The following is a 72089-nucleotide window of genomic DNA, read 5'->3' as shown; positions in this document are numbered from 1 at the left end:
TGTATATTTTAAAATTTTAACATTCTCTCTTAACTTTGTTCTATCTCTGTTTGCAGTGCCCTTCTGTTTCTGCATGCTGTCTATCTTTTCCATTAAAACCCTTAACACATTAATCATAGTGATTTTAAATCCCCTATTGGATAATTCCATTGTCTGAGTCATATTTCATCCTGGTCCTGGTGATTGCTTATTCACTTCAGATGCGTTCTGTTCTCGCCTTTGGGCATGATGACTCGTAATTTTTTGTTGAAGGCGAAATTTAACATATTGGATATTAGGAACTGAAGTGCAACCTCTTTTCCCAAGAGGTTCTATATTATTCTGGTTAGAAGTTGGACTGGATTTTGTTGTACAGTGTCAGAAGCATCAAATTCTTCTCGTGTTCTCATTTTTGTCTTCTCTGTTGACGCTGAATTTCCCTACATACTCCTCAGAGAGGGTCTGTGTCTGGCATCTCTTCCAGCTGTAACCCCGTAAATATCCTGAGGTCCTGCTGATTCAATAGTAAGATCCAGGAAAGCGGGAGTGCCTTATCATGTTTGGACTAAATCTTTGGTTTTATTTTGTCCCTGGGCTGTGACCTTTGCTTGTGTTTCCCAGTCTTTTTTTTTTTTCCTTTTCATCCTTCCCTTGCCTGAGACAGGTAACCCAGAAGGGAGTGGGATAAGAGGAATGCTCTTTGTCCATGCAGAATAAGGTCCTGGGAAGGTCTTATACCCCGGAGAACTGGCATTTGCTATGGAGAACACACTGGGAGTATTTTACAAAGATGAGTCTTCCCCTGCCTCTGCCAGCTTTCCTTCCAAGGAGCAAGTCTCTCAACTTCATAGCTGCTGTCAGTGTCTATAGTGATTTTGGACCATAAAGAAGGCTGAGTGCTGAAGAACTGATGACTGAAGATTGAAGAACTGGTGCTGGAGAAGCCTCTTGAGTCCTTTGGACTGAAAAGAGATCAAACCAGTCAATTCTAAAGGAAATCAACCATGAATGTTCTTTGGAAGGACTGATGCTGAAGCTCCAACACTTTGGCCACCTGATGCAAAGAGCTGATTCATGGAAAAAGACCCTGATGCTGGGAAAAAATGAAGGCAAAAGTAGGGAATGGCAGAGGATAAGATGGTTAGATAGCATCGCTGATTCAATGGACATGAATTTGAGCAAACTCCAGGAGATAGTGGAAGATAGAGGAGCCTGGTGTGCTGCAGTCCATGAGATCGCAAAAAGTCAAACATAAGTTAGCAACTGAACAACAGCCACTTCCGACTACAGTAACAAGGGAATCTTTATGGCATCTTCACTGTGACAGCCTGACACGGTTCCTGTTGCTGAAACTCATGAAAGTTTGGTGTTCCCCTCACGAGAAGCAGCCAAGAGCTCTTCATCCTCACACTAGTCAAAACTCAGCCTCCAACAATTTTTAGAAGTTTCCATTTTGTGTTTCTAATAGCTTATGACTCCAGCAGCTTCTGCCTCAGGTCAGCAGATCTCACCCATGACTCTGGATTTTCCCATCTATGCAGGCTGTAGAGTGGCTGTTTGTTATGCAGCCTCCATTCTCTGCTACATCCCAGGAAGGTTGTCCCATATCAGGTTTTCAGGTGGTTGTCTTTTGTTTGTTTGTTTGTTTATAAGAATAAGCTCTTTCTTGTTGTTTAGTTGCTGAGTTATGTCAGACTCTTTTGCAACCCCATGGACTGTAGCCTACCAGGCTCCTCTGTCTGTGAGATTCTCTAAGCAAGCATACTGGAGTGGGTAGCCATTCCTTTCTGCAGGGGATCTTCCTGACCCAGGGATTGAACCCATGTCTCCTGCATTGGCAGATGGGTCTTTACCACTGAGCTACCAGGGAAGCCCTTCTAAGATCTTTATGTACTGGAATTGTGTGTATATGAATTATATCTCAATAAAGCAATCAGTTAAAAAAATAAGAACTAGGAAACAGTCTGAAACATAAGTGATATTATTTTAACCATAAAAAAGAGTCTTTAAAGAAAATGTTGTTTTCATTACATTTCTTTATTATATTACAATTCAGAGCTTTATGGCAGGTCATGCTGATTTTCCAATTACAGTGGTAATATCAAGTTTCCTCTTTTAATAAGAACATTTAACCAAGATGCATATAAATAAGAAACAGTGTAATTAAGGTTGTGTCATCAGGACTGAGTATGGATTGAGTTTGGGAGCACCTCATCCATACCACACTAACCTGTCCCATTAGTGCAAAGTGGCCTGTCTGGAATATGTCCCAGAATCCTGTCCACTAAAGCAGCCACTCAGAAACAGGATGGGCTTAACCTAGTGTGGATATCTGGGAAGGCAGTTCCATAATTTATGCCTTGTTAAAGACGCCAAGGGCCTCCCATGGGACCCAGGCCTGGAGGCAGGTTCTGGGAGCATGGAAACATAAGGTTAGATGGAGGCTTCCTTCACTTCCCCTGGCTAAAGACCCCTGGTCTCTTGGCTGAAGGTTGAAGACATGAGCAGCGACACAATTCTCAGAGCTTATCTTTAGAGTCCCAGTGCCAGACAGAAATGTCTTCCTAATGCACTGAGATCTCACCTGTGAGGTCTCAGAAGAGCACCTCCCTACCGGCATTCAGAATATCACATGATCTAGCAGATGGAGTGAGAAAGTATAGGGCAGAGTAAAAGGCACTGGAGTCCACCAAGCTGAGGAGATGCCATGGAGAACTTTGTTCTTGGTTTCTTAACCGAGAAAGACATGTTAAATACCAACAGTCTCTACTTTGGATTAATAAAATAATGAGGCCCTTGTGAAACAAATTATGTTAGGAACACACACACTGAAGCTATCAATTTCAGAAGGGTGCAGTCCCAAGATAAAGTAATTACATTCAAGGGACCTTAGAGTTAGGAAATGAACAAGGTCGTGGTTAGGATGAGGTAAAGGATCCTTCCTAGAGTGCAGCAGCCCAAGGACAGATTAAATTGCGCACTGAGCCAAGATATGAGGAAATTTCATTTTTAATAAATGTGCCAAATCTGAAGGCATGGGACAAATGGGATAAATTGTCACTGAAAGGAGGTCAGATTGGACACAATGATACATCGAGAGGCTCTGTGCGGAGGAAGAGCTTTAGAAAGTAACAAGGCAGCGATGATGTCACATGGTAATTTCTAAAGCAATGTGTTGTCAGCGCTGGAAATACCAGCCTTGAAATCAGGCAGGAAAGTACAGGTTTGCAACTGGATGCTGGCTTCTTGGCGTGCTCTGAAGTTGAACATGTCAGAAGAAGAAGACGCCACCTCAGGTTTATTGGGACCATCAAGAAGTCTGGGTTTCACTTCTGGCTCTTTCTCCTCCAGATCTCTGTTCGAAGGCATCAGTTCAGTTCAGTCGCTCAGTCGTGTCTGACTCTTTGCAACCCCATGAATTGCAGCACCCAGGCCTCCCTGTCCATCGCCAACTCCCAGAGTTCACTCAAACTCACGTCCATCGAGTCGGTGATGCCATCCAGCCATCTCATCCTCTGTCATCCCCTTCTCCTTCTGCCCCCAATCCCTCCCAGCATCAGGGTCTTTTCCAATGAGTCAACTCTTTGCATGAGGTGGCCAAAGTACTGGAGTTTCAGCTTTAGCATCATTCTTTCCAAAGAACACCCAGGACTGACATAGCTGTTAGTATATTAGTGTTGTTCAGTTTATACTTAAGAGGTTCCAGCCTGCTCATTGTATTTCCTCCCTGCCTGTGTGCTTGTGGACTTCAAGCTGCAAGGGGAAACAAAATGCCTGGAGAGACTTTTAACAACCTCTGAGGTTGCATAAATCCAAATCCCTGTAACAAATAAGTGTGTGTGTGTGTGTGTGTGTGTGTGGTGTATTGGTTCTGCTTCTCTGGATGATCCCTTACTGATAGGGGTGATTAGCTTAAGTATCAGTAAAAGGAATCTGCAGCAATGCCCAGCATTCGTAGGAGAGGGAGATAATTCTAGAAGGAGATTTATCAGGAGCCGTAGAGAAATGAATGGACTCCCTTCGGCACACTGGATATTGTGTTCAGCTCTGGAGATAAAGCAGTGGCTGCAACAGGATCCTGTCCTGGCATCAGTGCATGTGATGAACAGGAAGGACTGAGTAATCACAGGACATGCCAGGTAGCTACTGATGGAGCAAAGACTAGGTTAGCATGTCCAGAAATACGGCCACAGAAGGAAAAGTTGAAAGATGATGATACGTTATAGAAAAACTGTATAGAACTTTATTTTTCTTACAGTAAATTAAGGAGGAACCTGTGGAAATGTATGTAGGAAATGTGTGCCTCTAATGTGTGTAAGACATCAAGACACAAGAATCTTTTGTCCTGTCCAGCTACCTAACCCCACCTTCATAGAGGGTGGGGCCCTGGGTTATTAAAAAACCTTTCGAGAACAATCAGAATAGCAGGGTTAGGTGAGAAGAGGGCCATGAACATTAACTGTCACCACACTGTGCCTTGGCAAAGATGCTTGTAGTTACGGGAATCTCTATAAACACCTACATTCAGTGGTTTAGGAACTAGACTTATTGGACTATGCTGCAGCAGAATTATATAACCTGTCACCCCCTTGATGACAGCACCTGAATCTACACTAACAGGGCTTCTCTGTATCACAACTCTGTTCATGTCTTACTATTTCAACTCTTTTAAGAACATTTGTACTTTTGTGTCCCCAAATATTTGTCTTTATGGACACTGGAAACAAAGGTATCGTCTTTAACCCACCACCTCATGCTGATTCATCTTCCTACTTCTAAATCGGCTAATGGAAAATTTAGGATTTAAGAAGTGCTCATTATATATTAGGGCTTCCCAGGTGGCTCAGCAGTAAAAAATCTGCCTGCAGTGCAGGAAACTCAAGGTCAATCCTTGGCTCAGGAAGATCCCCTGGAGGAGGAAATGGCAACCCACTCTAGTATTCTTGCCTGGGAAATCCTACGGACAGAGGAACCTGGCAGGCTACAGTCCATGGGGTCACGAAAGAGTCAGGTACAACTTAGCAACTAAACAACAACAATAACATTATGTATCAAGCACTATATTAAAGTGAAGAAATTCAAGTTGGGTTTGCATGCATCTCCATCACTTACAGAGCTTGAGCCCTGGAGTGTATCAGAAACTCTGAGTTTCCGTATACTGAACTACAATTTAACACCCTAACCATAATGCAGTAGTTACATTTATTTCGGAGAAGGCAATGGCACCCCACTCCAATACTCTTGCCTGGAAAATCCCACGGGAGGAGGAACCTGGTGGGCTGCAGTCCATGGGGTCGCTAAGAGTAGGACACTGAGCAACTTCACTTTCACTTTTCACTTTCCTGCATTGGAGAAGGAAATGGCAACCCACTCCAGTGTTCTTGCCTGGAGAATCCCAGGGATGGGGGAGCCTGGTGGACTGCCGTCTATGGGGTCGCACAGGATCGGACACGACTGAAGTGACTTAGCAGTAGCAGTACATTTATTTATATATGACAGAAAACTGTGTACCTCCCTAAGTGGTACAAGGGATGTCTAAAGACAATCCATGCCCTAGACATTTGTTCGTTATGGAAGACACATGAATCATTAGATCCCTAGGGACAATGATAACTATAACAAAACCACATTGATAATAACCCAGGCAATGCTGTCTTTTGATTTTAAATTATTTCTCATCCACAGCTAGAACATGGACTTTAGAGTGTAAAAACACTGGATATGATTTCTGCTTCTACCAGTTCATGTCTAGGTGGATTTGGAAAACTTAGCATAACCTTTTGAGAATGATCTTCATTACCCATAAATCTAAAAAGAAATATGACCTATTTCACAAGGTTGTTCTAAGGACTAAATGTGTTAATATATGCCAAGTACTTAGCACAGAGCACGCATACAGTAAGCCCTCAAGGAATGAGAACAATCATTAGTTTTATTTTACAAGTTGTTGCTGTTACTATAAATTCCCACCCCACAGCTCTGAGCCAGAGGTGATATTATGACTCCTATTTAGGGAAAAGGACAAGAAATGAAGTAAGTGTCCCAGTCACAGCTTGAGAGAAAGTGGCGGAGTTGTGTTTTGAGCCTGTGCCCTCCGTCCGTCTGCATGTCCAGTGGCGAGTCCACGTGGCACTATCTGGGACTCGAGCTGTAGTGAGATCCGCAAATGGTAGTTCAGATTATCTTGAGTGTTAAAGGGTTGGGTGATAGAGGTGGAGGGTTTTAACTTTCAGCTATTGGTAAAGTTCTTAATTTCTCAGGATTCTCTACCATCCAGCCCAAGGGTTTATTTTATTTTTATGCCACAATTCTTTAAAAGATAACCTGACTTCACAAGCCTGAATCTGTAGCACCTTCTTACATTAATTGTTTTTCTGAACCCTGCAATTGCCCTCCTATTGATGCTTTCTGAAGAATACCTTTTATACAGGTTTTTTTTTTTTTCTTTTAACTTGACTTGACCAGGTAAAAAAAATTCCCTCACACACACACACACACAGCAAGAAATGAATAAGCAGCAAATTACTTGATCCAGATGCTTGCCTTAAAGGTGTAAAAAAAAAAAAAAAAAAAACAGAAATAAAAACAAAAAACACAAAGCCGTGGGTAGGAGGTTATTCTTAGGGTCTCGCATGTCTGACCATGCTAGGAACATTTCTGTGTATGCCTCTTATCCTGGGATAATTTTTAAACGTGCCCCTTTACATTTTCAAAATGGTTCTGGTATGGTATTCAACTGAAGGATACAGAATATACATGCAGAAGAGAGACAAAGACTATTTTACGGACCATTGTAAATTCTTCAAAGAAAATGGAACAGAGAATTAACCAATCAATGTACAACTGGAAATGAAAGAACTATAGGCAAGGTAATGACAAAGTAATTACTCTGGTTTGAACCCAAGTTCTAAACTTTTCTAATTTATTTTAACGAAACACTGTGTTCTGCCTACATAAATCATATATTTCTACTAAATGATTTGTTATAAAATGTCTATTTAAATAGTTGAAAAGAATGTCTGGCAGGAAGTAGGTGCTGGTGGGGATAATTCTGGGTCCAGACTTACTATTTGCATTAACAGAGGAAGAGAATCTGCAGCATTTTAATGAAAATTTGAAATGAAACTAAATTAGGTATTGAAATTAAGTGTAATTTCTCAAGCTAAGAATAGAAAAAATATATCGAGTGGAGCTCTTTATAGCTCAGAGACATGAGAATAAAAGTTTAACCCAATTTAGCTATTCTTGATGTTTCTCTCTAGCTGGAGATATCATCTCCTTCTTATCCTAATTGAGTTTCCCTATCTCACTCCATTAATAACTGTTAGTGTGAGATATTGCTCAAGTGGGAAAATGACCATAATGTTTTCTTGTTCTATAGAGAATTAGGCACTTCCAATATGTATGGATGATGGGAATTAGGATCCAGTTGAACTATTCCTAAAGAAGGGAATGAATAGATTGTTTAAAAATGAAATATATTCTCATTTTTTAAAATTTCTGGTAAACATTCAGCTCACTCAACAATGATTAAGCATTATTATTTTGAGAGATTCTGCAAGTGCAGAACTTTAAAAATTGGAGAAATAAATAAGGATAGGACAAAAAATTATCTCTGCTTACTCACCCCAAAACAGCTAAACTGATAAGAAGGACATGTACGACAAGATAGAAATAATACAAACACCATAGGTTACATGGTCTAACAGATTGTGTCAAAAATTAGAATGAACAATTTTTCCAAGAGGGTGAGGGAAGGTTTCAGGGTGGGTAGTGCTGGAGCAGGGGTCTTACAGGATGACTAAGCATTTCAAGAAGCAGATTAACCCACCAAAAGTATCTTGTGGGAGTTCTCAGGGAACATGCCAAGTGGATAAAAAGCACAGTAAGCCCTGGGCATGTTCAAAGAAACCAGGAGGCACCATAAGTCTAGAAAAATGTTGGAACGATGTGGCAAGGACGATGCCGTATGTTCATCACACACTGCATCAGTCTTCTGTGCTTGAGTGTAAGGGCAACCACTTCCAGCTTCCCGTCAATGTGATGAGGCCACATGACTGATCCTATCCAGTAAAATAAGGGTTGTGTCTGAGCTGAGGATGAAAACAGCCTTTGCAATACATGATTCTCCAGCGTATTTCTTCCCCTGAGGACGTAAGTGTGGGAGCCTTTGATTGGAAGGTACCAAGGGGCTAAAGCAGGTTGATCTACTGAATCACCACCCAGAAGACAGCTGCACAGTCATCCAGCCAACAGATTTCATGTGAGGGCTGCTGGATGGACCTTTGCCTTAAACCATCGAGACTGAGGGATTGTTTGTTACAGCAGCACAAGCTTATCCTCTCCTTACTAAGTCTAGAGACAGTGGTAAGACCTGGACCAAGAGATGAGGCAAACAGACTCAGAGGAGCTATGCTCTGATTCCTTAATGATAATGAGAATTAATCATTCTTCCCCTGCTCCCCAGGAATCTAACAAGTTGTCTCTTCAGCACGATTTCACTCTGAAGCTCCTAGTTCATTCTTTACCTCTTTTCCCCATTATATTGCACAAGACCATGGTTCAAGTTATACATGCTACAGTAAAAATTCTTTGGAAAGCAAATGCAGCTAAATTTGAATATCTGTTCAGTAAGAATATCTACATCTAGAACATGACCCAATCCTTTCAGGATTACCCATGAGGACTGGAGGGCTTCCCTGATGGCTTAACAGTAAAGAATCTGCCTGCAATGCAGGAGCCGCAGGACATGCAGGTTCAATCCTTGGATCAGGAAGATCCCCTGGAGGAGGGCACGGCAACCCACTCTAGTCTTCTTGCCTGAAGAATTCCATGGACAGAGGAGCCTGACAGGCTATAGTCCATAGGATGGCAAAGAGTCAGACATGACCAAAGCGACTTAGCACACATACACACATATGAGGAATTCAGCCGTAGCTTTTTGCTATTCAGTGAAAAGTCAGCTTCTTAAACCAAGCTTTCTTCCATGTGTTACTTTTCTTCTAGCAGGCTTTAGAGACTTTGCACTGAGCCCTTCACTGGGACCAGAGGATAAAGAAGAGCTACAGCTGCAAGAGTCCTGCCCTACAGAACTCAAAGCTCTAGCCCAGAACAGGGTTTCTTAAGCATGAACGCAAGCTCTGCTCCCCCCACAAGTAGTATTACAGCCTAGATTCTAACATGGTCCTGCAGTGTTTTAGATGATCTCATCAGAGTTCTGGGGCAGAGTGGGGTGTCTAGGAGCCCCATAATGGCCAGCCATGCAGGCATTTGCTAAATTGGATGTTTATGCATGTTAACATGTATATTGAATGTGTGCTGTGTGCTCAACTTTGAGACCCCCATGGGCTGTAGCCTGCCAGGCTCCTCTGTCCATGGAATTTTCCATGCAAGAATACTGCAGTGAGTTGCCATTTCCTACTCCAGGGGATCTTCCCGACCCAGGGATGGAACCTGTGTCTCTTGCGTCTCATGCATTGGCAGGTGGATTGTTTATCACTGGCGTCTCCTAGATTCAAGATGGACACCGAATACTCCACACCATGGTCTGCTTCTCCAAATGCTTAAGAAGCACTTTTGCTGTGTGAGGCAGATGCATAAACTGCTATTTTCACTATAAATTAGTAAGAACAGAGAAGTTTCTCTAGTTTTATAGAAGAGGGCTTATGAGTTAAATTATTGTGTAAACAAAGGTCCCTTTCTAGAGTCTACATTTTTATATATGATAATATCCTTAGATGTATTAATGTGGAAAACATTTTAATAATTTATTTTGTTCTTTGACATTTGGGCAGAAAACAACACTCTGACAGATAAATGACTTCAAATTTGTGTAGGATGCCTAGGGAATGATCAACTTCTGATCAGCTGACAAACCGAAGAAGTTGCTCTAGAAGTTCTGCTCTGTGAATAGTGAACTCTTACTGCTCGAAACATTCATGAAACACGTCCAAGCTTCAGCACAGATGTGACTGTTTTGGCTTTTAGACAGAGGTCAGTCTCCGTACCAAATCAGTCTCATTCTCTACTCTGACTGTATTTGGTGCTGCCCGGGTTTCCAAGTGCAAATAGAATGCAATGAAATTGGCAAATAATTATCAATAGTTTCACCTGAAAAGAAGAGGAGAGAAGCCACACTGCACTTGAGGGCATCTCTATTCCAGTCATTTCCCTCTGCTCTGTGTCAGATGCGCCCCCTCCCACCTCCATTCACCTCTTTACCTGGGGTTCTCAAGTGGTGCAGTGGTAAAGAATCTGCCTGCCAATGCAGGAGACATAAGAGACTTGGGTTTGATCCCTGGGTCAGGAAGATCCCCTGGAGTAGAAAATGGCAACCCACTCCAGTATTCTTGCCTGGGAAGTTCCAGAGGAATTCCAGGACAGAGGAGCTTGGCGGGCTACAGAACATGGGGTCGAAAAGAGTCGGACGTGATTGAGCATGCATGCATAATGACATGTATCCGTCCTTGTAATATATAGGCTTCCTTGTTAGCTCAGACAGAGGAAAACCTGTCTGCATTGCTGGCAACCTGAATTTGATCTGTAGGCTGGGAAGATTGTCTGGAGAAGGGAGTGGCTACCCTCTCCATTACTCTTCACTGAGAATCCCGTGGGCAAAGGAGCCTGGCAAGCCGCAGTCCATGGGGTTGCAAAGCGTCTGATACCACTGAGCGACTAACATGCACTTTGTTTCTGCCTTCAAAATAAATCCAGAATCTAATTAATATTCAATAACCACCCCAAAAATCCTGTAAGTCTGTCTTAATCCTCTACTCTCCCTTACCTCCACCCCTTCAAAAGCCAGGTTCTGAATCTTCTCTCTTTAAGGATGTGACAAAGTGACCATATCCCCCACTTCTGCGCTTTACCACGGCTACAGCCCAGATCTGGGCCTTCATTTCCTCCCACCTGAACTGCCACAATCATCTCTTTGTTATTCTCCTCACACCCATATAGTCCAAAATAGTCATTCTCTTCATACATGAGAAAAAAAAAGAAAGATATATCATTAAATGTCGATCCACTGCAATGGCATTTCAAAGGACCTAGAGTACAATTTATTATTTTTTTTTTCCTGTACCTTGAATTTTATTTTTCTAATGATATGTTTACTTTATTTTTTTTAATTTTATTTTTAACTTTACAATATTGTATTGGTTTTGCCATATATCAACATGAATCCGCCACAGGTACATACATGCTCCCCATCCTGAACCCTCCTCCCTCCTCCCTCCCCGTACCATCCCTCTGGGTCGTACCAGTGCACCAGCCCCAAGCATCCAGTATCGTGCATCGAACCTGGACTGGTGACTCATTTCATATATGATATTATACATGTTTCAATGCCATTCTCCCAAATCATCCCACCCTCTCCCTAAAGTCATGCTGTGTGACCCGCAAGGCTTGACCTAATCTCTACCCTCTTTGTCTTCTCCCCAGATGCATGTCATGGCAGACCTCATTCTCTTCAAAATGCTTCCGTCATCGTGGTGTTTTCTGCACCTTTCAAAGGGCGTAAGCAAGTTCCAACCTTACAGCCCTTGTATTTAGGATTCATTCTCCTTGGAAGACTCTTGCTGCAGAACGTCCCGTACCTCACGGGCTTTTTGTTGGTGGTGTTGTTCTCAGTTGACCACACCATCTAAAGCACTTCTTGGGTCCCTTTATGTGAGGTGTTTCTGATTCCTCTTATACCTGGAGGAATATTATTCTGTGCTTTTACAAACCTCACTGCTCTCTGAAAAGATGGTTTACCACTTTCTCCCTTTATTCATTGTCAACTAGAATTTAGGTTCCATGCAAAGTGTAAAGACCTTGTCTGACTTCACTGCTGAATCACAAGAGAGCAAATGTCCATACATGTTATAGGAGCACAATACATTTTGAATAACCAAATGAATTTGGTTGGCAGGTAAAGGATGGCTGAGGGGAGAATTAAATGATTCCAGGAGCCCTTCTGATTTCAGCTTCTACAGGGAAAGAGCTTGATGTTCTTACAACAAGGGGGAAAAAAATGCCAAGCAAAGTGAAAATCAGTGATTTTTCTTCTATCCATCAGAGAACTGTGGATACAGGACAGACCATCACCTAGAATCTGGAGAGACAGATGGTTACAGAGGATAATAGCCAAGATCAGAAGCCACTGTAGCTACTGCTGCTGCTGCTGCTGCTGCTAAGTCACTTCAGTTGTGTCCGACTCTGTGCAACCCCAGAGACGGCAGCCCACCAGGCTCCTCCATCCCTGGGACTCTCCAGGCAAGAATACTGGAGTGGGTTGCCATTTCCTTCTCCAATCCATAAAAGTGAAAAGTGAAAATGAAGTCGCTCAGTCGTGTCCAACTCTTAGCGACCCCATGGACTGAAGCCTACCAGGCTCCTCCATCCATGGGATTTTCCAGGCAAGAGTACTGGAGTGGGGTGCCATTACTGACTGGTAGGAATATGCACGTGGCAATTTTGATGAATTTCTGGGTCCTGAATATGAACTTAGTTTGATAATTAAAAACCCCTAGGAGGCCAGTCTCAAGGCCACACACTTTCACAGATTTTTGGCTGCAGAAGCCCTGCCAGGTTTTCATGGTAAAGATCAGAGAAAAGTTCTCTTTGGCCTTGGGAAAAGGGACTGAAAAAAAAAAAAAAAAAGGAAAGAAAAACAAACAAAAACACAAAGAAATGAGAGGAAACTGAAGTTTCTGGCATCTGTAACTATAGCAGACATTAAACACAGCCCAACTGCTAGCCAGACTAATCTGCTGTAGCCATCGATGCCAGAAAGAGTCAGAGAAGAAGGAAGAATTGATACATTTTTCATAGTCCCCATTTCTGATCTGGTTGCTTCAAGAATCAGAGCTCAAGTCATTGTAGATGTAACAGCTATACTGACAAGATGACAAAGTGGTCTGATGATTCCCTCTAGGATATTAATCCTGAGATGTCACATATTTTCATGCTTATAAACTCACTCACTCTCCATTTGGTTCAGATGTTGAAAACTTACTCTGAAAACCCAGACCAATTTTGAGCAGAAGGGTTTTCCAATGGAACATGCTTAGTGAAGGCTAAGAGGTTTTGTGTCTTGAGCTGGACGTGGTCCAGGCAGCTGTAATGAGAAAAGTTGGACATAATTGTTGCTGAGTCCTGCAAGAAGACTAAACCTTCTTGGTCAAGTGATACAACAGTGTGGGGTGGGGGCCACTGGGGCTGGGGGCTGGAGCAGAGTCTGTGCCCAAACAGGAAGAGGTGAAGCTTTAGTCACTATCATACGAAAACTGGTGCAATTATTTCAGGCCACAAATGCCCCCCCCACCCCTTCTCAGAATTTCAGGAGACTAGGGGCTGGGATGGGATGATCAGTTGAAATCAAGCCCTCTTTGTTCAGCTTTCCAACTCTAGAGCAGACTCTGGCTATGAACAGCTACAGTGCAAGTGCTAGAGGAGGTTGCAGTAAATGATTTCCTGGGAGTTGTGCATAATTTGCTCTGCCTCAGAAGGCATAAGCTAATTTTGAACAAATCCCTTTGCTGTCATCTAGTATAACCCAGCCGATTTAGATAAATCCTTGAACTGGGATTCCACATACATAATATTGTCTCCTAAACAAAGAAAGACATACTTGGGACATTCATAGTATCCAAATGATTGCTTGGGTTTAATGCCAAGCTCCTTATTAAAAAAAAGCCCAATTTTTAATCTCATCTGTGCAAACAAAGACTCAGGCAAAAGATTAAGCGTGTTCAAGAGATGTTAACAACACAAAGAGGAACTGTATTTTAAACAAGTTGGTGCCCATCCTTCTTGCCTGCTTTGACCAGATGATCTGGCTGGTAATTAGACACTTATTAGGAGCCAAGAGTCATTTTAGTGTATTTTCCTTCAAAACACAGTGAGAAAATGCATCTTTGGTAACTTTATTATCAAGGCCCTGTAGTCATGTATCAGGAGCCAATGGCTGCATCTTGAATCCAGTTATGACCTTGTGTTTAGATTTAAATGAGACCAGGCTTCAGTCTTCCAAGTTTATCCCTAGGAATATCTCACACTATTAGTTCTTCCTTTCAATCTGCTTATTAACTGCAGTTAAGATCAGGGAGTTATAATGATTACACTTCACAATTCTGGTCCAGATTGTCACTCTGTGCAGGTTATTTAATCTTTGAGAGCTACATTGTCCCACCTGAAATGTGGAAATAATAGTTCAATTTACTTTCTAATGCTGGTGGGAGAACGGAATCAAATATGTGTAGAAAAGATCTAGCGCTGAACCTGCACACATATGCATAGGAGCTCCTCAGTAAGGGCTCGACCTGCCTGGAGTGGACAGCCTTTTCCTTCTCCAGGGGATCTTCCCGACCCAGGGACTGAACTCCGGCCTCCTGCTTTGCAGGCAGATTCTTTTCCAGCTGAGCCACAAGGGAAGCCCAAGGATGTTGATAATATGCTAATAATAGAAACAACCTGTTTAGAAGTCACAGTGTGCTAGAAGCTAGAAAGGCCCAGGAATGGCTCCTTTCCTGTTATCTGTCTCGACCTGAGATTCCCTGTACTTCCTTTCCTGGCTCTTCTGATCATTGGTTCCTTCCTCAAGCTTGTGACATATTTAGAAATAGAAGTATAATTGTTAAACATTTTCTGAGTTCTAACTATGTGCCGGACCAGGCCCTGGTCATTGGGGATATAGGGATATATGGGTATTTGTATTCCCTTGTGGGGCTTACAGTTTTTTCACAGGAACAGCAATCCTGTCTTGATGTCAGAACAGGCTGTGCTTTATGCCAAGAACCTTACAGGTATTATCATATTTTACTCATTATCAAGTAGATATTTTTATAATCATCTGTACTTGAAGAGACCAAGATGTAAGTAAGTTGCTCAGAGATACAGACAGTAGGCAAAAGAGACTTAGCCCTTCCTTACTTTGATGTCTTATGAGTAAGTGTTTAGATTTTGACATGTTGAGCTTTAGATGCCTCTTGGATGAACCACTGAAAGCTTCAAGTCCTTGAATGTATTTAACTAGAGCTCAGAAAAATGTGACAGAAATACAGATATGAGAGCTATCAACTCAAAAGCAGGAATTTGGAGAAGTGGAAATGAAAGAAATCACCTAGGGGCTGTGCCTTTGCGAACCCTCAGGGGACTAACACAAGAGATCAAATGTCAGGCTCTCCCTCCAGAGATTTTTATTTACTTGGTTTTCAGAGGGTCCTGAGCACAAGTCCTTTTAATTTTATGAACTGACTTGAATACACAACCGGATTCAAAACCTAGACTTAAAAGTCAGTGAAAAGATGAAAGACAAAACAGAGTCCAGAGCCTCAGCTCCAGTATGAAAACTCATGCTGAGAGAAAAAAATGTAATTAAGGAGACAGATGTACACCGGGAAGTGGACAAACATTCCAACCAGGGAGGTCAGGGATGAAACTGGTGTGAGAATTTGAACAATAACACTTGGAAAAACAGAAATTGGACTGAGTGTGAATTCGGGGAGAGAGGAAAAGATGCCCCCATTGAAATGCCCTCCACTGACCTTTCTATAGGACTCAGAAATCCCAGGGAGGACCTTCCAGATCAATCAGCTCTTGGACGTGTGGTCACCAGCTGTCTGAAATAGACGCTGGCCCGTCTCCTCTTGGCCACATCTCCAGGTGACACTGAGCCCTCATCCATAATGCAGAATCAGGTGACAGTTAATTTAGGTCATCAGATACTGTCTGGAAACTTGAGATCCATCTCCTTTTTCCCATCATCAATTTAAACAAGCTGACATCACTGTAAATTTCTCACAAGGAACTGCCACTGATCGAGCAGACAGACACAAAAGAATTCTCCAGATTGATGATCGAAATAACTCAAGAACAAGATCTCACCCTGAATGCCTTTGGTGGATGTGCTAGGAAAATTTTTCATTTAGGACAAAGGTGATTCTTTAACCCTTCTGTTTCCCTATTGCTCTATGTGGATTTTTTCTTTTTTTAATTTCATTATTAAAGTCATAGAAGGTAGGCCTTCCTTAAAATGATAAAGTTGGTTCATATATTCCTGGTATATGAATCTTGTCATTTACCAGTTACTAGTTTTTTTACCCGGGACATATAGCACACTCAGGTGCTCAGTTTCCAAATATGGAAAATAGTTGTAACAGTAGAACACATCTTACAGGATTTTCAGATATTTCTGGCACAAGTTTGGGATTCCATAAATGTTGTTGTTTTGTTGCTAAGTCGTGTCTGATTCTTTGTGATCCCATGGATTGTAGCCTGCCAGGTTCCTCTGTCTGTGGGATTCTCTAGGCAAGAATACTGGAATGCGTTGCCATTCCCTTCTCCAGGGGGTCTTTCTGACTCAGGGATTGAACCCTCATCTCCTATAATTGGCAGGTGATTCTTCACCACTAGTGCCACAAGGTAAACCTGGATAAGTCATCAAGAACGTACTTTTAAAAGTGCACTGGGCTTCATGCGAGGTCTGTAGGATTCCACACCAGACTCCAAATTTAAATAGTCACATAAATGTTTTGGGTCACAGTTTCCTTATCTGTAAAATGGGATAAAAAGGGATAAAATTGGTTCCTGTATATCTCACAGGGAGATGCTAAGAATAAGATCAGTTGTAGGTCTGAAAACATTCTATACAGTGGAAAATGACATTCCAGATTACTGCTGCTGCTGCTGGACAGTCACACAGTTTGTGAGCCTGGGTGTGGATTATCAGCGGTTTCTGTGTGTGTTTGGGTTGAAAGTGTTGTGGAGACTTGGGCTCAGCTCAGTTCTGCAGTAAATAGGCAAAGAGTTGTGGATGCTTCTCCAGCTCCAGACAAGAGGGGTCTTTTTCTGGAATAGTACACTGGTGGATTGGGTCCTCTCCTCCTACAGAGGGGACGCCAACCATCCAGGTCATCAGCCTCTGTCTAATGCCTGAGCCTTAGAGGGAGGCAGGCAGTGTCCAAGCTCCATATTGTGTCTAAAACACAATTATCCAGTCTGGCCTGTGGACCATCAAGGGAAGCCTTCTGCTCTCAAAGCTTTTACAATCTGGAAGCCAAGGCTACGGCTTACCTGGTAGTTCAGTTGGTAAAGAATCCACCTGCAATACAGGAGACTGCCAGTAATGCAGGAGAATCAGATCCGATCCCTGGATGAGAAAGATCCCTGGAGAAGGAAATGGCAACCCACTCCAGTATTCTTTCCTGGAGAATCCCATGGACAGAGGAGACTGGAGGGTACATTCAATGGGGTCACAAGATTAGGACACAACTTAGCGATTAAACTGGGCTTCTCTCATAGCTCAGTTGGTAAAGAATCTGCCTGCAATGCACGAGACCCTGGTTCAATACCTGGGTCAGGAAGATCTGCTGGAGAAGGGCTGCTGCTGCTGCTGCTGCTGCTGTCGCTTCAGTCGTGTCTGACTCTGTGCGACCCCAGAGACAGCAGCCCACAAGGCTCCCCTGTCCCTGGGATTCTCCAGGCAAGAACACTGGAGTGAGTTTCCATTTCCTTCTCCAATGCATGAAAGTGAAAAGTGAAATTGCTCAGTTGTGGCCGACTCCTAGCGACCCCATGGACTGCAGCCTACCCACTCCAGTATTCTTGGGCTTCCCCTGTGGCTCAGCTGGTAAAGAATCTGCCTGGAATGTGGGAGACCTTGGTTCAATCCCTGGGTTGGGAAGATCCCCTGGAGCAGGGAAAGGCTACCCACTCCAGTATTCTGGCCTGGAGAATTCCATGGACTATATAGTCTATGGGGTCGCAATGAGTCCACGACTGGGCAACTTGCACTTTCACTTTGGCGACTATACCAAACCAGGCCAGGGTGGAGCCAGAGGCCTGCAGTTATCACGTTAAAAAAATTAAGAACATTTCAAAGCTGACCCATGTTAGATTTATTTACCAGGCTCACATATTTACTCATAGTTCACTCAATGTGCAAAAAAATATATTTTTTCTTTAACCTGATTTTTTTCAAAAGTTCACCCTTGTGAATAGTCAAGAAAAACTCAGATTTTGTCCATCAATGTAGCGATCTCTTGGCATTCCACCCCAACCTCCCTTTCTTCCCCATCATGGTGCTGGGTTCTAGTCTAGCAGATCCAGGGAAGAAAAGGCTTCTCACTCATGGTAGCCACCTTGGATCCAGCTGTCATCTGATGTAAACAGCCTGCTGGTCTTCTTCCTGGGATGGAGGTAGAAGAGGTGTTCTCTTGGCTCTTTGCTGCAATGCCCTAACATCCAGGACTGGAATCCATGACACCAGCCATTTGCTCGTCTTAAAGTCCTTGTACACTGACCCCTCTGCACTTTGACCTTGGGCTTCTGCCAACCTTCAGCCTTCTGGCACCTTCTAGTTCCTCCTGGGAATGTGTAGGAACCTGACTTACATGCACACATTGGAGTCATCTGGGATGCCCAGTGCACGGCATCCTCTGGATTTCTATAGTCATCCCTCCATGCCCTGCCTCATACCACTCAGGACATGGTACCAGGTCACCAGGTAGAGGTGGGGATTCTCCCAGAGGACCATACAGAAAGCAGGTGGGGAGGAGAGAGTGGGCAGAGAGCCTGGTTGCTGACCTTCTTGCTCTTTTCTGCCTGCCTTCTCAATCACTCCACCACCTGAGTTGAGAAATAGAAATTTTTCTTCTTTTTTTGTTATCTTCTCTTTCTTCTTATGAATTCTGGGGAAAATGAATTTAACTAAACAGAGTTTGAAGAATTATGTAATTGTTATAATATTTGGGGGGAAAACGAAGTCTCAGAAGAAGTCAATGGTTTATCCTAACTGGGGATAGTGTTTTGGTGGACTCAAGGCTTGTTACTTTGATGAAAAAGCTAAGGTGTAGATTGGTGGTGATTGGAAGGCTCTACAAGGCCCCAGAGGTGAGTACAAGGGGAACAAAAGGAGAAAAGGAATGGGGATCAAGGCAAGGACTGGTGTGGAGGACAGTGCCATCAGTCTACTTCAGGAAGTGGTGTAGTGGAGTATTAGATGGATCTTGGAACCCAGACCTCTGACCCCTCCTAGCTGTGTGACTTTGAGTGAGTTCTTAACCTCTGCTGTATGGTATGCTGTCATCCCTTAGGAATGTTGTGAAAATTGCATAAAGTCCTTAGAATAAGTCCTGTACAACAGATGGTTTGTTCTTCTTTTTGCCTTTCTTAAAAGTGAGTGGACAAAGACACAGAGATGGATAAAGGAGTGATCATGAGAAACTGCTAACAAGAGCTATCCACTTGCCCCCTCTTGTAACATTTACAAAATTAACACTGCCTTTTTCGAGTACCTGGTCTGGCATAGAAATCAGAGGCTTAAGGAAGCCAGCAATTTCCATGCAAGGTTATCATCAGCTTCCCTGTGCACAGCAAGGGCCCTTCTGAATATTATTCCCAGTGGGCAACTTTTTCGTGTTCAAGTTTCTAATTGTGAGCTCATCCTAAAAAATAAGTGAAGGGCATTTGTTCATGATATTTCAGCCACACCAGCACACTGATGGCATGTGCCAAATCAATTAGAAAATCCTGCTGGAAATGCTTGCCAGGGGAAGGTACCATGGCTTTGAGGAAAGAGGATGTGATTTGAATTGACTGCACTCTGACCCTATTGTGGGCACTGACTTCTGGACCTTTACTCCCTGGTCTGTACACTACAGACATGCTTTCCATCTGTCTCTATTTCCTGATGCTTTTGCAAAAATTAAATGAGAAAATTTTATGAACCTAATCTGTGAAGTTTACAAATTTCTATATAAATATTGGAGGTACTTAACACACGCCTTATGCATTATCCATAAAAGGTCCTTCTTATACTAAAGATGTTACCTAGGGACTTCCCTGATGATACAGTGGCTAAGACTCCATGCTCCCAATCCAGGGGACCTAGGTTTTATCCCTGGTCAGGTAACTAAGTCCCACGTGTTCAAACTAAGTTTTCATGCTGCGGCTAAAAGAACCTGCATGCCACAACTAAGATCCAACTAGCTGAATAAATAAATGTTCAGAAAATAAATAAAGATATTACTTAAATTTTATTAGATATTTCTTGTCAACCATAATAATATTTGTTTACTTAAATACAGTATATAGTGTTTTAAATATTTAAAAACAATGACTGATTTCTTTGTAAAAAAAAAAAAAGAAAGGTGATAAGTAATAGTACTAGGAATAGAACTGGACAGAAAACAAAATTTACTGGTATCTTTAAAAGAGGGTGAGATATCAGAGGTATGATGTGGGGGGCCACCGAAAGCGTTGGAAGAGGGCAGAGTAATTACAGGAGGGTTCGGTGCATCTATTTTCATGAGCAAAAGCAAAGAGCAAACTACATAAGGTAAGCTCTGGCTTTAATGAGGCCTGCATTCCTTAAGAAGTCACTTTCCAGGGAAAATGGAGAATTCCCAGACTGAGACTTGGCATAGAGAAGCAAAATAATCCTAACTAGAGGCCTTTAGGGACGACAGGGCAATGAGAAGACATTGGTGGTTGTTCAGTGAGGTAGCAGCAATATTAAACGGAGCCCTGGGATGATAGAGCAGAGGGAATATTGGAATTAGATTGCCTGTGTGTGATGCTCAGCTCTGCCCTATCTCATGGTCAGATTGACAGAAGGCAGAACCTTCCAGCAACTGCACCCAGCCTGCTGATGACCATGACGAGAGAAGCCCTGAATACGTGGAGAAGAGTCTTCCAGGCCCAACTCGGGGTCAGCTTGTGTGTCTAGAAGTGGTGATGAAAGCAGGATTTCAGAACACAGATAGGAATTGTTTGGGTAGATAAAGGTAGGCATTCAATTCTGGGGGCTCATATTTGGGGCAAGAACGTTTCAGGGTCAAGGAAGAAGGGAGAGGTTGAGACAAGGAGGGAAATACATGGGGAAGGCGTCATGTGAACTGAAATTAGGCCTGAAGATTTGTCCTGAATGGTATGTCCACATGGACCCCTGCATCATACCGAGTCTCTCTGACTTTGTTCTAAGTTTGCAAGGCAGGAAATCCATCAGCGACTATTTCAAGCCTGCCGCAATTCTACTTTCTGTCCCTCCTGCCTGAACTGTCACAGACCCAGTAGGAAACCTGATTTGTTATATTCACAGCATTTTTTTCTTAGGGCAAATACTGACTGCTCAAGAAAAGTAATGACTAAAAAGCACCTCTATCCAAACTCTCTTGTCAATAGAAGAGGGGGGAAAAAAAAATAGAAAAAATACCTGCCTGGCATAGGTATTGTAAATGGAGCCATCAAAACCCCCTCTGGGTTTTCATGATAAATGCACACACAAGGCAGGTATTTTGGTGAGAAACTATTTCTGTTTTGATGCAAGAAAGACAGACCAATACATCAGCCTCCTGCCTCTTAATTCTCATAATGTGTAGCCTCATTTTGCCTACCCTGCTCTTTGCTGTAGAAAAAGCTCCTTAGATGTGTTAGTGACATGAACTTGGTCCACAGCTTCCAAGCTGTCTTCACGAGTCTCTTGTTTAGGAATCCCAAGGAGCAAAGCCTTAACATAATTATTTTTAGTGGAAAGTCTAGAATTTCCTGAGTTTGAATTCATAACTGACTAATGGTTTGTTTCCTGAAAAAGAAAAAATTACACAGAGTTTTTGGGAGATCTGTGATAGACAAAGCAGGAGGCAGTGTGACTTCAGAAGGTAAGGTACTTTCATGGGGACACTAGTTTAAAAACAAAACTGAAAGGAAAGAAGGGAAAGGGGAATTGCATATAATCTCTTTTTGTCCTGTTACACCCTTTGCTTTACGGCAGGATGGACATCTCTAGCTGGCAGGGCAGACCTGAGCAGCATTTTGTCTCCTGAGATGAACAGTCGGGTATCCTTCAGAAATTTCAAAGGGCCCAGGGTTCTAGCTGGGTACTTCATCTTGGAGTAACTTACTCAGTTTTTTATGCACTCAGTGGGGTATTTCTTTCACTTGTGATGGAATTGCTAGACACTAGACCATTTTTTTCCAGTTATTGGAACTTTTGCTCAGACCAGGAGACTGAGTTCTTCCCACCCAGCTTCTTAATTCTCCCCTGCCTTGATGGATGGTCCTTAAATTCTTTGTTATTAATAACTTCCCACAGGGATGGTCACAGTCACAAATTAGACTTAATGTTTTTAGCTAGTCTCCATTAACATCTTAGTTTATTCACATATTATCTTAGTCCTTTGGGGCTGCTATCACAAAATACCAGAGACTGAGTGGCTTATGAACAGCAGAGATAGAAATGCATTTCTCACAATTCTGGATGCCAGAGGTCCAAGGTCAAGTCCAGCAGGTTCAGTGTTTGCTGAGGGCCAACTTTCTGGTTTACAGTTGAAACTTTCTAACCATGACATCACTGTATCCTTATCTTGGTGAAGGCAAGATGGAGCCTTCTTGGGTCTGTTTTGCAGGAGCGCTAATCCCTTTCATGGGGACTCAACTCTCATGTCCTAAGAACTTCCTGAAGTCCCCACCTTCTCATACCATCACTTTTGGGCATTTGGTTTTTACATGTGAATGGGGGGTACTCATTCATGCCAAAATACATATTGCTTATTGACATATACACATAAGGTCAACAGAGAACAGACATACACATATATTCATGTGCACATATGTGGTTGGATAGATAGGTGATATGTCTGAGTATCTGTCTATCTAGGTACATCTGGAAAGAAGAAGGGGAAAAGGAGGTGCTTGGGAGTGAAGAGAAAAGATGATGATATTCTTATGGGGTCGACAGTCACAAAAAGAGAAAGAAGGATGTGGATTTAAGACATATATAGGCATGATATTAGAATGTGTTGAGTGATTAAATGTGGGGAATGAAAGGGAGACATTTTTAACCACCAATTAAAACAGAGTATGAGAGGAGGTACATATCTGGTTATATGTAGAAAGTAAATTTATATTTTGATATTTGAACTTTAAAGGGCTTATTCGGAAAAAAATGTCCAGGTGGAGCTGTCTAGAAAGCTTGTTAAATGCATGCCTCTGAATTTTAGGAAGGCAGTCTCACCTAGAAATAGTGATTTTAGAGCTAACATAGTATAAATAAGTAGTTGAAAATAGTGTAAAAAGTGGTTGACTTTTTTTAGTGAACATAATGGCCCATGTGTGCAACTCTGAGAAGGGGAAGAAGAAGACCATTAAAGGAGATAAAAACCAGAGGGTGATTAGGCAAGAGAAATGCATAACAGGGAAGGAAGAGATGCTAGTAAATTGGGAAAGATCTACAATGAACAGGTATTAGCTACTGATCTTATCTTTATTTAAAATCTTGTATTTTGTTCCTTATGCATTTTCCCATTATTATTTTTTTAATATTGCATTAAAACGTATTTGTCTTGATTACTGAGTGGTTGGGAATCCTCTTAAATTCTGACGCTGAGGCAGGAGGCTCACTCAGTCCCCCCTCCTTCCAGCCTTGGCAGTAAACTCCAGGTCATTTTTTTTTTTTTTTTAATTCTAGCAAGAGTATTTTCAGTAGAGAAGAGGGGACAAATGTCAGACTTTAGAGACTTAAGTGTAAATGGAAGGAAGTGAGAAAATGAAACCATAACAAACAGGTTATAATTTTGAGAGGTCCAGAAGAGCAGAGGAAAAGACGAGGCAATTGACATTAAAGGATCTGAAAGATCGACTGAAAATCACACTGAGGAGTCCCTTTCACAGCCTGGCATACCTCCTTCTGGGACTATCCTTGCACCCTAAGTTCTCCAACCCCAAGAAAAGTGGTAAAGCTTCTTTTTCACATGTCTACTCCCACTAATGGGCTGAACCAAGCATTTGCCTTTCCTATTTGAGACAATCTCCCAGAAAAAGCATACTCACAGCCCCACAAATGTAGATGGTGGTGTCCTTACTGAGATGCGAGTGCTCTTCTGAACAGTGAGGAGTCTCCCATCCTCAGAACCATGAAGATGCAGCAGAGGCCATGTGCTGGCCAAAGCCCCAGCAGCCGTTCCTCAAATGGCTTTTGAGGCAGTCAACTCATACACCCCCATGTCTTCATGATTAGCCATGAGTCACTGATGTCTGTATCTGTAGGTCCAACCAGAACTCCCTCACAAGATTGAATTCTGCACCACTGAACACTTACCTCATGGACATGTCCACTTACATATCCCACAGACCGTCATCTCAGCTTGGCCATTACGAGGGCATCATTTGTCTTTGCATAAAAGTATTAAAAGGAGATCAAACCAGTCAATCCTAAAGGAAATCAACCCTGAATATTCACTGGAAGGACTGAGGCTGAAGCTGCAGCTACAATACTTTGGCCACCCGATGCGGAGAGCTGACTTACTGGAAAAGACACTGATGCTGAGTCTTCTGAGATTGAGGGCAGGAAGAAAAGGGGGCAACAGAGGATGAGATGGTTGGATGGCATCACCGACTCAATGGACATGAGTTTGAGCAAACTCAGGGAGATGGTGAAGGACAGGGAAGCCTAGCATGCTGCAGTCCATGGGGTCACAAAGAGTCGGACACGACTGAATGACTGAACAACAAGGATATCATGATGATCACAGATTGTATATGGACAGATGATAGGCTCATTGTTTACCAATTCCATTTTCCCTTCCCCCTGAGCACACAGCTGGACTATCATTGCCAAGCTCTCTTGGGGTTTTTTTGTGGACATGGAATGTTTCTGGCTAGTGAAACATGCATTAAAAAGCGAAAGTGAAAGCCGCTCAGTTGTGTCCAACTCTTTGCCACCCCATAGACTGAATTCTCCAGGCCAGAATACTGGAGTGGGTAGCCTTCTCCAGGGGAGTTTTCCAACCCAGGGATTGAACAGGGGTCTCCTGCATTGCAGGCGGATTCTTTACCAACTGAGCTTTCAGGGAAGCCTGAAACATGCATAGAACAGATTCTCCTTCCATGCCTGGCTCATTGAAAACAACAACAATGATCCTGGGCCCGAACTGGGTCATAGGCTCATAAACCAGCTGCAGGGGAGGCTGCTGACGCAGACACATGGTATTTCAATCCTGCAGTGGGAGGTAAGGTCCGTGACTGTGGCAGAACAGGGAAGACTGATAAGCAGTCAGTCAACAAGGCCAACTAGCGTATTGCTTTGTCTCGTCTCTCAGGGCGCTAAGCGGCTTCCCTAGTGACTCAGATAGTAGAGATTCTGCCTGCAGTGCAGGAGACCTAGATTTGATCCCTGGGTCAGGAAGATCCCCTGGAGAAGGAAATGGCAACCCACTCCAGTATTCTTGCCTGGAGAATTCCATGGAGAGAGGAACCTGGCAGGCTACAATCTGTAGGGTCGTGAAAGAGTCAGACAGGACTGGGCAACTTTCACTCATGCACTCTCTTAGAGCTCTAACAGACATTCCCCCCCCCCCTGCCCCCCAACCCCTTGTGAAATCCTGTTTCCCGAGTGGGATGAGTATCACTCACCTTTGTTTCATCATTCCCTGTCCCTGTCCCCACTGCACCACCAGTGACACGGTGCTGAAACTGCCTGCTTGGGTGTCTCTCCTGATTAAAAGTGATCTCCTAGAAGGCAATGGACTTGTCTGGCTCATTATTATATAATCACCACCCAGTGCATTGCTTGGAATATAGTAGACATTAAAAAAATAGATAGTATTTAATTGAATATTTTTATGATACATTTCACTTCTAATTTGACAGTATTTGGATTGCATACTGAGGAATAATTTATCTATGGGTTTTGATTTTTCCAACCTGGCTTTTAAACAAAAATAATATGAAACTCAAGGGACAATTTGTTCCAGGTCCCTGCATTTAATCATTTCATTAGTCTCACTAAAGAGATAAATTAGCTGAGGTCTCAGAGAGAGACTGGCTCCAGCAGTTTGGGCTTACTGCAGGAAACAAACCACTCTAAGTATTTTAAACAAAATGTGAATTAATACAAAGAATTAAGTGCTTATGGAATCTTGGAAGGACGGGAGGATCGAAAATGCAAGACTCGCAATAGCTGAGGCTAGAGTTCACTCCAACTCAGGGATTGGGGAATCATACAGAGCTGACTCACTGGAAAAGACCCTGACGCTGGGAAAGATTGAGGGCAGGAGGAGAAGGGGACAACAGAGGATGAGATGGTTGGATGGCATCACCGACTCAATGAACATGAGTCTGAGCAAACTCTGGGAGATAGTGAAGGACATGGAAGCCTGCTGTGCCACAGTCCATGGGATTGAAAAGAGTTGGACACGACTGAGTGACTGAATAAGTAACAATAGCACAGTATTCTTGCCTAGAGAATCCATGGACAGAGGAGCCTGGTGGGCTACAGACCACAGGATCACAAAGAGTCAGACACGACTGAGCGACTTTCACTTTCAAAGCCTGTCAGTTTGTCCACATAGAGACATTCTCAGTTGGCCCAGAGACATTTGCTTTTCTTTCTCCACTTACTGGTTTCACTTCTCAGTTGGGATACTCACAGCACATATGTATAGTCAGAAACTAGTACTTGCGTGCTGCAGCCTATTTATGACTACTAGACAAGTTGGAGAAGGCAATGGCACCCTACTCCAGTACTCTTGCCTGGAGAGTCCCATGGACGGAGGAGCCTGATGGGCTGCAGTCCATGCGGTCGCTAAGAGTCAGACACGACTGAGCGACTTCACTTTCACTTTTTACTTTCATGCATTGGAGAAGGAAATGGCAACCCACTCCAGTGTTCTTTCCTGGAGAATCCCAGGGACGGGGGAGCCTGGTGGGCCGCCGTCTATGGGGTCGCACAGAGTCAGACAGGACTGAAGCGACTTAGCAGCAGCAGCAGACAAGGTGGGGACTGTGCATCACCAGGCTTGTATCATCAGCCTAAGTTTCCAACCCAATGAGAGGAAGCCTCTGCGGGAAGTTTTACCTCAACTCTGAAGGCTCATCACCACGAGCCCTGGGTCACTAGGAGGGAGGATCATATCCTCGCCCCAGATCGGTCAAGATTCAGAACTGATGTCAGACTTGTGATCACAGAGGGGATGCCTCAGGGTGTTCTGTCCACTTCCTTGAGTCACAAATCTGTCAGCAAGTCAGTAAGTCTGACTCTGCCCTTGAAACCCTGTTCGTGCTTACACACATACTTAGATACCTTCTGACATGTCCAAGCTTGTATCTAGTTTGTCCAGCCATTCATTCTTTCTGTTATTAATGAAAAATCTGACATTCTGGTACAGAATAAAGAGATATCTCTACTAAACAATTCTTCCTCTATACATCTTAAAGCATAGATCTAACATTTCAACTTTTTATCTATGCATGATGACCCCCAAACTATGTCACTGCACGAGTTTAAAAAACAAATAAAACTTCTACTATAAAGAAATCCATGGTCCAATCAGTACATGGCATATGGTAGTTAAACAGATGAGTTATTGCCAAAGAATAAAGGTTCACAGCCCATCCTCCATTCAGTTTAGTTCAGTTCAGTCACTCAATTGTGTCCGACTCTTTGTGACCCCATGAATCGCAGCACGCCAGGCCTCCGTGTCCATCACCAACTCCCGGAATTCACTTAGACTCATGTCCATCGAGTCAGTGATGCCATCCAGCCATCTCATCCTCTGTCGTCCCCTTCTCCTCCTGCCCCCAATCCCTCCCAGCATCAGAGTCTTTTCCAATGAGTCAACGCTTCGCATGAGGTGGCCAAAGTACTGGAGTTTCAGCTTTAGCATCATTCCTTCCAAAGAAATCCCAGGGCTGATCTCCTTCAGAATGGACTGGTTGGATCTCCTTGCAGTCCAAGGGACTCTCAAGAGTCTTCTCCAACACCACAGTTCAAAAGCATCAATTCTTCAGCGCTCAGCTTTCTTCATAGTCCAACTCTCACATCCATACATGACCACTGGAAAAACCATAGCCTTGACTAGATGGACTTTGTTGGCAAAGTAATGTCTCTGCTTTTCAATATGCTATCTAGGTTGGTCATAGCTTTTCTTCTAAGGAGCCAGTGTCTTTTAATTTCATGGCTGCAGTCACCAACTGCAGTGATTGTCGAGCCCCAAAAAATATAGTCTGACACTGTTTCCCCATCTATTTCCCATAAAGTGATGGGACCAGATGCCACAATCTTCGTTTTCTGAATGTTGAGCTTTAAGCCAACTTTTTCACTCTCCTCTTTCACCTTCATCAAGAGGCTTTTTAGTTCCTCTTCACTTTCTGCCATAAGGGTGGTGTTATCTGGGTATCTGAGGTTATTGATATTTCTTCTGGCAATCTTGATTACAGCTTGTGCTTCTTCCAGCCCAGCGTTTCTCATGATGTGCTCTGCATAGAAGTTAAATAAGTAGAGTGACAATATACAGCCTTGACATATTCCTTTTCCTATTTGGAACCAGTCTATTGTTCCATGTCCAGTTCTAACTGTTGCTTCCTGACCTGCATATAGGTTTCTCAAGAGGCAGGTCAGGTGATCTGGTATTCCCATCTCTTTCAGAATTTTCCACAGTTTATTGTGATCCACACAGTCAAAGGCTTTGGCATAGTCAATAAAGCAGCTGCTAATTACAGCTACAAAGTTACTTCATCATTGTCTACCTCTGTTTTCTTATCTGTAAAATGAGGGTAATAATAACTACTGTTTGAAGTTTGTAGAATTTAATGTGTGTAAAATTGCTTGGGACCATGGCAGTCACAGGGAAATTGGCCAAAATAAGTTGGCTATCAGTAACCAGAAAGCTATAACTCAGCATGATGATCGCAATGAGTAGAGAATATAAAAAACATACTGGAAGCATGATATCTCCTCAGCTGAAGTCCTCTAATATTTTCCCCTTAAACTGGAAAGTAAATGGTTTATTTTAATTAACGTGACTCATTTCAGTTCAGTAAAATTTGTTGAGTGCACATGCCACGCATTACCTATTCAATATTGTCCATCCAAGACACATTATATTTATTATATAAACAAAATTATCCCTCACCCTATAGTTAGAAGACTAAATCTTAAGTTGTAAAACTGGACAAAAAGCAATATGACTTTGTAATTAATATATCCTCTGCAAATAAAAGGCAAACATTAAAACCTTAGCTCCAAAACTTCTCTCTTACTGTAGACAAGATCTTAACATCCAGGGCTCCAGTTATCTCACCCATCAAATCTCAATAAAAATGGGACATGACTCACAGAAGTGCTACAAGCATAAAATGAGTAGGTTTGTGCCATTTCTTGGAAGAGTCTTGGTGCTTAGTAAGTGCGCTGTTGCTGTTACAGAACTTGCCAAAGGCGTCAGAGTTAAAATGTGTCAGAGTTAGGATTTGAACCCAGGTCAGTCTCATTCTCAAGCTCATATTCTTTTTACAGCATTACACATACACTTCTCCATCGATGTTTTGTTATTTGACAGGGAGGGTGATTAGAAGACACTCAGACCAAATGTGTAGTCAGATGTGTGGCTCGAATGAACTTAAAATGAAATTTTAATCTCAAATTTGAGATTAAAACCTGGAGGGTCTTGAGGAAGCAGGACCCTCCTACTGGATGCTGTCATTTGCTAGACTGTCTGTTAAATAGCTACAGGCACAGTGAATATCAATTAAGATTAATTTAAATGAGTGACTATAGGACCGTACTTAATAAATGTCTATCAAGAGAGTAAGTACATCACGATGGAGGATACGATCTGAATTATGTTAGTTTGTCATGTCTAAAAATTCACCTTTTTGAATGAGTCATTTGTTAATTCAGGATTTCAATTTTTTTCTTGAGTCAAATTTCTGATTTTTCAAAAAAATTTTATTCCATTTGCATTATCAAATATATTTTCATGATGTTTTCATGGACCTTTTTATTAGCTTAAATTTCAACTCTAAATAATAGTCTCCTTTTTAAATTTAAGATAGGTTTTATTAAAATAGACACAGAGAAAACATAAAATATAGGGCCCAAATCATAATTACAAAGTGAACACACCAGGCCACTAGCATCCAGTTTAGAAAGAGAGCAATACCAACACTCCAGAAATTGTCTTGTGCTTTCTCCCAGTCACTAATCTTTCTCTCCCCGACAAGATAACCACTGTCTTAAATCTTAATGCCAAAATTAGCATTGCTATTTTAAAATATATTTACATAAATAGAATTGCACACCATTTAGTGTTGTCGTTTTTTTTTTAATTAGCAATTCACTGATTTTGTTTTGTAGCGACTATTTGTGCTACTTTGTCACTGTTTCGTAGCAACTATTTGTGCTTTTAATTTACATTTCCTTGAAGATGTGCTATCAATGTCTCTGTGGAAATCCTCTTTGATGAAATTTCTGTCTTCCTCCACTTTCCATTCTTAATTGGGTTATGGGTCTCTTTCTTACTTACTTGCTGGCATTCTAGATGCGTGTTCTGGTTATGAGACTTGTTTGTTGTGTGTGTGTGAGTGCTTAGTTGCCTAGTCATGTCTGGCTCTTTGCAACCACATGGACTGTAGCCCACCAGACTCCTCTATCCACGGGATTCTCCAGGCAAGAATACTGGAGTGTGTTGCCATCCCTTCTCCAGGGGATCTTCCCAACCCAGGGATCGAACCCTAGTCTTCTGCATTGCAGGCAGACTCTTTACCATCTGAGCCATCAGCAAAGCCCAAAAGGGAAGGAAATTGTAGGTGTTTGTATACCTCTTCCTCCACTTTGTAGCTTCACTTTTCACTTCCTTAATAAAATATTTTGATGAAGACACATTCTTAATTTTAGCAGAGCCTGCTTCATTAATGTTTTCTTTGTATTAATAATTTCCTTGTAATAATAATTTTCCCTCCTGTTTAAGGAATATTTCCTGATGGTATTATCAAAAAGATATGCTAGTTTTGATTTCACATTTGTATCTAGAATCAGGCTAAACTTTCTGATATTTTATCATGAGGTGACGTCTGTTGTAAAATTCTTAGCATCTACATCCAGTTGTCTCTATAACATATATTGAAAAATCTTTCCTTTCCCAATCTTCTGTAATACTGTCTTTGTCATAAATCACGTGCTGTAAGAGTGAGATGAATTTTCAGTTCTCCCTTCGGAGAATCTATGCTTATGCTGATACCACAAAGTTCTACTTGGTAGAGCTTTCTCATAAGTCTTCCCATGGAAAGAGTAAGACATCATATTGTGTCATTGTTAAATTTAAAATCTAAAGAAAGAATTCAGGTGGAGGCTGGGTGTGGCTGGTAAAAGAGTGCAGAAGTTCTGGGCCCAGAAATAGATAGGGAGTTTGAGCTCGTTTTCCGGTTTTTCTCCAAAGATTCCCATGGGCATCCACTGCAAACATTGCCACACACTCTGAGAAGCACCACTTCATACAGGTGGGAAAAGGAGAGCAGCTACAGAGGGAGGGACCCAGAGGCCTCATGAGATCGCTCTTCTCTGCCTCCACCAGGGAACAGAGTCTTAAACCGAAGCCCCCACCCAACAATCAAGGAATTGCTGGATAAATGCAAAGATGATGATGCATTGAGTTTACCCACATCACAAACAATCCCCAAACCCAATGCAACCCCTGATGAGACTAACTTGAACCCTTATCTTAAGGGCTTAATGCAGGGTTTCTCTACTAAGGACAATTTTGCCCCCCTACCACCATCAGGTTGGTTGTCTGCATTGGGTGGGGGGATAGTATTAGTGTATAGACAGTAAAGGGATGCTAAAGACTCTACAATGAGTACGGCGCTTCCTCATAGGCAACTGGGGCTTCCCAGGTGGCAGTAGTGGCAAAGAATCTTCCTGCCAATGCAGGAGATGCAGGTTCGATCACTGGATTAGAAACATTCACTGGAGAAAGGCATGGCAATCCACTCCAGTATTCTTGCCTGGAGAATTCCATGGATGGAGGAGCCTGGTGGGCTATAGTCCATGAGGTTGCAAAGAGTCAAACACAGCTGAGCACCTTCAGTACCACAGTGAATTTGCCTGAGTCAAGATGCCAATTGTGCTCAGTTTAAGATACCTTGAAATAGGGGAATGAAAACCTATGGGCAACATCATATTTAATGATGAAAATAATCATTTTCCTTAGAACCAGGGACAAGACAGAGATTTCTACAAAGATTTAATATTGTATTGGATATTCTAGGTATTTCAATAGGCAAGAAAATTAAATAAAAGTTAGGGATATTTGAAAGAAGAAGGAGGTAAAATTGATTCTATGTTTGCAACATGTTATAGTGTACGAAGGAAGTCCTAAGGAAATTACAGAAAAGCTCGTAGAACTAATGGGTGAATTTCACAAGGTTGTGACATGCAAGTTCAATATACAAAGCAATTGTGTATGTGTATACATATATGCCTGTGTAACAGGCAAATTAAAAATGAAATTTAATGTGTTACCAGTTCTAGTTGCATCTGAAAAAAAATGGAATACTTAGGGATAAATTTTAAAACATATATGTGTGGAATCTGTACTCTGAAAATGACTGAGAGAAATGCTACCAAGAGAAAATAAAAGTGAAATATTAAGAGGAAAATATATATTAATACAGTGTTTATGGATTGGAGACCCAAAAGTGTAAGATGCCAGTTTTCTTTCATTTAGTTGGCTATTCAATGCAATCCCAGTCAAAACACTAGAATTCTTCTTTGTGAAAAGACAAGCTTATCTAATATGTATACTGCTTGCTTGCTTGCTTGCTTGCTTGAGTGCTCAGTTATGTCCAGATCTTTGAGACGCCATGGACTGTAGCCCGCCAGGCTCCTCTGTCCATGGGATTCTCCAGGCAACAATACTGGAGTGGGTTGCCATCGCCTCCTCCAAGGGGATCTTTCCAACCCAGGGATTCAACCTGCACCCCTTGTGTGTCCTACATTGGCAGGTAGATTCTTCACCACTGAGCCACCTGGGAATCCCCAAATATGTATATGATAATTCCAAATATCTAGAGTAGCCAAAACCATTTTAATAAGGATAATAATATTGTATAACTTACAGTATTCAATTTTGAGACATATGGACAACATTTATGTGTTTATATATTTATATTTTTGTTTTAAATGTATTTATTGAATTTCCTAAATTAAATGCATATTTATTTCATTGTAGAAAAGAAGTTGCAATAACTTAAAACAAACAAACTAAAAATACTAGTCATTGGCCCACTGTATAAGGACATCAAGCATAGGGAGGACTGATTCCCAGATACCTCTCACAATTCAGCCCTAGTCAAGTGTTTGAGTTATCCCTGAGTGTTCCCATTGTCATAGAAGATGTCCACATTCTCAGGGCTGACAAGCTCCCAGGACTCTAGACTTTGTGTCATCCACAGTTTGGATCATTGGCACTGAGGGTGGTTTACACTTGAAAAGAGCTTGGTGGAGTGACTATCCCCAGGATCCAATGGCTAAAACTCCATCATACTCCCCATGCAGGAGGCCTGGGTTCGATCCTTTGTCAGGGAACTGAATCCCACATGCTGCAAATAAATAAATAAATATTTTTAAAAAGAACAAAAGAAAAGAGCCTGGTGGAGTCCCTACCCTTCTCCTTCTCCCATATTCTTTTGCCCCTAGAGGTCTCTTCTCTCTTCATGCTTTCCTCTTTTCTCTTAGCCCTCCTTTTTCTCTTCCTCTCTCTCCTCTCAAGATTTTCTAATCATTGGATCAATATAATTGGATTAGGAATCAAGAAACAGCGTCTCTCTAACTGCTTCTGTTCAGAGGGTGTTCCCAAGGTGCCTGTGAAAGGACAGCAGTAGCAGAGAGAAACCGAAAGACGAAACAAACACCACCATAATTTCAGAGATAAATCTGCCTCCAAACCGCAGCACAAACCTGGGAAGAAAATGATTGCGTAGGTAGTAAACCTTGGAGACACTCTCTACTTCTGTAATTCTGTCGTTGTGTGAATCACAGAGGTGGCAGTTGAGCTACATCTTGAAAGATATTATTCACTGTATACAATAAAAGGAGGAAAAAGGTCATAAAATGTCACATAGCTAAATAACCTCAAAATTTCAAAAGAGGAATAAGAAAAGCTGACATAATACCCAACACTTTTATAGATGAAATATTGACACTGTTCATTTGTTTCTGTCTTTGTTGCTTATATTTCAACTCAGGCAAAGAGAAAAATCCACCCTGCTTCCAAAATGTAAATTAAAAAAAAAATGTTTCTTGTTCAGGGTGAAAGTGGCCATACTGCTTTTGAAAAAGAAATCCAGTAATATCATATTTCTCATATTTATATTGATTGCCTTTCCCTTGTCCCACAGAGGTGACATTTTACATCTCATCTTCTTTGCGGATATTGTGAGCTTTTTTTAAAGTTGTGTGTTTACTTTGAGTTCTTTTTAATTCAGTTTCCAGTGATGGAGGTGACAGAAGATTGAAGATATTTTAAATCTAATATTTTAATGTATAGGAACCTGGGGTTTTCGTTTGAGCCCAGACTTTGATTTAGCTTCACCAGGATCTGTTTTGAATCCTACTTAAGGTAAACAAACAGAGGAAACTAAAATTTGTGTTGGCTTTTTTTTTTTTTTTTTCTTACTTCATCTCATCTAACCCTCTGAAGAATTCTGGCCTCTATAGTCCTAGTTTACAAATCAAAATATTTGGAACCATTTCTCTAGGACATAGGCAAAAGTTATAGGTAAGAGTAAACATGACCTGCCTTAAGAATAATCCATGTAAAATTTCATTTAAAACATATTCATTGTAAAATTAATAGAAATATGATAAGTGTAATTTTTATGTGGCAATATTTGGAAGTTACTGGGAAAGCCCACCCTTCCCTCAGATTCCTCCGATCTATTACTCAAGTCTTGTGACGTTTTTCCAGGGACAGTGTTTTCTAGTGAGGAAAGGGTGGGAGTCAAGGGATACAATTTTACTGGCTTAAAGTAGTTTATCAGATTAATTCAAAAAGTATTAACTGATCTTCTCAATCATATTCAAGGCATTTTTCTGAAGGATCGTGTGTTTTAACAGACATATAGTTTACATCTGTTCTCAATGGAAAAGTCAGAAATATCCTCTAACATAGTAAGCAAGTGAATTAGTAGGGATAAGCAGAGAAGCAGAACTAACGTACAGAGAGGAATTGGCTCAGAGGATTCTAGAGGGTGAGAAGTCCCATAACGTGGAATCTGTAGGCTGGAGACCCCGGAAAGCTGGTCTCATGTGAGTCCAGAAGCCTGAGAAGCAGGGCCACTGACAGGGCAAGAGTTCAAGAGAAGACAGGTGTCTCAGCTCGAGGAGGCAGGGAGCAACTCCTCCTTTCCTCTATTTTCTATTCAGGCCCTCCTACACAGATTGGGAGATGCCCGAGAACATTGGGTGGGCGGTCTGCTTTCCTCATTCTACGGACTCAGATGCTGATATCATCCAGATATACCCTCAAAGGCACACCCAGAAAAACATTCAAGTGAATATCTGGGCACGCTGTGGCCAAGTTGGTTTGACACGTAAAATGAGCCATTACATTAGGTTATATTGTTCTCCGGGTCCACACATGGTCCACATCTGTGTCTGCCCCAGGGCCCCCCGTCTCGTCCCAGTGTGTTCCGACTGCCCTGGGCTCACATCCTCCCAGCCCCCACTTCAGAGCCTGCGCTCTGCACCTTCTTCCTTCAGGTCCTCCGGGCTTGCTCCCTCACCTTCTCTGGGCTTCAACCAAAGTGCCACATCCTCAGTAAGGCTTCTGTCAACCATCCGTTTTAAAATCTCTACCTCCCTCACCACTCCCTCTCTCCTTCCCCACTTTATTCTCTCCTTAGCCCTTATCACCATTTTATATTATTTATTTTCTTTGAGCGTTTGCCCCAGCTAGGCTGTAAGCTCTAGGGTGACCAGGAAGCCTTAGTCCCTGTCCATAGGGATATTACATCCTTTCAAGAAAGATGTACAATTAAGCTAGCAATGATGATGATCTGATAGACTCTATGAGGAAAGTGTACAGTGTTGTTCAGTCACTAAGTCGTGTCTGACTCTTTTCGACCCCCATGGATGGCAGCACTCCAGGCTTCCCTGTCCTTCACTATCTATCTCCTGGAGCTTGCTCAAACTCATGTCCATTGAGTCAGTGATACCATCCAACTATCTCATCCTCTGTCGCTCCCTTCTCCTCCTGCCCTCAGTCTTTCCCATCTTCAGAGTCTTTTCCACAAATGTATTAGAGGAACCCATAAAAAGGGCTGCTAGTTCACACTTGTTTGAAAGATCATTAGGTATCTTATCAGAATATTTACCATTAATCAACTGTCTCCTAGATGAGATACTGGATTTAGAGACAATCAAGTTAGAGGCACGGGGATCTGAATTTAGAAGATCAGGGTTTGGCATTTTGGCCACTTGCAACCAGCATAAAACCCCCCAGAATCCAGTCAGATATGAGAACAGAGGTCGCCTGAGGGTGTGTGCTGTGAGCAGCACGGGAGTGAATGGTTGTGACATAGACTGCCAGGCACCGTGTACCATGCAGAAGTCGTTCACTGTTTCCGAGTCAGCATCTTTCTCCAGCAGCTGTGGTCATCTTCTGGCCCTGGGACAGCAATCACACATATAAATTGCATTAAAATATCCTATTATTTTTAGGAAGCCAGTGGATTCCACAGGATGAACCAGATTAGAAAATGAACTTTCAAAACTCCTTCTTCAAAATGCAGATCAGTGATGAGACTGTTGATGTTTGTCTTTTTAGAACTTTGCTTTCTGACATCCTTTGTGTTTTTGTGGAGCCACCACCCTTATCTTAGATGGTCCATAATGCCCTTAACTTTTTAGAATTTAGGCAAGCATTTAATTTTGCAAGATCACAGATAACCAATATATGTAAGCCAGGAAGATTGGAGTTTCTATTGGAGAGTCATAAGATAAAGGAAATACAGGGAGATTTTCTGCAAATTTATTTTGAAATAGGTAGGAAATAGGAGACTCTGTTAGGAAGTGTTTTTGCTGATTCTTGACCTTGAGGCTATTCTGCCTTCAGTTCAGTTCAGTTCAGTTGCTCAGTCGTGTCCAACTCTTTGCGACCTCATGAATCGCAGCATGCCAGGCCTCCCTGTCCATCACCAACTCCCGGAGTTCACTCAGACTCACATCCATCGAGTCAGTGATGCCATCCAGCCATCTCATCCTCTGTCGTCCCCTTCTCCTCCTGTCCCCAATCCCTCCCAGCATCAGAGTCTTTTCCCATGAGTCAACTCTTCGCATGAGGTGGCCAAAGTACTGGAGTTTCAGCTTTATTTTTTTATTTTATTTTATTTATTCTGCCTTAAGATAACACAAAGTTCTTGGCTGGACATAAACAGGAGAAGGAGGTTAATGCTGTGCAAATATTAAAATATTTCAGCCTTAAGCTTCTCTGACCTCCATATGTGTTAATTACTAGAGTAGGCCTTTAGGGGAGATGAGTGAATGCCTGATGCTCATCAACATGGCAGTTCCTTAGCTACTTACTCAATGAGCACTACTCTTTCCTGCCATTATTTCCCCATACATTCAAGCTCTTCCCAGCTCCAAATGATGTCTGATATGAGATGTTTTGACTAAAATGTAGTGATTAACTCCTGATAATTATGAAAATGCTTCAATTATTAAAATGCTGCTAAAATGGGCAAATGGGATCCTGTGCTGAGAAAAGAAAAAGATTAATTACCCCGATATCAGGTTATAAGGGAGTTAGATAAGGCATTTCTGCACAGAGAGCAAGCAGAGTCCAAGAATTCCAAGAGCCGGTCTCTCTACTCCTGTGATGTCTCCCTGTCTCCCGTTGTTTCCCAGAGCTCATGCACACACTTTCCCAGAGTTCCTGGAAAGCATAGTGGGGGACATACGACACTGATGCCCCTTCAAGTCTCTTGACACCAATCTGTTTCTAAGAGCTTCAGAATAAACCTGTTTACAGAGTGCATTTGCTGAATGGCTCATGGAAGATTCCCGTTTGGGTGGAGAGGTGTCTGAGGTGGTCAGCCCGTCTGCAGACCCCAGTAATGAAGGCTCCCCACCTGCAGCAAAGATGACTTTTGTTTCTGCAGCTCCCTCCAAACCTCTCATTGCTGGCTCTGTTGTGGTGTTTTGTCACAGCAGTTCTATTGAAAGCCACCCGCTCCTGCCATGGGAGTTGTGACACCATATGAGTTATTAATGCCTCTTCATGTGTCATTCCTCAGAGGTAGTGTTTGATAAATAAGCTTGCATTGAGCTGATTTGAAATAAATTATCCTTACAATCTTAATTAGAGAAAAAATATGTTTTAAAGGTTGAAAGAAACAGTGTGTCTTCCACTCTGGGGTGGGAAGAAGGATGTTGACGAACACTTCTTGGGCCTGGGGCTTCAGGATCAAAACCTGGGACCTGCAATGAAGGAGACACAGGTTTGATCCCTGGGTGGAGAGGAACCCCTGGAGAAGGGAAAACTCACACCAGTATTCTTGCCTGGAGAATTCCACGGACAGAGGATCCTAGCCAGCTACAGTCCTTGGGGTCACAAAGAGTCAGACATGACTGAGCAACCAAAACTTTCACTTTCACTTCCTTTCTTGGGTTATAGAGCAGAGGCTGGGTTCTGTGGCCTTGAGAACTGAGAACAAAAGCCGGGAAAGAGCAATGAGGGAATCCGCACGTGCCTGGGCTTCTGCTCACCTTTCTCAGCTTATTATGTTTCTAAGCTTCTGTCAGGCTGTGGAAGCAGTCAAATCCTTGAGGAAAGAAACAAAACAAAAGCTGGCCAGGGTACTTTTTATTTTTTTAAGAAGGGAGAAAGGAGCCCCAATTGATCCTGGCTTTCTCAGGAGGTCCTGGCCATCAGAGGAGAGAGTGCAGACAGCTGAGTGCCTCCTCGGAAGCTAGAATATGGGAGAGCAGACACCTCTATGGGCAGGTCTGGGTACAGGGGCATCCTTCCTCCTTAGGGAAAATTCTTCAAGCATCAACTCAAGCAGGGGTTCCAAATGTATCATTTAAAAAGAAAAAAAAAAAAGAGAAAATATGCTTTATATGAAAAAAAAATGACAGGGAATTTTAAAGAACAAAGACTGCTGTCACTAGAGAAACTCAAGTTTCTGCCTGTGTCTCTCCCGACTGTCTACATCCTCTGACCTCCACTCTCTGGGCTTATTGCCTTATTTGCTTACTTAGAGGACTTAGAGGTTACTTTATCAAGCACTCTTTTTTTGTTGTTTTGTTTTAGAAAAACAAAAAAACAGTGACTTAAAATTATAGGAATGTGCTTTGCAAACCATAAATATTAACATTTTTTCCCTTAATGCAAAACCTAAGCATAATAAAGCCACAGTTTTGCTCTAAGGATTAAAAATAATAAATGTGAAAAAACCTAGCAAAGTGCCTGAGACACAGACATCCTTTTTGCTTTCCTTACTATCGTTGGCACCATTATGATTTATTATGATTACTGTTTTTATTCCTTCTAAGCCCAGTGACTCCTGATGCCCTTGGTGAAGGACTCTGGGTATCAAGGAGAAGTCGCCATTCATTAGGCAGCAGTTTGGTGAGCCTGTCCATTCTGATCGAAAACGCCCCCACCGACAGCGCCCAGTTTGGTCTGAGGCTGTGGCTGCGACAGAGCCTGCGGGCTTGCAGTTACCTCTGGGTGGTGAACCATGCTGCTGGATGGATGGCTCTCTGAAAAGCCAGCTATCCTTCATGCTTGGAGCTATTAAACATGAAAGCTCATTACAACAATGATGACTGTTTTGATATTTCCAACTGCCTTCGGTGAGGCGGTCACCAGACGAGCCTCAATGAGGTGGAAAGCCTCTGCGATGCCGCAGGTACGAGGTCCGCCAGGCCCATTGGTTTCCACAGATCGTGCCCTCCAGGATAATGCAGGTGCCAGGTGACGTGGCACTCCTGGCCGAATTCAAAGTTGGGCGCCCATATTCATTCCCCTGCTCGCCACTGGGGAAGCTTTGCCTTCAGAGTCTCAACACCTCTCACACAACAAAACACCACTTCATGGTTACTGTATTGTTATTATTATTTATGTAGCTCTCTACAGTTTAAAACACTCCATCAAACCCATTTTCTCAAGTAACCCTCAAAATAAGCCTGTAAGAACAGAGTAGTCTATTATCACTATTTTTTGTTGCCATTTCCATTTGGTTCTTTTTTATAGTTTTCATTTCTCAGCTGAGATTTCTACCTATTTATGCATTACACTCATTTTTTTAATTTGGATTGCAGAAAAGCTCATAATTAAATTGCAGAACAGTCTCAGAAAAGTTCTATGACTCATTCACAGTTAAACATCTAGCAAGAGGCTTTGGGATACTTCTCACGTGACGCTAGTGGTAAAGAACCTGACTGCCAGTGCAAGAGACACAAGAGACGTGGGTTCAATCCCCAGGTCAGTAAGACGCCCTGGAGGAGGGCATGGCAACCCACGCCAGTATCCTTGCTGGAGAATCCCATGGACAGAGAAGCCTGGAGGGCTACAGTCCATGGGGTCACAAAGAGTCAGACACAACTGAAGCGACTTAGCACATGCACACACACAAGAGGCTTTGGGAAGACACACCCATGCCTGTGCTGACTGCCTTGGTATTTTATTTTGTCTTTGTGATCAAGGAAAGGCCAAAAGGAAAGAGGTGCCAAGAGAAACTGCCTGAGATTGGAAATATCAGGAAAGCTCAGAGAATGAAAATGAAAATGTCTATATTTCTTCTTGGAATATCTTTTCTCCTATATCTCAGAAACATAGAGGAGGGCCTGAATTCAGTTCAAACACATTCGGCCTTCCCTGTTCTCAGACCCTTGAGTTCTCATACGTAGAACCGAATAGGGAAGAAAATGGAAAAGTCAGTGGCAACTGATATTTTGCTTTGGGAAGGATGGAGTGGGGGATAACTACCTAAATGGTCATCACTGAGACTACGCCACTTGTTCCACGGTGAGAACACCGATCCTTAGGATTGGGAAGTCAATGCCTAAGCCACGTAGCTGGGTGTGCTAGAAGTGTGATTAGGATACTTTCCCACAAGTCCATAAACTCATCTAAAAGTCTATTAGAGAAAGGAACAGGATGATATTGAACTGCAAGGTTAGTGTTTCCCATAAGCGTACTGGCAGAGCTGAGGAATCGGATCCCCATGCCCTAGCCCACTCCTGTTTGCCTTATAGCACATTGAATTGCTCCCAAGGTTTATGGAAGGATATAAAAACTGAGCTGTGGTCAGCCTGGGGTAATTAAGTAGGGTAAGATAGGAAATACATAGCAGAAGAAAGTGTAGAAGTAACTGGGGTTGTTTTGGAAACAACCTAGGAAAGAAAAGACCCTAGGTGTGTGAAACACAGGGCTTCCTTGGTGGCTCAGTGGCAAGGAATCTGCTTGCAAGGCAGGAAGCACAAGTTCAGTCCCTGGGTTGGGAAGAGCCCATGGAAAAGGGAATAGCAACGCATTCCAATATTCTTGCTTGGAGAATTCCATGGACAGAGGAGTCTGGTGGGTTACAGTCCATCTTCTGCATTGGCAGGCAAACTGTATGAAAATACTCCAAAATACCTTGGAAAACATTTTCAGCCTTATTTATCAATGGTAGGCTAATCATATAGTATGTTCAGATAAGAATGATTTAGAGACTGTAAGGGTGATGTCCTTAATAATTACTATGCTGGAACAGTCTTGTGTAAACAGGATCTTATGATAACCTTAGTTTCTGAATATTTATTGCATTTAGATATCATAAAATGTGTATGATGCAAGAACTCAGTGTGAAGAAATTCTGTTTTGAACCCATCATGACCAAAGACTTTAAGACCCTTTTTTTTTTTTTTTCTTTTTTGCAAAATACAACCTTTAATGATTTATTATTAGAGTCCACAGACTTAAAAATGCATTTTAAGGCTTCTCTGGTGGCTGAGGTTAAAGCATCTGCCTGGAATGCAGGAGACCCGGGTTCGATCCCTGGGTGGGGAAGATCCCCTGGAGAAGGAAATGGCAACTCACTCCAGTACTCTTGCCTGGAGAATGCCATGGAGGGAGGAGCCTGGTAGGCTACAGTCCATGGGGTCGCAAAGAGTCAGATATAACTGAGTGAATTCACTTTCACTTTTTTTTTTCAAAATACAACCTTTAATGATTTATTATTAGAGTCCACAGACTTAAAAAATGCATTTTAATAAATGTAATCTGAACAATCATAAGGAGGACACAATTGTACATGGAAAGTATGCATAAAAGTGATGAATACAGAGAATTATTTTCCCAACAAACTATATTTTCCAAGGATGGTGGCCACAATCTCTCCAATCCCATATGTTCTTTCATAATGTGACCACCACTGAGTGGTGGGAAGACTTTTTTTTTTTTTTAATTGAAAGAAAGTAGTTATCAATATATTTTTGTTGAGGTGAAACTTGCATAACATTAATCAGCCATTTCAAAATCTATTGTTCATTAACATTAACTACATTAACAATATTATTTAAACAACACATCTGTATAGTTCCAACACATTTCTATCACCTCAAAAGTAGACCCTCCCCATTCATTAAGAGTAACTCTCCATCCACCTCTTCCTTGGCTCCCTAATCTTCTTCTGCTCTCTACAGAGAGAGCAAAAATTAATCTCTACAGATTTATTTATTCTGATTATTTTATATAAATGGAATCATAAACTATGTATTGATAACTTTTTGTGTCATATCTCTTTCACTTAGCATGATGTTTTCATGGTTCATCCACATAATGTGTATTATATCCATATTCATTTTTACAGTTGAATAATGTTCCACTCAGTCAGTCTCAGTTCAGTTGCTCAGTTATATCCAGCTCCTTGCGACCCCATAGACTGCAGCACGCCAGGCCTCCCTGTCCATCACCTACTCCCCGAGCTTACTCAAACTCATGTCCATCGAGTCGGTGATGCCATCCAATCATCTCATCCTCTGTCGTCCCCTTCTCCTCCTGCCTTCTATATTTCCCAGCATCAGGGAAATTAGTCAGTTCTTCACATCAGGTAACCAAAGTATTTGAGCTTCAGCATCAGTCCTTCCAATGAATATTCAGGACTGATTTCTTTTAGGATTTACTGGTTTGATCTCCTTGCAATCCAAAGGACTCTCAAGAGTCTTCTCCAACACCACAGTTCAAAAACATCAATTCTTTGACTCTAAGCTTTCTTTATAGTCAAACTCTCACATCCACACATGACTACTGGAAAAAACCGTAGCTTTGCAAAGTAATGTCTATGCTTTTTAATATACTGTCTAGGTTGGTCATAGCTTTTCTTTCAAGGAGCAAGCATCCTTTAATTTCACCACTGCAGTCACCATCTGCAGTGAATTTGGAGCCCCCCAAAATAAAGTATGTCACTGTTTTCATTGTTTCCCCATCTATTTGCATGAAATGATGGGACCAGATGCTATAATCTTAGTTTTCTGAATGTTGAGTTTTAAGCCAACTTTTTCTGTATCCTCTTTCACTTTCATTAAGCGGCTCTTTAGTTCTTCTTCACTGTCTGCCACAAGGGTGATGTCATCTGCATATCTGAGGTTATTGATATTTCTCCCGGCAAACTTGATTCCAGCTTGTGCTTCATCCAGCTGGCATTTCGCATGATGTACTCTGCATATATGTTAAATAAGCAGGCTGACAATATACAGCCTTGATGTCTTCTTTCCTTATTTAGAACCAGTCTGTTGTTCCATGTCCAATTCTAACTGTTGCTTCTTGACCTGCATAGAGATTTCTCAGGAGGTAGGCCAGGTGATCTGGTATTCCCATCTCTTTAAGAATTTTCCACAGGTTGTGATACACACAGTCAAAGGATTTGGAGTAGCCAATAAAGCAAAAGTAGATGTTTTTCTGGAACTCTCTTGCTTTTTCGATGATCTGACAGATGTTGGAAAGTTGATCTCTGGTTCCTGTCTTTTCTAAATCCAGTTTGAACACCTGGAAGTTCACAGTTCATGTACTATTGAAGCGTGGCTTGGAGAATTTTGAGCATTACTTTGCGAGCATGTGAGATGAGTGCAATTGGGCGATAGTTTGAACATTCTTTGGCATTGCCTTTCTTTGGCATTGGAATGAAAACTGACCTTTTCCAGTCCTATGGCCATTGCTGGGATTTCCAGATTTGCTGGCATATTGAGTGCAACACATTCACAGCATCATCTTTTAGAATTTGAAATAGCTCAACTGGAATTCCATCACCTCCACTAGCATTGTTCCCAGTGATACTTCTTAAGGCCCACTTGACTTCACATTTCAGGATGCCTGACTCTAGGTGAGTGATCACGCCATTGTTATTACCTGGGTCACGAAAATCTTTTTTGTATGGTTTTTCTGTGTATAGTTGCCACCTCTTCTTAATATCTTCTGCTTCTGTTAGGTTCCTACAATTTCTGTCCTTTATTGTGTTCATCTTTGCATGAAATGATCCCTTGGTATCTCTAATTTTCTTGAAGAGATCTTTAGTCTTTCCCGTTCTATTGTTTTCCCCTATTTCTTTGCATTGATCACTGAGGAATGCTTTCTTATCTCTCCTTGCTATTCTTTGGATCTCTGCATTCAAATGGATATATCTTTCCTTTTCTCCTTTGCCTTTAGCTTCTCTTCTTTTCTCAGCTATTTATAAGGCCTCCTCAGACAACTATTTTGCCTTTTTGCATTTCTTTTTCTTGGAGATGGTCTTGATCACTTCCTACTGTACAATGTCATGAACCTCCTTCTATAGTTCGTCAGGCACTCTGCCTATCAGATCTAATCCCTTAAATCTGTCACTTTTATTGTATAATTGTAAGGGATTTGATTTAGATCATACCTGAATGGTCTAGTGGTTTTCCCTACTTTCTTCAATTTCAGTCTGAATTTTGCAACAAGGAGTTCATGATCTGAGCCATAGTCAGCTCCCAGTCTTGTTTTTGCTGACTGCATAGAGCTTCTCCATCTTTGCCTGCAAAGAATAACATCAGTCTGATTTTGGTATTGACCATCTGGTGATGTCCATGTGTAGAGTCTTCTCTTGTTTTGTTGGAAGAGTGTTTGCTATGACCAGCATGTTCTCTTGGCAAAACTCTGTTAGCCTTTGGTCTGCTTCATTTTGTCCTTCAAGGTCAAATTTGCCTGTGACTCCAGGTAGCTCTTGACTTCCTACTTTTGCATTCCAGTCCCCTGTAATGAAGAGAACATCTTTTTGGTGTGTTAGTTCTAGAAAGTCTTGCAGGTCTTCATAGAACCATTCCACTTCAGCTTCTTCAGCATTACTGGTCCGGGCATAGACTTGGATTACTGTGATATTGAATGGTTTGACTTCGAAACAAACAAGATCATTGAAACTATTAGCCATGCTGTGTTCCACTGTATAGAGTTATACATATTCTGATTTTCCATTCATTTGTTTATAGAAATTTGAGTTACTGGCATACTTTGGGTAGTCTCAGCCAGCTGGTTCTCTATTCCTTCTGAGAGTGCCTCAACACTTTAAATCAGAGTAGGAAATGGTAACCCACTGTAGTAATCTTGCCTGGAAATTCCAAGGACAACAGAGCCTGGTGAGATACAGTCCATGGAATTACAAAGAATCAGACATGACTGAGTGACTGAGCATGCATACACTACATTTTAAATCAGAAGTTGGCAGACTTTTACTTTAAAGGATCAAATTGTAAATATTCTAGGTTTTATGGCCATAAAGAATCTGCTGGAACTACTCCAGTCTTCTTTTGGGGCTCAAAAACAACTATAGACAATCCATAAATAAAGAAAAAGCAGCTTTTCCATAAAAACGCACTTCCATAAAAAGATGATGGTCATTTGTCAGCTCCTACTTTAAACCATCCCAAACAACCAAATTAAAAATGCCAATTCAGGAATTCATATGACATGAAAATGTGTTCGAAGATACGAATTCAGGAAAGGAGTACCTCTAAACAGCCTGAAAGGTTCTATTCCAAGCATGACAAGATTTTCCTTTCCTCTCCTTCTTTTTAAACTGCCTGTGAGATTCTGAGCATCCTTGAGACTCTACGAACAATAGCGCTTCACTACTATGACTAGGAAATGAGTGAGACCCAATGAACAGGAATCCAGCCAGGCTGTCGACAGTGAGATCCAATGAACAGGAATCCAGCCAGGCTGTCGACATGTGAAAATGAAAGTCACTTAGTTTTGCCCAATTCTTTGCAAGCCCATAAACTATACAGTCCATGCAATTCTCCAGGCCAGAATACTGGACTGGGTAGCCCTTCCCTTCTCCAAGGGATCTTCCCAACCCAGGGATCAAACCCAGGTCTCCCACATTGCAGGCAGATTCTTTACCAGCTGAGCTACCAGGGAACCCCAAGAATATTGGAGTGGATAGCCTAAACTTTCTCCAGAGGATCTTGTTAACCCAAGAACTGAACCGGGGTCTCCTGCATTGCAGGTAAATTCTTTACCAACTGTGCTATCAGGGAAGCCCATGCCATTGACCTAGATATTCTAATACTGAGGCGTAGAATAATAGTGAGGCAAGATTCTTTCTCAATAAAGAAATCTTAGTTTTGAAACAAGCTTAAAATTCTTCTAAAAGCCAGGCTTGCAAACTTACTATTAATTTCATTTATCAAAGAAGCCTTTTCAGAAAAATTGAAAGGCATAATGACAGGTAGGTTCGTGTTTTTACATTTCTTTATTTTCCAGAAATTCATTCCACAGTTATTTTTTAAAAATCCCAGGGCCATATTTAAGACAGTGTTAAATATACTGGGAGTATAAAATTAGCTCCCTGGTGGCTCAGTCTATGAAGAGTCAGCCCGCAGTGCAGGAGACCTGGGTTAGATCCCTGGGATCCCCTGGAGAAGGAAATGGCAATTCACTCCAGTATTCCTGCCTGGAGAATTCCATGGACAAGCCTGGTGGGCTGCAGTCCATGGGGTCACAAAGAGTCAGACATGACTAAGTGACTAACTTTCACTTTCACTTTCATAAAATCAACAACAAAAGCAACTCATGGGCCCATGGCACTGGTAGTGCTGGCCTGTGACAATTCAGGAAGATGCCGAATTGGTGGAACAGAGGGAGCTCTTACTTGAATATGGCCATCTCTCCCACCCTACAGATTTAAGGGGTGGGAGAGGGGACTATCAAAGAAGGCAATGGCACCCCACTCCAGTACTCTTGCCTGGAAAATCCCATGGGCGGAGGAGCCTGGTAGGCTGCAGTCCATGGGGTCGCTAGGAGTCAGACACGACTGAGCGACTTCACTTTCACTTTTCACTTTCATGCATTGGAGAAGGAAATGGCAACCCACTCCAGTGTTCTTGCCTGGAGAATTCCAGGGACAGAGGAGCCTAGTGGGCTGCCGTCTATGGAGTCGCACAGAGTCGGACACGACTGAAGCGACTTAGCAGTAGCAGCAGCAGAGGGGACTATATCCAGGGGAGATGGAGCTATTCTGATTCATTAAAGGGTCTGAGCCAAAGATTCTGAGTTTAGGAAGATAAGCCTAAACATAAAGCAATGCAAGTTCTCACAGCACTTGTTGTATGTAAACTTTGTGCTTTCGATGAAATTAATTGTTTCCTAGGTCCAGAATCTTCATCGGCAAACTGTGAAAAAACTGCTCATATTTTGTGGGGTGATAGGTATTTAACCCACTTTCTATGTGAGATGCTTCACATGAATGAGGGTAATTATTCGATACCTAATACACAGTGGTCCCCTTTCCTAACTCCTGCACCTGGACACACGCCCTCTTACTGTCCCTCACTGGAAATCCTCATAGATCCTACTAATACACAGTGGTCCCCTTTCCTAACTCCTGCACCTGGACACACGCCCTCTTACTGTCCCTCACTGGAAATCCTCATAGATCCTACTAATACACAGTGGTCCCCTTTCCTAACTCCTGCACCTGGACACACGCCCTCTTACTGTCCCTCACTGGAAATCCTCATAGATCCTACTAATACACAGTGGTCCCCTTTCCTAACTCCTGCACCTGGACACACGCCCTCTTACTGTCCCTCACTGGAAATCCTCATAGATCCTACACATATGGCAAGTTGTGTTCAGTACAGGTTAAAAGCTTTAGCACGTTAATTAAATCTATACAAGGAAAATTACCAATTTGTTTTTGGTTTTAAAAATGTAAAAGTTATAATTACATTTTGAGAATCTTAGTTACATACATTAATAAGTTATAAGCTAATATAATGAATGATTACAAATGTATATGAGGCACTTTTTCTGTGCGAGATAAGCACTACAGAAATAGTTAAAAAAAAAAAAAAAGCTTGAAATGTTATGGTAATTACTGTAAACAGGCCTGTGACAATGGAGGAAGATGCCAAAGTGATGAAACAGAGGGAACTCTGACCTTAATACAGTCACCTCTCCCCTCCTGCAGGTTTAAGGAGTGGGGGAGGGGACTATACCCAGTGGAAATGGCTCTGTGGTGGTTTATTAAAGGGTTTGAGCCGTAGATTCTGAGTTTAGGGAGATTAAACCCTTCTCATTTCTCTTGTCCAAATAATACTGCCTGGTGCTGCGGATCAGAATTTAAAAGAAAATTCCAAAATCTCTTCTTTTTTGATTCCTTCAACATCATGAGGTTTGTTTGGTTACTCTTGCCTTAATATCATTCTCTGAACAAAATCTCTTCAGAATAAGTTGCACTCTTAGAAAGCCCCATGATCACAGAAAAGAAACCTGTAACTTTTAGATACGCACAACTCACTCACAATTACATTTTTATTTCCCTGTTTGTTTTTAGACCTCATTAATTTCCAATGTAAATAAAGAATAATCATACAAGATAATCCTCAACTAATAGCTGATTTAAAATGACTAACATTATTATATACATTTACTAAGAGGCACACTTGTGGCTTTTAGTAAGTCAGTAGGTTGTGGTCATGGAAAGAACATTGCAGGCAGAGAAGGTAAATACATGTCAATAATATGTGTTCATTCCAGTGAGAATCCAGTGGCAATTCAAGGAATGAATTCAGCCATCTCAAATACTTATGGCTAAATTTCAAAGCGCAGTTTGGAACAAAAGAAACCATACATAGAAGTACTCATATGTAGTAATTCCATATAAAGTTCCTGAAGCAGAAAAAATAAAGTCATAGTGTTTGGGGTTACATACTGTGGTGACATAACTGTATAGAAAATGAATGAAAAGCTTATCATAAATGTCAGTTACCTTTGAAGAGAGCAGATCAGATCAGTCGCTCAGTCGTGTCCGACTCTTTGCGACCCCATGAACTGCAGCACGCCAGGTCTCCCTGTCCATCACCAAATCCCGGAGTTCACTCAGACTCATGTCCATGAAGTCAGTGATGCCATCCAGCCATCTCATCCTCTGTCATCCCCTTCTGCTCTTGCCCCCAATCCCTCCCAGCATCAGAGTCTTTTCCAATGAGTCAACTCTTCGCATGAGGTGGCCAAAGTACTGGAGTTTCAGCTTTAGCATCATTCCTTCCAAAGAAATCCCAAGGCTGATCTCCTTCAGAATGGACTGGTTGGATTTCCTCACAGTCCAAGGGACTCTCAAGAGTCTTCTCCAACACCACAGTTCAAAAGCATCAATTCTTCGGCGCTCAGCCTTTTTCACAGTCCAACTCTCACATCCATACATGACCACAGGAAAAACCATAGCCTTGACTAGACAGACCTTTGTTGGCAAAGTAATGTCTCTGCTTTTGAATATGCTATCTAGGTTGGTTATAACTTTCCTTCCAAGGAGTAAGCGTCTTTTAATTTCATGGCTGCAGTCACCATCTGCAGTGATTTTGGAGCCCAGAAAAATAAAGTCTGACACTGTTTCCACTGTTTCCCCATCTATTTCCCATAAAGTGATGGGACCAGATGCCATGCTCTTCGTTTTCTGAATGTTGAGCTTTAAACCAACTTTTTCACTCTCCACTTTCACCTTCATCAAGAGGCTTTTTAGTTCCTCTTCACTTTCTGCCATAAGGGTGGTGTCATCTGCATATCTGAGGTTATTGATATTTCTCCCGGCAATCTTGATTCCAGCTTGTGTTTCTTCCAGCCCAGCATTTCTCATGATGTACTCTGCATATAAGTTAAACAAGCAAGGTGACAATATACAGCCTTGAAGGACTCCTTTTCCTATTTGGAACCAGTCTGTTGTTCCATGTCCAGTTCTAACTGTTGTTTCCTGACCTGTATACACATTTCTCAAGAGGCAGATCAGGTAGTCTGGTATTCCTATCTCTTTAAGAATTTCCCACAGTTGATTGTGATCCACACAGTCAAAGGCTTTGGCATAGTCAATAAAGCAGAAATAGATGTTTTTCTGGAACTCTCTGGCTTTTTCCATGATCCGGAGGATGTTGGCAATTTGATCTCTGGTTCCTCTGCCTTTTCTAAAACCAGCTTGAACATCAGGAAGTTCACGGTTCACATATTGCTGAAGCCTGGCTTGGGGAATTTTAAGCATTACTTTACTAGCGTGTGAGATGAGTGCAATTGTGTGGTAGTTTGAGCATTCTTTGGCATTGCCTTTTTTGGGGATTGGAATGAAAACTGACCTTTTCCAGTCCTGTGACCACTGCTGAGTTTTCCAAATTTGCTGGCATATTGAGTGCAGCACTTTCACAGCATCATCTTTCAGGATTTGAAATAGTTCAACTGGAATTCCATCACCTCCACTAGCTTTGTTCGTAGTGATGCTTTCTAAGGCCCAATTGACTTCACATTCCAGGATGTCTGGCTCTAGGTCAGTGATCACACCATCATGATTATCTGGGTTGTGAAGATCTTTTTTGTACAGTTCTTCTGTGTATTCTTGCCATCTCTTCTTAATATATTCTGCTTCTGTTAGGTCCATACCATTTCTGTCCTTTATCGAGCCCATCTTTGCATGAAATATTCCTTTGGTATCTCTGGTTTTCTTGAAGAGATCCCTAGTCTTTCCCATTCTGTTGTTTTCCTGTATTTCTTTGCATTGATCGCTGAAGAAGGCTTTCTTATCTCTTCTTGCTATTCTTTGGAACTCTGCATTCAGATGTTTATATCTTTCCTTTTCTCCTTTGCTTTTCACTTCTCTTCTTTTCACAGCTATTTGTAAGGCCTCCCCAGACAGCCATTTTGCTTTTTTGCATTTCTTTTTCATGGGGATGGTCTTGATCCCTGTCTCCTGTACAATGTTACAGACCTCCATCCATAGCTCATCAGGCACTCTGTCTATCAGATCTAGTCCCTTAAATCTATTTCTCATTTCCACTGTATAATCATAAGGGATTTGATTTAGGTCATTCCCGAATGGTCCAGTGGTTTTCCCTACTTTCTTCAATTTAAGTCTGAATTTGGCAATAAGGAGTTCATGGTCTGAGCCACAGTCAGCTCCTGGTCTTGTTTTTGCTGACTGTATAGAGCTTCTCCATCTTTGGCTGCAAAGAATATAATCAATCTGATTTTGGTGTTGACCATCTGGTGATGTCCATGTATAGAGTCTTCTCTTGTGTTGTTGGAAGAGGCTGTTTGTTATGACCAGTGCATTTTCTTGGCAAAACTCTATCAGTCTTTGCCCTGCTTCATTCTGTGTTCCAAGGCCAAATTTGCCTGTTACTTCAGGTGTTTCTTGACTTCCTACTTTTGCATTCCAGTCCCCTATAATGAAAAGGACATCTTTTTTGGGTGTTAGTTCTAAAAGGTCTTGTAGGTTTTCATAGAACCATTCAACTTCAGCTTCTTCAGCATTACTGGTTGGGGCATAGACTTGGATTACTGTGATATTGAATGGTTTGTCTTGGAAACGAACAGAGATCATTCTGTCGTTTTTGAGATTGCTTCCAAGTACTGCATTTTAGATTCTTTTGTTGACCAGCATGGCTACTCCATTTCTTCTGAGGGATTCCTGCCTACAGTAGTAGATATAATGGTCATCTGAGTTAAATTCACCCATTCCAGTCCATTTCAGTTCGCTGATTCCTAGAATGTCGACATTTACTCTTGCCATTTCTTGTTTGACCACTTCCAATCTGCCTTGATTCATGGACCTGACATTCCTGGTTCCTATGCAATATTGCTCTTTACAGCATCGGACCTTGCTTCTATCACCAGTCACATCCACAGCTGGGTATTGTTTTTGCTTTGCCTCCATCCCTTCATTCTTTCTGGAGTTATTTCTCCACTGATCTCCAGTAGCATATTGGGCACCTACTGACCTGGGGAGTTCCTCTTTCAGTATCCTATCATTTTGCCTTTTCATACTGTTCATGGGGTTCTCAAGGTAAGAATACTGAAGTGGTTTGCCATTCCCTTCTTCAGTGGACCACATTCTGTCAGATCTCTCCACCATGACCCGCCCATCTTGGGTTGCCCCACGGGCATGGCTTAGTTTCATTGAGTTAGACAAGGCTGTGGTCCTAGTGTGATTAGATTGACTAGTTTTCTGTGAGTATGGTTTCAGTGTGTCTGCCCTCTGCTGCCCCCTTGCAACACCTACCGTCTTACTTGGGTTTCTCTTACCTTGAGCGTGGGGTATCTCTTCATGGCTGCTCCAGCAAAGCGCAGCCAATGCTCCTTACCTTGGACAAGGGGTATCTCCTCACCGCCGCCCTTCCTGACCTTCAACGTGGGATAGCTCCGCTAGGCCCTCCTGTGCCCGCACAGATAAACTTGGAAATGGAGTGTTTTACAGGCGCTGGTGATAGTCTGCTTCTTGACCTGAGTTGTAATGACACACATGCCCTTTAATAATGAACCATTGACCTGTTTATAGATTCTGGAATCACACAGATCAGGTTTTGAATTCTGGCTTTCTTAGACTTAGGCTGATCACTTCTGAGTGTCCCTTATCTATGTAGCAATGTGGGGGGAGCCTGGGGGGCTGTCCTACAGGAATGGGAGCCTGAATGCACTTGCAAGGCTCCCCAGCCCAAATGTTCTCCCAGGTATGATTTGCTCCAACCATTCCCACTGCCTTCCCATGAAGGTACAGACACAAGAGGCACTCTTATTTGGAACACAGTGCATGGAAGTGGGATTATTGACATTTTCAGAGTGAGGCATGTGGGTGGGTGGCTGCCTTTGTAGAGAAAAAAAAAAAGTGGAAGTGTTAGTCACTCAGTTGTGTCTGACTCTTTGAGACCCCACAGACTGTAGCCTGCCAGGCTTCTCTGTTCATGGAATTTCCCAGGCAAGAATAGTGGAGTGGGTTGCCATTCCCTTCTCCAGGGGATCTTCCCCACCCAGGGATAGAACCCAGGTCTCCTGCCTTGCAGGTAGATTCTTTATCATCTCAGCCACCTGGGAAGCCCTTAGATGACTTTTTTCCTGGTAAGTTTTCCACAGGGAGGTACAGACTCCACATGGTTACAGGAACCCAGAATCCAGTCTCTAACTTTAAATTTCTGACCTCAGATTTTTTCCTCAGAAGCAATGGATTGCACAGGTATAAGCTATTAGTTGATGCATATACAAATCAAATAAAAATGTTAAAATTATGTATTTTGAAGGAAAATGAAATGTGAAAGGTGACAGAGCTAAATACAGAGTATGGAGCGTGACCTTAAGTGGGGGACAGGTGTCAGGGAAATCCTCTAGACAGGGGGTATCTGATCTGAGACCCAGGTTTTCTGAGGAGTGAGTCTTGCAGTTACATGGAGGAAGGGAGCTCCAGGCAAAGGAGGAAAAAAAGACTTAATATTTTGTGGGGGCAGCAAAGAGCCCAGTAGTAGACAACGAGCAACAGTGTGAGCAGAAGCGAATACAGGAGGCAAGTTGCCTGGCTCCCTGAATTCTCCCGAATCACCTTTACCTGACTTCAGTCTCTGTGACAGCACTTTACTTATGCCTCTAATTACAATTGCCTTAAAAAATCTTCTCCATGTGTCTTTTGCAATTATTTCCTCTCATTCTGTGGCTTGTATTTTCATTTTCTTGACATTGTTTTTGCCAAAAAAAAAAAAAAAAAACTTTTTTATTTTAATGAGGTCCAGCTTATCCATTATTTCTTTCATGGTGTTGTAGCGAAAAAGTCATCGTTATACCCAAAGTCATATTATGTTATCTCTTAGGAATTTTGTAGTTTTGCATTTTGCATTCAAGTCTGTGATCTGTTTCTAGATAGTTTTTCTGAGGGGTGTACGACATAAGTCTAGGTTCATTTTTGCACATGTGAACGTCCAGTTGTTCCAGCACCATTTGTTGAAAAACTATCTCTGCTGCACTGTGTTGCTTTCGCTCCTTTGTCAGCAATCAGTTGACTGTGTCTACGTTGTTCTGTTTGTTGATTCTATTTTTGTCTCATGAATCTATTTGTCTATTCTTTCACCAGTACCACACTATCTTCTCGATTATTGTAGTTTTATAATACGTCTTGAAGTAGAACAATGTTGGCTCATGGACTTTGTTCTTCTCACTTAATATTACACTAGCTATTCTGGCTCTAATTTTTTTTCTTTTTTCAAAATGTTTGTAGAGAGGTCTTGCTGAAGCCATTGAATGTTGCTTTATGTCTCCCATAGAAGAGCCTTGCTTAATATTTCTTAGAGGCTACCCTTGATAAAACAATCTAAGTAGCTTATTCCAGATGGTCTCAATAGTGATGCTTCTCCATCAACTTGATTGTGTAACTCAAGCTAACTGGGTATATCTCAGTATATTCTACTTTAATTATCAATGGATAGATTGATTAATTCATTCATCATTCAATGGTTATTATTGTTTGTCTAAACAATTCCAGGCTCTGTTGCAGATGTTGTGTCATTGAACAAAAATGTCAAATTTCCTGCTGTCGTGTAATTTTTAACAGAGGAGAATATCATAGAGATGTGTAGTGTATTATAAATAATATTATTTGGGGGAGGTATTTCCCAAAACTTCCAACACATAGGGCAATATGCTGAGAGTTGGTAGAATAAGTCATTTTGCAATTATTTTTTCAAATAAGTGGTTTGCATTTAAGAAAATATCTCTCTTTTTATATCAGTGGGCTAAGTTACCATAATTTCTAGTTTGTCAAGGATAGTCCTAGTTTATACTGCTATCTCATTTTATTAATAATAATAATCCTTCGGTTTATAGTTTGGAAAATAAATCACAAAGTTATTCTAACAATATGATTCTTTTTGTAGCCCCAAACACGTAACTTTATTACTAATATTTCATATGAGACCTGTTTAGAGTCAGCTCAGCTGTAACAGTTGCTGTGCAAACTAGAAATTTTTCCAGCACTACTGGTATTGTAGGAAACAATTTAAGCATAACAGTAATGTCATCATTGATTAAATGCAATTTATAAAGAAATTTCAGCTGAACCAGGCCCCACAGAAATACAGAAAATGTACACATTTCAACCGTCGGGGATCATTTTATGACCTAGGTTATAAACCACATCCATCCTGTGGCTCAGACAGTAAAGAATCTGCCTGCAATGTGGGAGACCCAGGTTCAATCCCTGGGTCAGGAGGGTCCTCTGGATAAAGAAATGGCAATCCTCTCCAGTATTCTTGCCCAGAGAATCCCATGGACAGAGAAGCCTGGTGGGCTACAGTCCATGGGGTCACAAAGAGTCAGATACAACTAAGTGACTAACACTTTCACTTTCATCCCAAATTGGAGCTAGAATTTTCTGTCTGAATTCAGGTAACCTTCCTCCCACCACTCCACAATAACTCATAAACTAGAACCCTTTTGAAGCCCCAAACTTTAAGCAATTTTCAGTCTTTTTCAAAGTAGAATGCCCTTTTTTTTTTGGTAATATTTGTGGCTTTCTTAACCATTTGATGTTGTTGTTCAGTCACTAAGTCATGTCAACCATTTAACACGTGTAAAACATCATTTTTATTAGATCCCTATGTTTTTATTATTTTATGTCACTCCTTATTTTGTGATGAAGTTTTCAAGTCCTGTACCTCCAAACACATGTTCTCTATAAGTTCTATGGGGTTTATTGCACAGTTTGCATAGTGTGGTGCTTTTGAGATACACATGTCTCATTATAGCAGAAATGGCTATAATTCATTATTAAGTCAACAATACATTATTTTGTTCAATAGCAAATATTTATAAAAACCTTGACTAAAATCCATGAGTTTGAATATATTGTCTGTGTCTTACTACTGAGTTTCATGATTAACTCCTTTTGTTTTCCTGAATAGCAATTAAACTCTGAGTTCTTAGCCCAAGAATGGGATCAGGAAATTAAAAAATGAACATAACAAAAATAACTTTAAAATTCCCACTATGCTTTAGCTGATTTATTTAATTAGCATTTAGTTAAACCCCATAAGATGGGTTTATAACCTCATTTTTACCACTGAAAAAACAAAGCCTTAGCTTAGAGTCTTACAGGGTACACATTCATACATTTATGTACAGGGTACATACTCTTACACTTATGACCTGGTGAGATCAGAATTTCAGCTATGGTCTATCACTCTGTCCCCATTGCTGTCATTGTTCAGTTGCTAAGTCGTGTCCAACTCTTTGCAACCCCATGAACTGCAGCACGCCAGGCCTCCCTGTCCCTCACTATCTCCCGGAGTTTACCCAAGTTCATGTCATTGAATCGGTGATGCTATCCTATCATCTCATCCTCTGCTGCCCTCTTCTTCTTTTGCCTTCAGTCTCTCCTGGCATCAGGGTCTTTTCCAGTGAGGTGGCTCTTTGCCTCAGGTGGACAAAGCTTTAGGTGCTGTTTCCTCTATTGCTATAGTGGCTTACATTTTTGTGTTTTGCACAACTTGTATTCTCAGCAATTAACACAACTCTCTACAAGTAAAAACTGTTTTTAAGATAAATTTTGTGACTGAGGAGATAATTTGCCATTTCACTCTGTTATTTGTTGCTACAAGAATGAGTCACTTTGATAGTTTGAATAAATAAATCCAGCAACTATTAAGTTATCTTGATATTCTGGTGTCTGTTACAAAGCTTGATTGCAGGAAAGAAGTGAGGGAGGGAGCAAAGACAGAATATAGAAAGAGAAACAAAGGATAAAGTAGGTAAGAAGTGAATAAAGAAGGAAGTGGATTAATAAATAAATATAATTTATCCATAGTTGACATTTCATTGTTAAATTCCTCCCTATCTGGGTCATGTGGAAAGCAATGCACTTTCCTTGTCAGAATAAATTACCATGATTATTCATGCCCATGAATCCCAGGACTCACTCACTGTAATACAAAGGGTTTTATGGTCTCCAGCTAGTCCTTCAGATCTAGAAAAGCATGCAGACCACAAAGGTTAATTACAATATGTGACTAATTGTGTTACCCTGTCCTGTACCTCATGGAAACAATAGAATGGATGTGCCTATAATTAAGGCTTGAAAACCCACTGCTGAACAGCCAAGACAGTCTCAAAATACAGGAGGTCTCAGATGAAGAGAAATCATTCTTTTCATCTTTCAAAAAATTATATGCATATATATGTAGATGCATAGATGTTACCAATCAGCATATTCAGATTCTAGATCAGACATGTCACTTGGCTGCTTATAGAACAGTCATTGATGGACTTGCAATCGTTAGAAGTGGGAGAAATTTGGTTTCTGAAAGAATAATAACAATGACATTACAATGATAATCTAGAGTGAAATGAGGTATCCTTGTTCTCTTGCAGAGTATACTGTGACCCATCAGTTAATTCCTTTTATTTATAATTATGATGTCATCTTGCATGACTGGAGTAAAGCGGTAGATTTATGCAGATCCATCGTGGAACAGAATATGCATTAAAATTAAAGAAATACAAGATATGTGTAAAGAAATAAAAAGGACACTGTATTTTTTTCATTAAATCCAGTTGCACTCAGGGTCACTAAGCCTCAACAATCTCTCATCCCGTTAACCTGCAAGAAAACAGCATTGAAACTAAAGCCAGCTGAGTATCAGATGTATCCTCCTGGAGATACCAGTTATAAACAAAAGGGGAAATGAAATTGTCCTCTTTAAAGAAGCCAATTAGTTTTGGAGGCTCATCGTGTGAATGGCAGCCATTTTAGCTTTATCCTGGTACTTATGTAAACCAGCCCTGAGGCTTCAAAGAATCAAATTTACAGATGTCCTCAAGTGAAGTGGCTAAATGGTGTAATTTCAGAAATAAAAGACTTTGAATATGTGATTAGCTGGCTGTTTCTCATGCAGTCATTTGCTCTATCTATCTGTGAATTCACCTAGCTTCCTCTTTGAAAATATGTGTTCCATGTCCATAAATAGCAATGCATAGCGTTTTCAAATTCCTGCAAGTAATGAATCTGTGACCATTTGTGTTCTTATCAATTGGTTGCTGGATCTAAATACATTCAATGGTGGGTTCTGCTAAGAAAAGTGCAGTTCCAGGAGCTATAAGAGGTATTGATTGAGTTACATTTCTACATGGCATATATTTGTTAACTCTCCCTCTCCCTCACTGAGCTGGCTTGGAGCAGTACATCCTGATGGACGAGCTGCATAATGCATTAGCCTGGTCAGAGCGGGAAGTGCAGCTTGTTATGACTGCTTTTGACTAGGGTCTGATTCTGTGCAACAGGTGCCGTCGATAATCGTTTCCGGTTTGTATGTTGGAAAGGAGGCTCTGAGAGATCAGTCATGTAAGTTTACATACCATTTTCCAGTAGACCCTGAATTCAAATCCATATCTGTGTAAGTTCAGAAAATAAAAAAGCAAAGTGAATGAAGGCAACTGTTCTGAAGTTGGATTTTCTGGTTCTGAAACCTGAGTGCAAGTGCTTACTAACTCTTAGCCTTGACAAGTCCCCTGACATCTTAGATCTCAGTTTTCAGTCAATCAAATGGATGTGTTAGTCTTACTTGGTAGGGATGGTGTGAGGAGACAGTGAATTTAGGCAGGTTGATATCTTAGTTCAGTGTACTGAGCACAGTAGACTAAATAGCAATTACTAACCCATATGTAATCATTCAGTAAATATTGATTTAAAAAAAAAGGTTTATATTTTGCATTGTGTTTTAGAACTTTCAAATGAATTTTGTTTAATCCTTAAGGCAAACTTTAAATAAGTTAATATTCTTATCCCAATTTTATACATCACAAGGGTGGGGGAAAAGCAGAAGAAGGAAGGGAAATAGTCATTTTCTATCTGAAAATAACAGGTCACTGTCACTTCTAGGTCCTTTGGTATATTTTAATTCCCTAATCAGCTCAGCATCTGTATTTGCTAAGAAAAGACCTTGAAGTTGGGAAATAAAGTCCTTTTATTGAGGTCACGAGCTGTATGTGCAAACCAACCGGAATTTGAACCCAGTTTCTAATGACTTCAAAGTCTCTACCCCCTTGGCCCATGGACCAGATTTGGCCCACTGCCTGTTTTTGATAATCTGCAAACAAAAGATGGCTTTTACATTTAAAAATGGTTGAAGAATGCACTGAGAAAAGTGTATTTCATAACCTGTGAAAACTATCTGAAATGTTAATTTTCGTGTCCACAGTCACAGTCACTCATTTACGTATTATCTGTGGCTGACTTGCCGCTGTAGAGCTGAGAAGTTGCAACAGAGGTCTTATGGCCTTCCTTTTTAAGACCAAATAATATCACATTGTACGTGTGTCTCACGTTCTGTTTTGGCCGTTTATCATTTCCATCTGTGGAGCTTCAAGACATGGGGATTTTACACATACCACAGGTGAAGCAAGAAGGACTCAAGCCTGGGTCTTCTCACATGGAGACTTGCTTTTTCTCAGCTCACCCTCTCCCTGGGATGAGAAAGACTCAACACTCGTGATCTCTCCAAGACAGTCTGAATTCTGATGCACATTCCTCCTCTTACTTCCCTTGCCTGAACTGCATTCTTTCCCTTGGCCTCTAAATCCTTATCTCCTAGCTGGCTGAGGATCACGGCATCCAGAGGGTCTTCTGCCACTGACTTAGCCCTGAAGGGGATTAACTGACTGGACAAGGGTCAGTGATGGGAGCCCCAGAGGCTCAATATTCCATTACAATCAAGAAAGACTAGAACTCCAAAGGATGTCTTATCTCAGTCCTCATTTTTCAGATGAGAAAACTGAGGCACAGGAAGAGAAAGCAATCCCCTGTAAACACACAGAGAAAGCCAGAGCGCTAAGCCAGAGCCTCTGATGGCAGGCCTGTGCATTGCCGGCCAGGTCCTCGCCCTGCAGAGGAGACTCCAGGGGCAGCCAGACCAGGCGGAAATACTAGTGTGTCCACAGGACTCACTGTCACAGCCGCTGCCTCCTTGGATGTTTAACTAATAACCAAAACATACAGACCATAGAGGACAGGCTTAAACGAAGCTATAAATTGCTTATCTTCATTCCTGGCAGGATTACCTATGCTTCCCACTACCACCCCACTAAAGAAGAGAAAGAAGGGTTCATAACACTTCTCGACATTCTGCCCACACTCAATTTAGTTTTCTTTCCGAACTGTCAGTATCCCCTGGGCATCTCTATTCCCCCTGCCACTTGCGATTACATCACAAACTGCGTATTTCCCATCTCCTTGCAGCCCCGAAGGACAACTCAAAAACGGTGCTCTGTCTGCATACAGAAAGCGTTGCCTTCGTCATCGGATCGCCTGCAAGTGCTTTGATGGGTCGGTTTCTTGTTGTTGTTGCTGTTTTCTTTCCCTCCCTCCCTCCTTCCTTCATTTCTTCCGCTTCCCCTCCCTTGTACACTGTAGATTTTTCTATACCAAATTTTAATAGATTCCCAATAATGAGATGCCCTCTAAATATTCAGTGGCATTTATCTAAGAAAGCGTTGCTGGTAATTCTCTGTAGAAAAACAATATAGGTGTATGAGGGGGCGAGATAGCACAGAGTAATTTCAGCTAAACAGGGAAAACAAGCACTGGAAACAGGCCCAGAGAAGGGTCGATGTGGACGATGAAGTGTGTTGCATGATTTTTTACTGTTAGTAAACGGTGACGATTTAGCCTGGCTGCTGGCAACAAATGCAGGAAGCCTCTCTCCACTTCCTCCTCCTCTTATTCCTTCTTCTCTCTCTCTCTCTCTCTCTTTTTTTTTGGCTGATTTTTTTCTCATCCTCCCACAAGTCCTTTGCAGGTGAGACTAGACCTACCTCAGCCCTCAAGACCTACCCAGGATCCTGGCTGAAGGAGGACCCTGTGCCCAGGACTGGTGTCTGTACCTCCAGTGCCTCTTCTGGGCCCGTTTCCCTCTCTCGCTTCCACTGTAGAGGTGGCGGTAGACACACCCCCCATCCCCAGATAAGAGTAACAAGCGGCACAAAATTAGGGGAAAGAGACATAAGTAGAAATTCACTGCAGGATTGTCTGGAGGCTAAATCAACCCGTCTCCTTTTACGTAAGCCTTATGGCTGAGACATGCAGCCCAACTGATGTCCCTGGCAGAAAGCCCCAAACAGTACTGGATAAAAGACCCTGGTTTTGTTAAATCATAGGATCTCTAGCAGTATCCATCTGATATCAGACTTTTTGGGTTGGGAGGAGAACGGATCTTTGCTCAAGTAAAATTTGGGGTGCCGTCTATGTGCAGCCACTCCCGTAAGCCAGACAAGGAGGTATTTTACCGCGCGCACCTAAAAGCACCCAGCCCAGGAACAGCGCCCTTCTCTCTGTTCCTACAAATGGCTCAGCCCTGAACTGCAGGTTATCCCGACTCTGTCCGAAAGAACCTGCTGTCCCTGAAATGGCGCTGTCTGTAAATGCATGCCCACGGAGGACCATACACCCAGGGTGAGGTAGCAGCTTCATACGCAACAACTAAGACCACTTTGCTGAAGCTAAGTGGAGCATTTAAGAATAATCCTATTGTCAGGGGTCCCTCAGGTGTCTTCAAACTTTTCTAGTCTACCTTACAGATTTTATCATGAGCTTCTCAGGTGGCACTAGTGATACAGAATCCCCTTCACAATGCAGTAGACGTAAGAGACATGGCTTCCATTCCTGGGTCTGGAAGATCCCCTGGAGGAGGGCATGGCAACCCACTCCAGTATTCTTGCTTGGAGAGTCCCATGGACAGAGGAGACCAGCAGGCTACAGTCCAAGGGGTTGTAAAGAGTCTGGCATGACTGACCTGACTTAGCACATAGATTATTATGCATAGATGAGGATGACATTAAGGCTTAAATGTTCCTCTGTAGATCGTGAGTCCTCCTGAGGGCATTCACGCATGTGTGCCAGTGCTGGTGAGGTGGTAGACAATCAAGAAGCACAGTAACAAATAATCTGAGTGGCTTTAATTATATAAATGCAGATGACGCCCAAATCATTCACACTTGGCTTGGAATGCTGCCTATGCTTGGCTCTGTAGTGTTAGTGCATGTTTTAATATGTGTATTGAAAAACACTTAAACCATCGTATGAATATTTGACGTACACTCCTTCATGTTTAAAATTTGCCATTTATAATCTGTCAGTTTCTGTACATGTACATCTATAAATAAGCTAGCTTAATGCTTTCTGCATGACAACTGCTCAATGACTATTTGATAAATAGACATAACTTTATGTATATTCAGATATGTTAATGTGTGAATATAGCTGTGTGCGTGCACGTGTGTGTGTGTAATGATTCAACTCTCAAGCATGACCGTCTATGGTTAGTTAAGGGAAAAGCCCGATTAACTGATCCATGTTTCAATAAATCTCTTATTCAATGCCTAACTGACATCTCTTAGAAAGCCACGAGGAATGATTAATGAATGCGTAAAAGACAAATGCATGCTTTGTTTCCCACTATTTATTTAAGTAGCCCACTTTAGCTTCCAATCAAGGTGGAAATTAATGCATCAAACATTGGAGAGCTCACACGCTGAAAGCATTAGAAGGCGTACGCACTCAAGCATACACGCTCTTTTACACACACACACAGACTGACAGCCTGTTGTCTGACCTTCACATACATATCCATAGCCTGTTGTGCTTTTAGAATAAAGAGTATGTGATGTATTGTCAAAATAATTGCCAAACGTGCACAGAATTCATTCACCCCGAATTAATGTTCACCTCCATGGGCAGAGATATTTGTGTTGATGTCTCAGGGTTATGCACATGCCAAGACAGAGCCTCCACAATGGGCTTTCGATTCCAACTTCAGGGTGTTTCCAGCATAACTTGCAGAGTTCTAGGCTGATGTAACATCCATCTATTTCATTTGCTGGCTAGGTTGTCCTGGGGCCATGGTCCAGCCCATGGCAGCTGGTGATGCAGCCACCTTCTGCCTGAACAGACCCTGACTCAGTATCACCTCTTACACTCCACACGTCACTCTAGAATTCCAGGAAGGGGTCTCCTTTGGGTCTGACTTCAGTTTTCCCTTTTTGAACACGATACACACTTCAGTGTTTGGTTCAGCAGCTTTATACCTCTTCAGGTCAGTGCCCAAGTTCAGGTCCACTGATTCAATCCATGGGCAAGCTCAGGGAGATGGTGAGGGACAGGGAAGCCTGGCGTGCTGCTGTCCATGGGGTCTCGAAGAGTCGGACATGACTGAGTGACTGAACAATAATGCCATCAGCAGCTCAGTGTGCCTTCTGATTCACCTCACTTCTAGCCCCCTGTCCTCCAGCAGAAGTCCTCATGACTGGACTCCTTACCTGCTTCACTCGAGCCCAGAAAATTGAACCCAAACACCCAAAGGATCCGGAGGAGGCCTGCCAAGGAGCTCAGTGTGACACTGGGAATAGCAGGACCTTCGAGGAGGACAAGAGGAGCGGGAGGAAAACGTTTCCAGGAAAACATTTCCCATTTGTGTGGGAGGAAACGCTCAATCATACGGCAAAATCAATTTCAAGGGCCCAGGTCTTCTCACTCCTGTTGACAGGGAGCCATATTTCAGAGTTTCTTTCCTTTTTCTTTCATTTTTAAGCCTGCAAAATATGCTTGTGTAGAAAATCCAATTTCCCCTCAGGCAAGAATAAAAGGGTAGCTCTCCACTCACCTAACTGGACACTCCAATGATTATTCCACCAAGAAAGCTAAAAGCTACTGGTGTTTGCAATAAAGAGGAGCTGCCAACTTCTAATTGATTCTCTCACTCTCCTATCTTCCCTTTCTCTCTCTCTTTTCCTCTCTTTTCAATAAAAAGGATCTAATTCTGAAAGTGCTAGATTCCAATCTTGTTGATGAGTTTGAGGAAATGGGGCAGAAGACCTGATTCAGACCCCAGCCTCTCTCACCATCTGTGGATAGCATCCAGCCATGCAGGCAGATTTCAGGGTTTTATCATCAGAACCCTGTTAACTCTGCTCATGCTGAATTCTTTTCAGAGGCTTTGGCAGAAAAGGCAATGAATCAGGCCACCTGTACCAAGTAAAGACTGTGGCTCTCCATCTGGTTCTACAAGAACCGAGTCATTAGCCACTGCAGTTGTGACCTTCAGCACAGCCTGAAAGGAATTCAGGGCAGAGATCAGGAATGAGGCATGCTGTGGTCTGGAAAGACTGGCAGAACAGGCCTTCATATTTTCAGGAGAAAATTTGATGAACCCCAATTCTTGCATGTTTCTGTACATAGAAAAGCAGTGCGTGTGCGTGCGGGCTAAGTTGTTGGGGTCCTATCCAACTCTTTGTGACCCTATGGACTGTAGCCTGCCAGGGTCCTCTGTCCAGGAGATTCTCCAGGCATGGATACTGGAGTGGGTTGCCATGTCCTTCTTCAGGGGTCATTCCCTACCCAGGGATCGAACCAGCATCTCTTTGTCTCCTACATTGGCAGGTGGGACCTTTACTACAAGCACCACCCAGGAAGCCCTAGAAAAACAGTAAAATCATGCAGTTCAGTTCACTTGCTCAGTCCTGTCCAACTGTTTGTGACCCCAGGGACTGCAGCATGCCAGGCATCCCTGTCCATCACCAACTCCTGGAGCTTACTCAAACTCATGTCCATTGAGTCCGTGATGCCATCCAACCATCTCATTCTCTGTCATCCCCTGTTCCTCCCACCTTCAATCTTTCTCAGCATCAGGGTCTTTTCAAATGAGTCAGTTCTTCACATCAGGTGGCCAAAGGATTAGAGTTTCAGCTTCAACATCAGTCATTCCAATGCATATTCAGGACTGACTTCCTTTAGGATGGACTGGTTGGATCTCCTTGCAGTCCAAAGGACTCTCAAGAGTCTTCTCCAACACCACAGTTCAAAAGCATCAATTCTTCAGTGCCCAGCTTTCTTTATAGTCCAATTCTCACATCCATACATGGCTACTGGAAAAACCATAGCCTTGACTAGACGGACCTTTGTTGGCAAAGTAATGTCTCTGCTTTTCAATATGCTGTCTAGGTTGATCATAGATTTTCTTCCAAGGAGTAAGTGTCTTTTAATTTCATGACTGCAGTCACCATATGCAGTGATTTTAGAGCCCCCAAAATAAAGACTTTCACTGTTTTGCTGTTTTCCCATCTATTGGCCATGAAGTGATAGGACCAGATGCCATGATCTTAGTTTTCTGAATGTTGAGCTTTAAGCTAACTTTTTCACTCTCCTCTTTCACTGTCATTAAGAGGCTCTTTAGTTCTTCTTCCCTTTCTGCCATAAGGGTGGTGTTGTATGCATATCAGAGGTTATGATATTTCTCCTAGCAATCTTGATTCCAACTTGTGCTTCATCCAGCCTGGCATTTCGCATGATGTATTCTGCATATAAGTTAAATAAGAAGGGTGACAATATACAGCCTTGATGTGTTCCTTTCCTTATTTGGAACCAGTCTGTCGTTCCATGTCCAGTTCTAACTGTTGCTTCTTACCCTGCATACAGATTTCTCAGGAGGCTGGTAAGGTGGTCTGGTATTCCCATCTCTTAAAGAATTTTCCATAGTTTGTTGTGATCCACAGAGTCAAAGGCCTTGGCATAGTCAATAAAGTAGAAGTAGATGTTTCCCTGAAACTCTCTTGCTTCTGAAATGATGCAGTGAATGTTGGCAATTTGATGTCTGCTTCCTCTGCCTTTTCTAAAACCAGTCTGTACGTCTGGAAGTTCACAGTTCATGTACTGTTGAAGCCTGGCTGGAAGAATTTTGAGCGTTATTTTGCTAGCATGTGAGATGATTGCAAATGTTCAATAATTTGAACATTCTTTGGCATTGCCTTTCTTTGGAATTGAAAACAGACCTTTTCCCATCCTGTGGCCACTGCTCAGATTTCCAGATTTACTGGCATATTGAGTGCAACACTTTCACTGCTTCATCCTTTAGGATTTGGAATAGCTCAACTGGAATTCCATCACCTCCACTAGCTTTGTTTGTAGTGATGCTTCCTAAGGCCCAACCGACCTCGAATTCCAGGATGTCTGGCTCTAGGTGAGTGATCACACCATAGTGATTATCTGGACCATGAAGATCTTTTTTGTACAGGTCTTCTGTGTATTGTTGCCACCTCTTCCTAATATCTTCTGCTTCTGTTCCATCCATATCATTTCTGTTCTTTATTGTGCTCATCTTTGCATGAAATTTTCCCTTTGTATCTCTAATTTTCTTGAAGAGATCTCTAGTCTTTCCCATTCTATTGTTTTCCTCTATTTCTTTGCACTGATCACTGAGGAAGGTTTTTTTATCTCTCCTTGCTATTCTTTGGAACTCTGCATTCAAATGGGTATATCTTTCCTTTTCTCCTTTGTCTTTAGTTTCTCTTCTTTTCTCAGCCATTTGTAAGGCCTAGTCAGACAACCATTTTGCCTTTTGTTTTCTTGGGGATGGTCTTGATCCCTGCCTCCTGTACAATGTCATGAACTTCTATCCATATTTCTTCAGGCACTCGGTCTATCAGATCTAATCCCTTGAATGTGTTTGTCACTTCCACTGTATAATTGTAAGGGATTTGATTTAGGTCATACCTGAATGGTCTAGTGTTTTTCCCTACTTTCTTTAATTTAAGTCTGAATTTTGCAACAAGGAGTTCATGATCTGAGCCACAGTCAACTTTTGGTCTTGTTTTTGCTGACTGTATAGAGCTTCTCCATCTTTGGCTGCAAAGAATAAAATCAATCTGATTTTGGTATTGACCATCTAGTGATATCAATGTGTAGAATCTTCTCTTGTTTTGTTGGAAGAGAGTGTTTGCTATGACCAGTGTGTTCTCTTGGCAAAACTCTATTAGCCTTTGCCCTGCTTCATTCGGTACTCCAAGGCCAAATCTGCCTGTTATTCCAGGTGTTTCTTGACTTCCTACTTCTGTATTCCAGTCCCCTATAATGAAAAGGACATCTTTTTTGGGTGTTAGTTCTAGAAGGCCTTGTAGGTCTTCATAGAACCATTCAGCTTCAGTTTCCTCAGCATTACTGGTTGTGGCCTAGGCTTGGATTACTATGGTATTGAATGGTTTGCCTTGGAAATGAATAGAGGTCATTCGGTCATTTTTGAGATTGCACCCAAGTACTGCATTTCGGACTCTTGTTGACTATGATGGCCACTCCATTTCTTCTAAGGGATTCTTGCACACAGTAGTAGATATAATGGTCATCTGTGTTAATTCACCCATTCCAGTCCATTTTAGTTCACTGATTCCTGAGATGTCTATGTTCACTCCTGCCATCTCCTGTTTGACCACTTCCAATTTACCTTGATTCACGGACCTAACATTCCAGGTTCCTAAACAGTATTGTTCTTTACAGCATCAGAGTTTACTTCCATCACCAGTCACATCCACAAATTGGTGTTGTTTTTGCTTTGGCTGCATCTCTTCATTCTTTCTGGAGTTATTTCTCTGATCTCCAGTAGCACATCGGGCACCTACTGACCTGGGGAGTTCATCTTTCAGTTTCCTATCTTTTTGGCTTTACATGCTGTTCATGGGATTCTCAAGGCAAGAACACTGAAGTAGTTTTCCATTCCCTTCTCCAGTGCTGCACGTTTTGTCAGAACTCTCCACCAGGACCCATCCATCTTGAGTGGCCTACATGGCATTGCTCTTTGTTTCATTGAGTTGGACAAGACTGTGGTCCATTTGATCAGTTTGATTAGTTTTCTGTGACTGTACAGGGTTTTCAGTCTACCCTCTGATGGATAAGGATAAGAGGCTTATGGAAGCTTCCTGATGGGAGAGACTGACTGAGGGGAAAACTGGGTCTTGTTCTACTGAGTCCCCAACTCCAGTCCTGAGTCTTGGAGCATGCCCATTGTAAATCTCATCTTACATTTGCTCTCATCTATCAGGAAAAGATTAGAAGCTCAAGTGGGATGGTTCTCACAATGTAGAATATCTACAGAGCTTCAATTACTGATAGAGTCTCCATGAATCCAAGTTAGGGCTTGTTTCCTGTTATGTCTGATTCCTCATCATTGTCCCAACAAGTCAGGCAAAAATTATTAAATAGAATATCTTCTTTAAAATCATTAAATAAGATATTTTCCTCATGACTAGAAGCAGCATAAGACCCTGTCTCCCACTGAGAGATGCTTCTATGTATGCTACTAAATTTTTGAACTTTCAAACAATTTCAAGTTCAGTTAATAGATGACAGATTTTCCTATGGTGCAATAAAATAGCACATCTATTTTGATGGCTTGTTATATATATAATGTAGCTGTGCTAGATGCCTTTGTTCAGCTCAGGGACTGATTCAGAAAACTGAAGTCAACAAGCAGCGAGGACACCATACACCAAGTACAGCAGTCCTGGAAGATACAAGGCGCCAAGCAGGCCAGCCCAGAAGGCTATCATTCTGCCTGGAACTGTGAAGGTGTGGGAAGACTAGAGAAGAGGAGTTAGTATTAGAGATGAAAAGAAGGAAGTCTTACCCTGGGAAGGGCAGAAAAAGCCTCCCCGGTAGAAATGACAGTGTGTGAAAAGGTACAGGGGGGTGATAGTGCCTGATTGGTTGGGAAAATGATGAGGAATCAGGCATAACAGGAAACATCCTAACGTGGATTCCTGGAGAAAAAATCCTAACGTGGATTCCTGGAGACTCCCAGTAACTGCAGCTCTGCAGATATTCTACATTGTGAGAACCATCCCACTTGGGTTTCTGACCTTTTCCTGATAGGAGAGAGCAAATGTTAGATGAGATTTACAGTGGACACGCTGCAAGGCTCAGGACTGGAGGTGGGGACTCCTCACGACAGCAGTGTTCCAGAAGGCTCCTCTCTGCTCAGCAACTTGGCCCCCAGCTCCTCCCATACCTAACACTCCAGAATTAGATGCGTCTCTCCCTTTCTCTCCATCACACATAGTTCAGCCTCTGGAAATGAAATTCTACCTGTGTTCCTGTCTCTGACTTAAGTCTTTCTTCCTTGGTGTCTTGGTCTCCTATCACGGTTTTTTGTTTGTTTGGCCTTTTTTTTTTTTTTTTCAGGTTCCCTAAACCTCATAGCCATGACTGTTCTCTTATCTAATTAACATCAATTTTGGAACTTGGAAGAGATTTTATTTGGGGAGAAACACTGATATTTGAAACTCTGTTGCAAAATGGGAATTTGGTGCAGCCTCTCTGTTGCTGTCTGTCTCAGCTCTTCTCTCCCTTTTTCTCTCTATTCTGCAGTTTATTTGAAAGTCACCCCAGGTTCACTCATATTTTCGGATGTTTGAGGTTGTTTTCAGCAGACTCCTCCAAGAAGGCCCGCCTGAGGGAATGTATGGAATTGAGAAAGAGACGTGGAGTTGACCTAGATGAGCCTTTGGCCTTGTGTCAACCTGATGTCCCATTGTTCTTACAGGTTATTCTAAATTCCCCAATAAGATTCAGAGGGACTTAAATGACTAATACATTCAATCAATAAATGTAAGTCCATGGAATTCAATCTATTCAATCTATTTTTAGATAGTAATAACAGCAATATAGAGAAAAAAGTAAGTACTATGTTGGTTTTGTTAGAAAATATAATACAAGTATTTCTTTAGAGCGTGAGGATTCTCAGTCCCTATAATAAATCTTTTTCTTGTATCTCAGTGGTCAATCAAATGAAATGATTCTTTTTATAAACTGTGCTGGGTTTTAATTACAGCTGGATTGCTGGTAGATTGGAACTAAATGCCTTTCACAGCCAGACAATATGTCAGAGCTGGCAGGCACTCTTGACGCAGGTTACCCTGGATCCCTGGCAATCTGTGTCGTGTTGGCCAGAGGCCTGTTCTTGAGCTTGAAGCTTTTATCTTGGCTGCCTGGCCATGGATGGCATGTAAGCCATCTCCCAAGGAATGCAAATCTATATTCATGAATAAAATTCAGTTGTCTGCTTCAGTTCTGTGCAGAATTTTCCTAGATGGCCTAAATGTGCATATCAATGGGACCTCATCCGTAGGTTCAAGTTTATTCTTATTCCTGGCCCCAGGGCAAAGTATATCAAGAGCTGGAATGCGTATAGATCTATCATAAGTTTTGGGATCTTGTACGCCTTGGCTAAACCACACATATGTGGCTTCCCAGGGGACACAGTGGCAAGGAATCAGCTTCCAGTGCAGGAGACACAAGAGATGTGGGTTCCATCCCTGGGTCAGGAGGATCCCCTGGAGTGGGAAAAGGCAACCACTCCAGTGTTCTTGCCTGGAGAATTCCATGGACAGAGGAGCCTGGCAAGCTACAGTCCATGGGGCTGCAAAGAGTCGAACATGACTGAAGTGACTGGGCATGCATGCATACACAGAGCATTGCTAAGGACTTGGTGCACTCTCTCTGGGAGGAAGAAAAAAGTCCTTTTCACTTCTAGGTTCTCCTGGCTGGTCTAAGAATTAAATTGATGTGAGACTAATTAACAGGAAAAAAAGCAAGCATAAGTACATGTACACTTTTAATAGCATATACACTTGGGGGAGACCCAGGAAAACTGAGTAAGATATCAAAATGGCTGAAACTCTCTTGTTAAATATCATCTTCAACTAAAGACAAGAGAGGCTGTTGGGGGTGCTGGTTTGGGACTTTGAAGGGGAGTCAGGCAGCTCATGTGGAGATGAAGAAGCAAATGGTGGGTCTGCAGAAACAGTGGCACAGAGTGGACTCTGGTCCTCTAGTCTAGTCTGACTAGTCCCCCGCCACGTGCAGCCCATATCCCTGGCAGGCCCATAGCTCCATGATGGCTCTATTCCTGAACAGACCCTCTATCCAAATTATTTTAGGCAATTAGTGTGTGTGTGTTAGTCACTCAGTCATGTCTGAGTCTTTGCGACCCCATGAACTGTAGCCCGCCAGGCTCCTCTGCCCATGGGATTTCCCAGGCAAGAATACTGGAGTGGGTTGCCATTCCCTTCTCCAGGGGATCTTCCCAACCCAGGAACTGAACCTGCATCTCCTGCATTGGCAGTCAAGTTCTTTATCATCTGAGCCACTAGGCAATTAGGGAGCAGGTCATAGTTTCTTCCCGAGTCTCTTGGACCTTGATTGTTTTCAGTTCCAAATAATTCACAACACAAAGAGATATCGGAGGGGGAGATGCAAATTTTCTCCCATACGACACACACACAAACACGTTGTATTACCAGCACAGATTTGTAAACCAGACACTGCTGTTCCCATTTTACAGATGAGGGGACTGAGGCTCAATGGGCTTAAGTAAATCCCAGAGAACCACAGTAAGAGGAGGTGCTGAGCTTTATTTAGTGTTTTGTGTTTCCAGTGCTGTCTTGTTTTCATCCTACCTCATGACATTCCTCGTGGGACATGGCAAAAATTAAAGATTTTTTGAAGAGGCTGTTACTGATCTAATTTTTTTTTTTTTTGAGTTTTTGCCTGAAAGTAGAAAATTGACTCAGTTCAAGGACAATTATGCCATCTTTGTGACACAGTCTTTGTTCCAAAAAATCAAGGCCATACTCAGCTTGCTTTCCTAGGAGGACAGAAGCCTTATAGCCCATTACCAGCACCAACACAGCAGGAGACACTTACAGCATTAAGTGTAAGGAAGGGTAATTAAATGTTGGTGCTCACTTTTCTTTCTCTCCCAGAGTTTGTTTCATGCATGCTGTGCCGTGGGCATCATCTGTCGCCCTGCGGGATGTAGAGGCATCCTGATTTGTTTGGGCTCCTGTTTTGTTTTGGAATTTTGATGCACTACAACAGAACCCTCGGGGTCTGTGCCCTGCTTGGAGACTGCGGGCACAGCTCTTCCAGAAATTTTCTAGCCAGCCCATTGCACCTCCAACGGGTGACAACTCATTTTTAATCCACTCTTCTGTGATTCTTTGCAGAACTCTAAAGTAGCTGAAACCTCTAGTTATTCAGGCCCTAAGTTTTATTCTGTTTTCTAAAGTGTCTGTCATGAAATGAATTGTGTCCCCACCTAAATTTCATGTGTTGAAGCCTAATCCTCCAATGTTACTACACTGGGGAGACAGGGCCTTTAGGGAGGTTGTCCTTGTTGTTGTTCTAGTCACTAAGTTGTGTCTGACTCTCTGTGACCCCATGGACTGTGGCCCACCAGCTTC

This window comes from Bos indicus, chromosome 14 (assembly GCF_029378745.1).
Source record: "Bos indicus isolate NIAB-ARS_2022 breed Sahiwal x Tharparkar chromosome 14, NIAB-ARS_B.indTharparkar_mat_pri_1.0, whole genome shotgun sequence".
In the NCBI taxonomy this organism is placed as follows: Eukaryota; Metazoa; Chordata; class Mammalia; order Artiodactyla; family Bovidae; genus Bos; species Bos indicus.
Note: the sequence above shows the minus strand (reverse complement) of the source record.